Source organism: Crocodylus siamensis, chromosome 15 (genome assembly GCF_052110815.1).
Source record: "Crocodylus siamensis isolate JL-2025a chromosome 15, ASM5211081v1, whole genome shotgun sequence".
NCBI classification, from domain to species: Eukaryota; Metazoa; Chordata; order Crocodylia; family Crocodylidae; genus Crocodylus; species Crocodylus siamensis.
In genome coordinates, this window is record NC_143409.1 from 42,644,222 (window position 1) to 42,716,310 (window position 72,089).

A 72,089-nucleotide genomic window follows, 5' to 3' on the forward strand; every position below is an offset into this window, starting at 1 on the left:
GAAAGATAAATTAAGCCCCTATCAGGTTATTGTGCACTTGCAATGCACCCTGTGCTCCAGGTGGACAACAAAGAATGCCTCTGGAGTACGGTTATGTTGTGATGTCTATGAGTAACCCCCTCCCCCAGCCCCTCTGATACTTGGAGGTCCATTTGGTGATGCTCTGCCCCAGAGAGGGTTGCATCTCCATGAACCTGGGGCCACTTCAAATTAGCCTGTTCATAAATGCACACCCTGTCTTAGTTTGACTGGCAGAGGCTCCTGTTTTGGGTATGTGAGCTTCTGGGCTATAATTCTTTTGTCTTAGAGTATGTAGCTGAAGAGGCAGCTCTGCAGAGATGGGCTTCCCTCACTCAGACAGGTGGCTGGTTGACTGGGGAGCTTTATCAGACAGGTGGCTGGTTGACCGGGGAGCTTTGTGAATGTTAAGAGTTGGGGGAGGAGCTGAGACTCTTTGTGGGGAGGAATGGGCTGCAGGGAGGACTTGAGATTTCCCCATGTGTTTTGCCTGGCATTTTTATTTGGTGTCTCCCACCCGTAAGCACAGCCAAGTAAAAATGAAATATTGCTTTTAATAAAAAGAGGAAGTGCTTGTCTCAGATAGAGATGCGGGATATGGGAGCCCGTGAAGGGCCAATAACTTATCACAAGGCTTCCTTGCTGCACCATCTGCATTCCCCTGCACTGCTTTGATAAATAGCATTGGCCTGGAAACCCAAGGGCCCTTGCTGCACACAAGCGCTTACACCTCACATCTGCCTCGCTCTCTGAGGGTGAACAGCAGACTGGCACCAGAAAGGCAAGCACACAAGTCTGCCAGGCCCTGGTATGGCCTGGGACAGTCCAGCTCTGCGCTCCCATCCTATCCTGGTTGGTCTGGGCAATGACCTACAGGAATAAAAACTTCCTGCCCTGTCTTTCTCTCAATGATCTGAGTCCTAGTTCATGCAGAGCTGTGACCTGGGAGGTTCAAGGATGCACTGCAGTGTCCTTTCTGATATCTCCTGACTTTAGATCTAGACCCTCCTGGCATGAACTACTGGTAAAGGGAACAGTCCATTACACCTACCCTGTCCTCAGCAGAGCATGTGTCTCCAGAACCGGTGTCCAAATTCACCACTTCCTAGGTGTTTGGCTTTAGTTGTCACTGAAAACTTGCAACACAAAGGAGATCTCTGTTAGACTTACTCTGGCAGTCTCATGCAGCCAGCCATAAAACATCATTAGAGGCTCTACAAGTTATGGATGGTAATTTTCTAGCCCAAAAGGTATTGCATTCAATACAATGTTGCACTGCTTTGGACCTCATTATGATGGATAAAATGTATCGAACACTGGATGACAAATTGGTGCCTGCTAGGGACCAGTGATCATGACCTGCTTACATTTCATTTGGGCAAAGGACAATCCCAATCAATAATATACTGGTATTTCAAAAGGGCTAATTTCTTTAAGATGAGGACAATTATGAGTGAAATTGACAGGGAGGGAAAACTGAAACATGAAAGGTGCAAATGAAAATCAGGAGCTCTTTAAGAAGCGTTCCTTAGATTTCCAAAAAAAACCAACCCAAAAACGCATGATCAAGAAAGAACAAGTACTAAAATTCACCCTGTTTATTGGTAGTGTGAAGTCACCAATTAGAAATAAAATAGCAATATATTAACAACAATCTGGGTGGGGAAAAGGTCATATTCACTGTAAATTAGGCATTGTAAAATGTAGAAAGTTAAGAAGGAAAGCTAAAGACAAAAGGGAAAAATCCATGGCCCCGGTACAAGGAGGAGTTTAGTATATGAGGAACAAAAGAGATTCTAGACACAATATAGGCCAGTTAGTAGATAGAGTAAGTAAAATGTAAAAAAAATAATGCAGATAGAATTGTTCAATGACCATTCCATTGTGCATTTGAAAGGAAGAATGGTATATTTCTATAAGGAACAGGAAGTGCTTCACAGTACAGTTGTTATACATCTACTAAGGATAAATGTTTTAAAATTAGTAGATTCATATAACTTCCACCCAGGAGTTGTTAAAGAGCTGACTCAGGAGATCTCAGGCTTGTTGGGATTCATTTTGAAGACATTTTGGAATACTGATGCATTCTAGTAAGACTGTTTGCAATATACCACTATACAATATCAATAAAGCACATGAAATCAATTAAGAAAAGGCTAAATGGTAGATCCCCAAAAATTATTGATGAGGAGGAGGAACTCAGTGAATGAATGTATGTCTAGTGGAGTTCCACAGGGATTGGTACAACAATCAAAGCCAAACCATGTTGTCATTGATGATCTGGAAGTAAATGTACAAACATTGCTGGTAATATTTGCTAACGACATTGTGGAGGATTTCCATCCCAGCCTCCTCCCTGTCTCCCTTTCACCAGTTTTTTTTTCTTCTTTTGGCATTGCTTCCTCCCTATCTCCCTTTACCTGTCTATCAACCCTGCCTACATGCCTGAGGACAGGTACAAGGGTGGGGGCTTAAATTCACTACAGGAAACCCTCGCTATTCACAGATTTGCAATTCACGGTTTTGAAATTTCACGGTGCGCTCTGGTGATACTTTTACATTCAATAAGCTTGCGAGTGGACTTAGTGCAGCCTTAGAAAGTAGAATGTATGGCATTAATAAGTCTGCTGTGCGATACATTAAGAAAAAAGTCTGTCTCCACACCCCACCCCCACCACCGCCAACACTCGGCAGCTGCAGGAGCTCCCAGCTTACTGTCACCAGGCTCCTGCCACCAATCCCAGTATTCGTGGATTTCCCCATTCGCGGGAATCTCTAGAACATACCCCCTGCAAATGGCAAGGGTCTCCTGTATTGTTCCAAGCAGCGACCTCATGGCCTGGGGGGCAGGGCAGGTAGCCCCTCCCACTCCACCAGGTCGTGATGATGCATTCCAAATTGGTTGGCTAGCAACCAACAACTGCTGGTCTTCATTGGTCCCCCAAAGGTGATGTCAAAAGGTCTATATAAGCTAAGACTGCCCAGGAAGTTGGGCGGAGCAGTCATGATGAAGATATACACAGCAGCTGAAACAACTGCAGCTCTCTCTCTCGAGATGCTGAAGTGAGTAAACTAATGAAATCTATCTAGATATATAGCTTGCTGTAAAGTAGATGCATGATGGGGGTGTGCAAAATGGGCCATATTCAATTCAGATTCAGCCCGAATCAGGGACAGTGATTTGATTTGTTGATTCAGATCACTGTCCTCAATTCAGTTTGGCCAAATCTGAATCTGAAGATTCGATGCTGATTTGGAGAATCAGCAATTTGGACATAGACACAGCTTTAAACATTTTTTCTATATACCTCAAGGTACCAGGCAGCTGTGATGCTGGGTCCCCTGCATGCTCAGCAGCAGACCTGGAAGTGGACCACAACCACTTCTGGTCCACTTTCAGGTGCATTGGGATGCACAGGGCCTCCCCCATTCCCCCTCTGGTTTGGCGACTGGTGCCTCCTGGGTCTGGGGGTGAACCTAGGGTCCCGCCGTGGCTGATCACTGAGCCGGGGGGGACCCCCCATTGCGCTCAGCACCAGACTCAGAAGTGGATCAGAAGTGCTTCCGGTCTGCTTCTGGGTTTGCTGCTAAGCACATGCTGGTACCTTGAGGTATGTAGAAAAAACATTTAAAACTATGTCTATGTCCAAATTGCCAAATCTTTCCAAATCTCTCCGAATCAATTCAGAGAGCAGGGGTGTCCAACCTTTTTGAATGTGGGGCCAGATCATGAACTTTTTATCACCCAGTGGGCTGGCAGGAGCTGGCACTCATGCAGCCTGTCCAGTCCGGCCACGCCTGGGGGCGCAGGGGTCAAGGGGCACCGCCTGACCCCACCATGTCCCCCCGACACATAGGTGTCCTCAAGGATGCTCCCATACCTGCACGCCTGGGCTCAGCAGCCAGGGAGACATGCAGGGACTCTACAGGGGGGCCCAGGATGTGCAGGGACACCCCCCTGCTCCCTCTCCCCAGGGGAGCCAGAGCCCGATTGGCCGGGCTCCCCCCTCCCTGGGGCCCGTGACTCACCACCCCCAGCGTGATGTCTGTGGGCGTGGGGGGATGTGGGGAAGTGGGAGCGGTGCTGGCTTCCCACCCCAACAGCCACAGCCACAGCAGCAGCAACAGCAGCATCTCCCGTGGGCTCAGCCGCAGCATCTCTCTGAGCCAGCATCCGCGCCCGCCTGCCTGCTTCCCACGCGGCCAGCAGGGACCAGCACAGGGTGGGACTGGCATGCAAATGAGGAAGGGAGGGGCAGGGCTAGGAAGGGACAACATGAAATGAGGGGGGAGGGTAGGAGCCTCACAGTGTCGGCAATGTCAAGCTGACACAGTGAGTGTGGGAACCTTGTCCCTTCCCCAGCCCTTCAGCGGCCATTAGGAAGCTGCTGAGGGGCTGTGGGGGGAACAAGGGGTGGGAATGAAAGTAAACAGCGTTTCCCATCGCAACACCTCAGCCATAGAAAACGGCTTGGCGGACAGCATGGCGGGCTGCATGGCAGCCCACAGGCCTTATGTTGGACAAGCCTGGATTAAAGGGTCTCCTGATTCGATTCAGATTCAGAGATGCAGCCACCAAAGTGGGCCGAATCTCTGCCAAATCAAATCAGGGACCAAAGCTTCGCACAGCCTTAATGCGCAATCAAAGGCTACTAGCCACCCTGTTTGCTCTAGGGTTATTCTGTAATAGTTCTCTATCCTGCACCCTTCCCCAAGCCTTCCCTCTGTAACCAATGAAGTTCTTCACTGTACCAAGTGTGATGGACTTGTTGAGAGAGGCATGCCTTTGTGGCCCCTTTGTCTGGCTGACTAAGGGAGGCTACATTTTGTGCTTCAGGCTAGAGGAAGCACTCCAGGCTTTTGCAGGCTCAAGCACTCGCAAAGACAACACAACCTGTGAACCCCAAGGGGCACAAGGCTCAGAAACAGTCCAGACCCCTGGGTGGTGGTGACAGTACCCCCAGGCTTGCGGTGTGCTCTAGGAAGGGGGTTGGCCAGACATGTGGTGCCTCCAGGGAGACACTCTGAGCTTGGTAGGTAGTCAGATGCAGTGAGGCAGGTGGCTCAGCACAGGAGCACCCCTTACTGGCCTACCACACACCTAAAGAGTGGGTTAAGGGTAAAATGACATGGGAGTCTTGCAGAGCAATGTGGATCCAAGGGGAACTCCACCCCTTTCAGATAAATGCATTGTGCTATAACCCAGAAGATTTGTCTTTACCTAGTATCTAGAAACACAAGTCAAACCTCCACAATGGAAGCACTGTAGCTTGGAAAGTGGTAGCTCTAGAAAGCATTTAGTGGTCCTATTAAGCAAACCAACATCAGCTTCCTTTGGGATACTATTAGAGAAAGGACCAAGGCAATCCTTGGATGCATAAATAGGAGAGTAGTATGTTGAGCAACAGGTGATTTTACCCCTGTGCACAGCTTTGATAACTATGCTGCAGGAATATTGTTTAGAAAGGATATTGAATCATAGACGAGGGTGCAAAAAAGAGGCCCCCAAGTTATTCAAAGGCTGAAGAAAATGCCTTGCAGTGAGAGATTTAAAGAGCTCTTCTGTTTTACCTTTATCAAAAAGAAGATTGAGAGGTGACTTGATTACAGTGTGTAAGTGCCTCCGCAGGGAAAAAATATGGGCTACAAAAGGGTTCTTTAATCTAGCAGAGGAAGGCATGAAAAGAATCAATGGCTGCTTCTTTGAAGCCAGACACATTCAAATTGGAAATAATGCATACATTTTTTAACAGTGAGGGTGATTAACCACTGGAACAAACTACCAAGGAAAACAAAGTGTTCTCTATCTCTTGCTGTCTCCAGAAGGAGATTGGATGCTTCTCTGAGAGAAAGGGGCTAGTTGAACTAAAGTTGTTGGGCACAATCTAGGGGTAATGAGGTGAAATTTAAAGCCTGGTGATAGACAAGAGGTGAAGGCAAATGATCTAATGGTCCTTCCTGGATGTAAACTATGGATCTATGAAAAAAGAGATCACAAGTCAGAAATCTCCCTCATCCCCCATCCCCAAACTGTAAGCGTGCCTTAAAAATACCATATTTTCTCATATACAATGCACCCCAAATAAGATTCACACTTTTGTTTTTGAAAAGCAAAATGAAGAATAAAAGATCTTTTCTTAAGAGCCTCTGTTTAGGGTTGGGGGTGGGGAGAGAAAAGGAAGGGAAGAGAAATCCTCCACAGCCAAAAGTTTGAAGCCCAGTATGAAGCACAAGCAGCTTTACTTTTGCTTTCTCTGGAAGAGGTTTAAGCAGCAGAAATTGCTATTACCATATTTCCTTGATTGTAATGTGCCCTGCAATTTCCAGGACCTAAATTTTGGGAGGGAAAGGTGAGTGTTGTACATGAGAAAATGTGGTAATACATTTTGAATTCATTTTATAGATCAACTATGTTTTAAGCCTTTGCAATCTTAATTTCTGCCTCTGCTCCTCCTCCATAGGAGTTAGTAACTAACTTTCTTTTTGTTTGACTGCAAGCTGAAGTTCTCACTCACAGGACTCCAGCAGCTGGAGCTTTTAAGTAAAACAGCATGCATCCCAGTTAGAGCTGATTTCAATTCAATGGGAAATGAATATGGGATTTCCATTCTCATGGGAGAATCCATTAAAAAATGGAAACATTTTGTTCCAATTTTGCCTTCCTCAAAATTCCTGTTAAAGTAAACGTCATGATATAATAACAATGAATTTAGAACCAGTGAAAGACTCAAGGGTTGCATTACAATGCTCCACGTTTCATTTGACTGTCTTTAAAACAATCTTTGTTGTTGTTGAAAAGGGCACATTCCCATGGAAGTGTCAATCTGGACAAACAGGCAATTTCAAATAGTAAAACCTTTGTTAGAAACTTTTGGACCAGCTCTGATCACAGTAGTTGGTAACACTGCCTCTGGCTGAGGAAGTCAGCAAAGCTTTGTGTGAATGCTGACATGATTTCAATGCATGTTCCATGTTGCACTTGCTTTTAACTCTGGGTTTTTGTTTATGGCTAGCTAAAAAATTGTCTGTATTTTACATGGCAGTATTTTAAACAAAACCAAAAAGAAACCCCCTAGTTTTTTTCAGTTTGTGCCTTGGATTTTATAATTTCAATGAAATGATCCCCTTGTTTAGTTTCAAATCAAGGTTTTTGTTCCATTCCAGGTTTCATAAGTCTTTGAGATGATCATTGGCTTGTACTCATCTGTCCATATTAGGTGTTTATATGGCTTCCTGTTATCTTAGCCCTTTGCAGTCCTTATTGTTGTCCTCATTACAACAACCCTGGGAAGGAGGAAAGAGTTAATCAAGCTGTTTCAGACACAGGAAACTAAACTAAAGGTTTAGATCCTTAAAGGGATTCAGGCACTTAACTCCTTTTTGCTTTCAATGGGATAGCTTGGGATGGATATCAATGGGGCAGATGCCTTTACGGCTCCAGACCTAAAATATTTGTTTCAACGAAGGGGACAGACTTGAAATCAGACCCTAAAATTGAGTCCTAACCACTCAGCCACTTGATTCTCCATCCAAGATGTAAATCCTTTTGAAGATCCTTCCATGCTAGGATGGCATCCCAGGAGTTGTTTGTAGGTTTTTTTGTCTCTCCTGATGGTGGGCTTGCAGATGCCAAAAAGCCATGCTTCTGCGCTGTTTTCTTCATCTGGAGCACTTACAAAGGAGTGAAACTCCAATTAGAGATGAATAACAAACACTCTGACAAGTGGAAATGTTTCGACAGTTGCTCTGCTGAGTAGTTTGATGGAAGATGGGGGGAGCACTGTAGTGCCATTCATCTCTATAACAATTGGAGTGATTAATTAGGTTTCACTGTAATCTAATGATGATCCAATTTAGCTGCGCAACAGCTGGGTGAGTTCAGTGGGGAGCAGCTGCCTGGGGAGAGCTTACAGCATGTAGGCTCAATGCCTGCCCTTTGTGTTGTCAGACAGGAAGGAGGTGGTCTTTGCTACCTGAATATGCATCTCTAAAGACCACAAAAATGTGATGCTGCCATCATATTCCTGAGCAGGACTTGGGCACAGTCCAAGCAGACACTGCCTCTAGGGACTGCATTCCAGATGTGGTGCTGTGCCCAATGCATGCTTGGACAAGTTGTCAGGACCCGATTCATTTCTATCCAGGCTGAATTAGATCCATGCATGTCATTATGGGGGTCTCTGTACCCAGACGTAGGGATCTCTCCGAGAGTTACGGACATCACAAGACAGCTGGCCAATGGCTGGTTAAAGCTTGGTTGACAAGATCAGCCTGCCTGGGCACCATGATATGGAGGGCTCCCTGGTATTTATCACAGTCCTCTATGCCCATTAGGCTACTAACCTAATACAAAAGGGTTTTCTTTTCTCTTGAGCTCCTCCTGCAGCTGGCTTATCCTCTCTGCCCTTGTGAGCAGTGATGAAGCACAGGGAAGAGGAAAAACCTGGGCCATGGGAGTCTATCACATCTCCCTCTGCCACACTCCAGGAAGCTAAGAAGCAGCTGAGCAGGAGAGGAGGGCAGATTTCAAACAAGGAAGGGGAGGAATGTGCTGGGCTGATATGTTATTCATAGCAGGCACTGCTGGACCAACATGAGGGAGCAGGGTTAGCACAGTTGCCCAAGGGAGACAGGATCTGGTATGCGACATGGCCATCATCTACCCTCCTCCACACCTTTGCATGCCTGTGCCAGTGCAGGACCAGTGTCGTCTCACTGCAGGGAAGCAGCCTTGCATGGTGACAGGATTTGCATCATCAGAGTGATTGTATTCCTTTGTGAGTTTCAGAGCACGTGTATCAGCTGACAAGCACGTGACATCACAGCATAACCCTACTCCAGAGCCATTCTTTGTTGTCCACCTGGAGCACAGGGGTTAAAGTTTCATTACAAATGCAAAATAACCTGATAGGGGCTAAATTTATCACTCTCAGAAGGATGAACAACAGACTGAAGTCTGCCAGGATTTGAATGAGCAGTTCCATGGGTATCAGGCTTTTTAGGACTGACCCATCCCATGGGAAGAGGGTAGGGCCAGAGAACTCCATGCCGTTGAATACACACAGCTCCCAGCTAAACCTTAGCTCAGGTGAGGGTTGGTGTTTTGTGGGACAGTTTGGCAGCAATTTTGGGTTTCTTGAAATAGCACTGTATGGAAATATCAGTATGGAGGGGTCATCCCTCCACTCATCCCCTAGCCATGTGGCACCCTTAAAGAGGTAGGTGGTCTCCCTGCAGCTGTAGATCTACTGCATGGGAAGGGCACCTGGTTTCATCCTCTCCCACACTCATGCACAGAAAGGAAAATCTGGCAACAAAGGTGAGGCACAGAGGATGCCAGAGAAAAGGAGCAAGTTGGATTGGGGAAGCCTGCTTTCAGATCAGTGAGCCGCCTGCTCTGACTACTACCTGTGTACTTTTTTGTGAACCTCACCACTAGAAGGTGACACAATCAAACACAACTGAGTCATCTGGATTCCAGTCAGCAGACGGAGGGCTATAGATCACAGACACAGCTAGACTATAGTGATGATTGAACTTCTTTCAATGCCAACATTAATTTAAAAAATGAGGAAGGAAGAGAAAAATGGAGGGCATCAAGAGAGAAGAATGAGAAGAAAATGGTGGGGGGATCAGTAGCTGGAAAAAATGGTATTGAAACAGGAAAATACCATCAAACGGATTTTTTTACCTAATCTTTTAGCAAAATGAAAAATATTTGCCATTTCTTCACCTATTCTCAGAGAGACCATTAATTAATAAAGGTAACTGCCTCCCTCATTGGTCTGGTTTGCTAGGAGAAACACATCTGGCAGCCAAGCCCCATTGGGTCACATTCTTTGCAAGAAAATTCTTAAGCTATCCTTTTGTCACCTACTGCTTTACAGCCTGGCATAGATGCGAGTCATTTAGCAGAGTCATTTTAAGACTTGTAAATGATCTAACACATCTCCAGAGGGATAGAAATAAAAAGGAAACCATTCTTCTGTACTCACAAAGGGAGAGGAGAGGAAGTACAGTGGTGGAATTTCAGAGCAGGTTTATTAAGAGGATTATGGTAGTAAATAAGGGTGCCAAATGAGTCCTGAGCCACTTCTACTGGACACTGTGTGTCCTGCATCCAAGGCAGCTACTGAGCAGGAAGGATAAGAGAAGTGAATTGACTTGGTCAGGGTCTGTACGGCAGTCACATGCCTGCAGTGGTTCACGCCAGAAGCCGGGAGGCACTAGAGCATGGATCTCTGGCTATGTGTTCACTTCCTCTTCCTGCTGCCCCTGAGATCTCTGGAATCTGCAGTCCAGAGTTACAGCAGCAGGACTCCACAGGGTTGCTCATCACTTCCGCTTCCTGGTGCCTCCAAGATTTGTAGTCGACAGTTGCAGCCAGCAGTAAGTTTGAGCAGGAGAAGGGGTGTTTAACCCCCCCCGGCCCCAGACTCCAGTTGGGGTTTGCCTGGGGGCAGTCACCTCCCCACTCCTTCATGGACTGGGTTGCATCCCCAGCCAGGCTTGCCTGCCTATCCACCCCCTTGTCAGACAGCCCTCATTGCTCCAGCTAGGGAGTAGAGGGGCAGGACCAGCCCTGCTCTCTGGAGCAGACAGCACAACTCAGCCCAGAGGCTGGAAAGCATGCTGGGGGACTCTGATTTAACTTGAACCAGGAAGGGGTCTGGGACAGAAGTTTCATAAAGGGGCTGCTCACCCAGCCCCTTCTCTGGGTTTGCCCTCCCCAAATATCTTTCCCCTGTGGGACCCAAGGGCCCAATAACTCATGCTTTCTCAGGTGGCACTGGTCAGGGCACAACTCAACGGAGTCTCTTCTGTTGGAGTGCCTCTCCTGCACCACTGGGCTCCTCCCCACCCTGTGCCCCGCTCTGGGCACCGAGGGCTCAGCTCCTCTCGGCTGCTGTACTACTGATGCTGGCTTCTGGAAGCTGGGCCTCACACTGCAGCATTATTATTTTCCTGTGCCCTAGCTTGGCACTGAGGGCTCTCTTAGCACAGGCTGGGCCCTTCAGACTCTGACTAGCCATCCTCACACTGGGTGGCTAACCCAGGCGGCCTTTGCTGCTCTCTGGCTTCCAAGGCTCAGGCCCATGCACCATCCTGCGCACATTGGGACCCGGCCACTTGCTGGGAGATGGGGCCTCAGCCGCCTCCCTGAAGCCCCCAAGGCCCTGCTTGCAGCTCCCAAAGCCTGGGCTCTGTGGACCAAACTGTGCACCGTGATGGGCCCAAGCAGTCTCACACCGTTCCCAGGGCTGGGTCTCTGTGCACCATCAACAGCCCAAGCGGTATCACACTACTCCCAAGGCTGCTTCTCCAGTGGTAGCTTCAGGAGTCTTGGGCCTATGGCCCACTGGGAGAGAACTCCCCAACTTTTCTTGGCTCCACTCTTCTTGAGCCCCTCAGTATGCAGCTCCTTTTATACGCTCCAGGGCTCCACCCCCTGAAGTCTTCTGGACCTGACAGTTTACAGTCTTCAGTCAGGTCCAGGCCAGCTCTTCCCCCCTCCCCTCAGGAAAGAGGTGTGACTTTATTTCTCCTGCTGCCTCCTGATTGGTGGATGGGCTCCACCAGTCAAAACAGCAGGATCTCAAGCCTGGGATTCAACCCAGGCTCTGAAAGATGAGCCTGCTACATGTACATGGTCACCCCCTACAAAGGGAGTTTTCTTCTGCCTTTAAGAGATTAAAGTTAGTGGACTGGAGAATCTTCCCCCATTTTAGCTGCCCTTTCCCCGCTTGCAATCACCACAGCTGGTTCTCAATTCCCAAAGCCTCTCTTAAGAAGAAGCGTTTGCTGCCATTGACTACTTGCCACCAGTTCTGCTTGTCCTTTTGTCTAGGCCTGGTCAGTGCATCCACTGGAATTCAGAACATGTTTTTACAGCGGTTTGCAGAAAATCAGATACATTCCAGACAAATCACAAATTGTCCCAACCCCCAGGGCCATGTGCCTGGAAGGATGATAATGCATGTCCTTCAGGAATAAAAATAATGGAAAGAATGCAATAAGGGCTAACACCTGCACCCCGACCCTGCAGGGTTATATTAGGAAACTGTCTGGTGATGAGAGATGTAAGGGTCAGGAATCAAATGCAGCACTGAAGAGCTGACGTGCAGGATGACAGCACATCAGGGGGGAATGCAGAAGAAGGATGCGTCTTGGAGCCTTGCCACTCCTAGAGGCTGGTATGGGTCCATATACAGATGGGAAGTTACTGTAGAAAATTCAAGGTGACTCAATAAGGAGTGGTCTTCCCTCTCTGCCACCCTAGGCACTATGTAGTCATGAGCTACAGCTGGAACAGCACTCTTCTCAGTGAGGTGTAAAAGGAATTGTCTTTATCACCTTGGGACCCTTAAGAATACAGTTCCAGAGGTATAATCCTCAAGAGCATGTGTGTTATTCCTGCTCTTCCAAGCAAGCTCCAATGTCCAGCCCTGGCTGATTGATTACAGGTGTCTTTTCCACACACCGAGTTGTGATATTGCTAGACACTGATATGCAGCTGCCACATTCCACCCCAGAGGTGGCTGCATTTCAGTGGTGGGAACAGCAGGTTGCTGTGAGTGGATAACTGCATATATAATGGCAGCATGGTCACTAGTTTGGAACCTAAAAGGTTTGTAGCTGTGAAGGCAAATCACTTCAATTGCCCTTGCTGCTGTTTTTCTCTCACCTCTTTCCCATTTTGAGATAGGGAGAACTACTTACTATGCATTTGAACAGAATCTGGAGTGATGGGTCCCAGTCTTAGGTGAGGGCCATTGATGCTGCTCTCTAAAAAGAGTAATAACCTTGTTCAGAGTCCTGGCACACGTACTTTCAGTGTGTTATATTCATACACCAGGAATCTTAAACTGTTACTGGGTTGGTTAAAGCAAAGGCAGTGTTTTTTCTATTCTGGCCAGTATGGTATTCCTGAGTGAAGTCATATGGGAGTTTACCTCGGAGACTCCAGTTGCTCTTGAAGTAGTTCTGTTCAAGCATAGTTGATTCTAAGTGGGAAAATTTCATTCTCTCATAACTCATAAATGCCTGGAGGGAATTGACTCAAATTTGCCAGAAACATTCAAAGATGATCCACAAGAGTTTAAGCACCTGGATGACAAACACATCTCTGTAGCTGAGCCAAAGGAGTAACTGCATTTAGCAGGCTGCTGTAGTTGCTGAGCTGACCACTACAGAAGGAGACACAATCATACCTACCAAACCGCCACGTTGTAAAGGCATGTCTACTACACCAAAGGATTATGTGAGGGAGCACCATATTGAGGTGTCTGCTTCACGTGGATAAGAACCTAAAAGGATGTAATGTAGTTGTTTTAGTGCAACACAAGGCACATGCCAACAAGAGCCATGGAGCCAGAGAGGTCCCAGTGCTGCATTGCAGTGGCTACATTACCTCCATGCTGGGGTGAAGCTCAATCAGAGCCATGTTTCATTATGGTGCTCTCTGGCAAGGCCCTTCCAGGTGTAGACAAACCTTAAGCCTTCAGCCTCTACCACCATCAGTCACATCAAAGAATCCAAGCATAGGCCTGATTTACAGTCATGTGGATTACAGGAGTCCCTAGAGGCCTCCAAATTGAGATTACAGTCCTAGTACACTGGATGCAATAGAGGCAATAATGTAAGACAATCCTACCCTGTACCATGGTCTATCTTGTCTGTTGAGTTCATAGTCTCAACAGGCAGGACAGACCATGGGAAACAGGAAACAAAGGCACTGAGAGCTGCAGTGACGCAGACACAGCAGACCAGTGGCAGATATAGGGATACAGGCAAGATCTCCCGGGGCCAGTACCCCTTTGTTGGACCAGCAGTTGAGTCTTTAGACTCAGCATTGAGACATATTACATATACTGTAAGGAGGACACTTCCCAAGCTCCAGGCCCTGAATAATGCCTGTCTTCCCTGGGGAAGGAGATACACTATCACTCACCCCCAGTACCAACATTCAGCTCTGCTTGATGCGTGTTCAGCCAGCTGTAGCTATCACCCGGGGAGCCTGCTGGCATCCAGGTTTTGCTGCCACCACCTCTTGCTTGCAGTCGTCAAGCGTTTCCCGAGTTTCCCAGCCCCACTGTACCTCCATCTGCTTAGCAAGTGGGAACTCACACAGCCCGTCAGGAGGAAGTTATGAAGCTCCAAGTTTATTATGTAAACTAATTGCAGTGCAATCCATTTTATTGTAACAACAATTCATCCTCGTTAATTATGGCATGGAGGAGGGAGGGGAGGGAAGAAAAGGAGGTGCAGATGTAGTGTGTATTAAGAGGTGGAATCTGCAGTGGCGGTAGCTTTTGGTGTATTCAAAAGGTCTCATGATGGCAGGGGTGGCAATGGCATTTCTTGGGGGATTTCCCCCCACCCTTACTCCTATGTTTCCCAGGAGAACACCCATCTGTTCAGAAAATACATTTTTTCTTTTGCAGCTACTTACTAGAGGTCTAACTCAGTGTTTCAATCAACTTCGTTATTATCCTAAAGTGATATGTCACATCTTGGTGCTTTTCAAGTATTTTTAGTGCTACCCTGATACATATGTGAAGAGAGAGGTTCAGGGTTAAAGGGAAGCTGCTGTTTTCTTGCTGTATTTATGAAGCAAAATAAAGACTCATTGTCTTCTGTTTACCTAGAGTCTTGCAGACAAAAGAACTTCCAATAACCTACCTCTAACTAAGAGAAGTACAATTATTGGCATAGGGATCACATCATCTGTTGTTCAAATACAGCCACCTCATCAGCAGAACAGTTTAGCAGCACATGGCAACCCTAAATGGTATTTTAAGAGAGGGACTGACAAATAGTGTCTCCAACTGAAAACAAAGGGGGAAATTATCCTGGGCAGGTCAAAATGATGTGCCCAAATTAGAATTTTGCAAGGAAAACAGGGCTAATGTTGCTACAAAGAAATAGCCCAGTGGGATCACAACAACAGTTTTTCAAAGTTTCAGTTTTATTGCCATCCAAAAGCAGCAGGATAACATCCAGTGACACCAGTCTGTATATTGGCTCATTACTCACTCTTAGGCTGAGCCAGTAACACGATCTTCAGCAGCAAAGGTTTACCAGGTAAGCGCAGCTGATTATTATTGCTATTTATATTACAGTAGTGCTGAAAGGCCCTACAAAAAATTGCAGCTCTTCTGCTAAGGCAGAATGTAGGGCAGGGCAGCACCTTAGAGATTGATTCAGAGAAGCAGGAGCTTTCATAAGCAACAGCCTACTTCATCAGGTTGTAACCACCTCTTTGCTAAGACAGAAGAAAGAGACAGTATCGCTGTCGAGGAGCTTATAGTCTATGTTAGCAAAAGAGACATGGAGTGACTGGAGAAAGAGAGATACACAAAATAGCCCCTCACCACACATCTAACTCACAGGGCCAAAAGGTTGAGAGAACCACTGCCCTTGACAACTCTCAGGAGGCTTCACAGGGGTGAAGTCGTACCAGTACCCCTGGCCTCACTTTCTTCAAGACAGTTTCAAACCACTGCTGCCATGTCCACTCATACACCTTCCTGCTGGCTAGCCTTTTTGTTCCTCAACTGCACTACTGCCAGCGCTGGAGCTCGGCTCAGAAAGCCATCTGCAGTGCACCACCACAACGCTTTTATTGACAACCCCCATTTATGGATATTTCTGGTCATCCTTACTGGCCAGGAGGTGGCATCCATCCTATGACTTTCTAGGCTATGACTTCATATTCTACATCCTATGACTTTATACTCTACCTGTGCATGGACCTATATATTCTACCCCTGCAGCAAAGACTTACCATCTTTGATTTTATATTCCTATGACTTTATAGTCTGCCTGTGCATGGACCTATAAATGTGCCTTCCCAACAGAACCCCACTCAGCACATGCCTCCATTTCCTACTGCACCGGCTCCTATTCACTGTGCCGCCTGCAGGATCTGGACCCATTCATCTCTCTTCTTTTCACTTGCAACAGTCTCCTTTGCACTTGCAGTCTCCCTTTTCAGCTGCTGTTTTCAGCTTTCTGTTTAATGCCTTAACTGAAACAGCTGGTGAAGACATTGAAAGGACTTTGTAAAGCATTTGGGTGTCACCAGACCTACGTTTTCCCCTGGAAATCGAAGTGGGATGAAAACATTTATTCAGCTGCTTTTTCACCCTCCCTCTAGTGGTCCCTACTAAGTACTGCATACGTTCACTCAACTCGAGTCGCTGCAGTTTTCTTCCAACATGTACCTGGATTGCTACAGTATCTGAGCCATTCACCACCGCTATTATCCTGGCCACCTCCCTGAAAGGCACAGAAGTATTATTATTCCCATTTTGCAAGTGGGAAACTGAGGCAGACAAGAGGACTCCTCCAAGGTCATCCAAGGAGTCTGCAGGGGAAGGGGAGCTGAACCTGGGTTCCAGATGACTGTTTTACCTAGTAGGCAACCGTCAATCCTCTGGATCTCAGTGTATGTGTAAGAGGTCTAGTCAGGTGCCTGATGAATCCAGTTGAACGGAGTCCTGTGACCACCACACCAAGACCTTCAACACGTATGCCTAGGCAAGAGTCTGGAGGAGTGGGTACTGCCCAAGACCTACTGTCCCTCCTTTAGACCATTGAGACAAAATCCAAAGGCCAAACTGAGCCAGACATTCAGTGCCTTAATGGCTGTAGTTTCTGCCAGAGAACAATGGATAAGACCTGCTGATGACTGCCCAACACCTCAGCAGGGTGTGTTTCTGTCAAGGTCATGTCCCTTAGCCTTTCTCCAACCAAGGAGTCCCCACAAGGCAGTAGGAGCTAGGGTTTTGAGGTACCCTATACTCACTTGACTCTGGAGTTCGCAGCATTGTGGTATTATATAGGAGCTCCTCCTCCATGTGTAGCCCCACCGAGTTGCCACCGGTGCCTCCAGTCAGATGTAGTTTACAGCCGCCCCTAGGTCTAATTACTGCCTTTTTAAAACACAAGCAGTGGCCCATGGTGGGGTGGAAAGGGGGGGAGAAAACCCACTCGACCCATCAGTGCTACATGGCATCCTGTTTCCCAGCCCTGCAGACAACGTATTGGCAGAGCAGTCAAATCAAATCCAAACTCTGACCCCATGGAGGTGTCTGCTTATTTGCTTTCTTCCCCCCTCCATCAACACTGGCTCCTGTTTTGCTTTTTAAATTCACAGCCTAGCAGAGTGGCAGGGAAGGAGGGGTAGGGGGCTGAAAAGCAAGAATCCAGATGGTATTCCCCATCTGATTATAACAATTTGAAGCAGATAAAAAAATTTGGGCCTTGAGGCTGACTGCAACTCTGTAAATGTTGTTTCCCCTCCCCCCACGCTTAAATATTCGACTTTTAGGAAACAAGCACGTGTAATGAAACCAAAGCAACACAAATTGCTCATTGATGTTGATAGGTAGATTTCCTCCAACCGAGATGTTAATAGCTACAACAGGCCAAATCTCTCCCTGGTGCAGCTCAATCCAAGGCAATTTGGACTTGTGCCAGCCCTGGCATTGGCCTGATGGATCTTAGTCACGTTGCTTTGTTTGGTTCCTGGGAAGGAAGGAAGAATGAAGCGGGGGGGGGGTGCGTGCGGGTGTGCAGGTGTGTGTGCAACACACACACACGCACACACATGCGCGCGCGCACACACACATACACACTGTGACACAACACCCTCAAGAAAAACAGGTCTTCCTTTCACTGTGCCACAGCATTTAATCTGCAGGGCCAGATGCACATTCATACACAAGCAAGCGTGTGCATTCAGAGACAGCTCTGTCTGATGAATGGCACTTCACGGGGGGAACAATAGCACAGCTTGTACAATCATCAAGGGCAACAAAGGATATCACCGCATGCTTAATATGTTCTCTTGATCTTGGGAACCGACAAGAGAAGAGATGCACCAGACTTGCATCAGTTCCCCCCCGCCCAAGTTGGCAGGCTCTTATATTTCTGTGATTAAAGTTTTTGTTGCTGCTAAATCTGGAGCACAGGCCAGAATAGTTAAGATGCAGCACTACCACAAGGGACTTTTGTGTATTCCTCGTTCCCATCCCGTCACCCCCAGGAGTAAAATTCTCCTTACCAAGGGCCTGGGAACACTTTCCATAAGGAGTACCACTACCTCCACCCCTAAGACAGGAGTGCCTGGGTGATGCATGGGTTTCACTTCCTTACCCACAGTGCCCTCTGATGGCTGGCCCCAGGGCTTCGCCATTCGAAGAGTAGAGATGAAGGCACTAGAGTAGGGCTGGAAGGATCCATCTGCAATTCTCTGCTCCACCATGGATTTCTTGCTTGATTTAGGACAAGGCCATATAGGAAAATCAGTGGAAGAGCAGGGACTAGGACCCACTTAAGTGGCATAGGTGTTGGCTCATCTCTACAACTTATCACAACCATCATGGCTTCCACAGGCTTGGAGCAACCCTGACGAGGCTTTACCACTCTTGCAGCAGTGAACAATATAGAGACACCTGCACAGCAGCTCATCAGTAACACAAGGGTGGTGCTGGCTCGAACTCCCTGGAACCCCGCGCGACATCAAGAGAGCATCTGCATGTGTCATTCCTCTTGTTTGTCGGTGTGTTTTCTCTGGGAAATCTAATCATCATTTCCAAATTAATCCTCCTAACAAACCTTTGTAAATCCCTTTATCCCGCAGTTTATTAATATTAGCTCCTCTTGAGCAGATGTGAATTAAATGCTTCTACCTCTTGTTTGGCTTTTGTTCCTCTTTCTTCTCCTTGTTGCTGTTGCTAAATGTGTGCAATTCAATTAAGGAAGTAACGACTTCCCAGTTAAAAAACAAAAGTCCCCCTACCCACCTCCCTCCTCTTTCACTTGAGGACTAATAATGCTTAGATGTGGAAATAAACTACATGAGCACAGGGTGGCAGGAACAGAGGAGGCCACAGAACGAGGCCACAAAAACCCAGCTGACGCCATGAAGGATGGGGAGGGTGGCTGCCAATGGTCTGCAGCCGTTTTGGGAGAGGTGGGGCAGACTGTTTTTGAGAAAAATGTGGCAGAGGCAGCAGCCCAGAAATATGGCCCATGACCTGACTGGGAGCAACCATTGCATCATGCGTTCTTGAGACCATGGGCAGATGCAGGATTTTGGAAAAGCAGGGTGTGTGACCAGTGACTAGTGCTGCAGGGGTGAATGTACCCACCTCCTCACACCCACCTGGCATGGACAGACCATGCCGCAGGAGCAGCAGGCAGTGACTAAGTCCCTGAAGCTGGTAAGAATCGCACCTGCCATAGCACCCCACCCTTTCCCTCTGTGCACCCTCCTCCTATTCGACTCCCCTCCACTTACCACTACCGTGGTCCTTAACGGACCAGGGTGCGGGGGTAGAGGGAGCTCCAGAGCCACTCCTGCCCTGCTCCAGCCAAGCTATACAGGGAGCTGAGCTTATCTAGGAAGTGCCTTCTGCTTCTGAGGCTCATTTCCTCTCACTAAGCCTGCTCCTGGACTAGCAGGGAAGACCTGGGGGGACCAAGCAGGGAGAGGGAGCCCCCCCTACTACTGCTGCTGCTGCTCCTGGTAGAGCCAGGGCCTGGGCTCCTGCACAGCCCATCTACAGTGGGATGCAACTGCACCACTGCCCCTCTCTGGATCTCCCCTGCTCAAGATAAAGGAGGAAGGGATCTGCCCTACCCTTTGCTCTTTCCTCTTTAAAATAGCACCCTTCTGAGGAGCAAGCATCAAAGGAAGAGGTGGGTGGGGAGGGTTGGTGAAGAAGTCAAGTCATGGCTCTATCCCAATGCCTCCATCGGGCATGTGGGGAAAGAGCATCCACCTGACACAAGGGCTTCCACATACGCAGAGCCCCTGGAGAAGAAGTCCCTCCACGAAGCATAATGGTCTCTGATGCTTCTCCTGGGACATGCAGAGCAACACATCCTCTCCCCTTCTCAGGGCAGATGGCCTAAAAGCCACCATCTAGCTAGACATTTGGAAGTAGAGGGTCTCCCCAGGGGGAGCTCAGGTATACAAGTTGCTGGCAGAGGGTGGTATTCAGAGGAGAAGGAAAGCCACCCTAGGGGCAGAAGCAGCCACTTCTCTTCTTTGGGAAAATACACAGATGTGATGCTGTCAGGCAGAGGCATGACAAGGTATTTCAGCACCCAGGGCACAGGTTGTGGGGTGAAGGGAACGCAGGAGTCTCCGACCCCTGGAGAGCAGAAGCAGAGGCAGGAGGAAAGGAAATCTTACCAGAGGCTGCTGTCTGCACTTGGGCAGCAGCTGCTACAGCTCCTGCTGCAAAGAGAGCCAGCCTCGCTGCAAGCTGGTTCATAGATTTCATAGACATTAGGGGCTGGAAGGGACCTCATGAGATCATCGAGTCCAGCCCCCTGCCAGAGGCAGGAAGTCCACTGGGGTCAAATGATCCCAGCAAGGTAAGCAGCATCCAAACCCTTTTTGAATGACTCCAGAGCAGGTGCTTGCACCACCACTGGCGGGAGTCTGTTCCAGACCCTCGACACTCAGACTGTAAACAAGTTTTTCCGTATGTCCAATCTAAATCGGCCTTCCAGAAGTTTGTGGCCGTTAGACCTTGTTATCCCTTGCGGGGCCTGGTGAACAACTGTTCTCCCAGATCCTGGTGCACTCCCCTTATATACTTATAGGCAGCCACCAAGCCCCCCAGAGCCTTCTCTTCTCCAGGCTAAAGAGCCCCATGTCCCTCAGCCTCTCCTTGTAAGCTCTCCTTTGGACTCTCTCAAGCTTATGCACATCTCTCCTGAAATGTGGTGCCCAAAACTGGACACAGTACTCCCTCTGCGGCCTCACTAAGGCCGATTAAAGCAGGAGAATGATGGCCCTGTTTTGGCTTGAGATGCATTGGTGGATGCATGCCAGAGTTTGGTTTGCTTTGCTGACATCACATTGGTGCAGCAGCCCAGCTGGCATGGCTTCTCTGGGGCTACTCCTGGTACACCATTTGCTCCCCCCTACCCTTTTCCCCAGCTACACTTCTGGAAACAGGGCTGTGCCTCCCCCAGGGTGCATCCCACTTTCCCCTTCCACCCTCTCCTCCTCCACAGATACACCACAGGGCCCTGTGGCAGTCTTGGAGAGCCCCCTCTCAGCCAGAATCCAGAGCTGGTACACCCACCCTGCCCCTCACTAGTCCTGTTACAGCAGTGTCAAGCTCTGAACAGGGACAGATGCAGTAGCTCACCAACCTCCACCCTGACAAATCCCCCAAACAGAGTCTAGCACTGCAGGACAATAAACCAGGCCACTGCTTCCCTCTTCTCAGCAAGGAGTTGTGAAGGAAGGTCTTCCAGCCTGTAGGTGCTTTATGTCTGCAGGGGCTCACGGACCATGCCTCTCATGCTGGGAAAGGATGGATACTTAGACATGCCCACCCAGAGAGCACTGTAATACAACCAGTTGTAGAATAGGCTGTAGCAAGCAGAACCATCCAGCTGAACAAGGAAACTTGGGGTGGAATACAAAGACCTTCGCCAGGGTAGGATGGCAAATGAGAACATTGCCCTCCATTAGCCATGTCTCACTGGGGCTAAGAAGGGAATTCCTGGGCTTTCTGATCATGGACACTTGCACACAGCCTGAAAGCATGGCTTTCAGCTCAGCTTGGAGCCAAACAGGAGTAGGGTAGTATGCCAGCCATTGCACCGGGACAGGATAAATGCCACTGGTAGTCGAATAGCTCCTGGACATGCCTGAAGCACAGGCCACAAGCACCAGTCTGTTGCCTTGTGTGACGGTATAAACACAGACATAAAACCTGTCAGTGTCCTGTTGCCACTCAGGAGCAGCGTCCTCTGCAAGCTACAGGGTGAATCCTGGGACAACATGCAGAGAAATCAGGAAGCTAATATATGGAGACCGGTTCTGACTGCTGTTACACCATAAGCAAAGCTGTGGGGAGAAGGGAAAGCAGCCCTGTCTCTGCCCCTTCAGAGCCCTCATGCAAGAAGCAACCAAAATCCTGGTTCTAGCCTACAGGAGCACAAGATACAAAGATTTCCTGTGCCACAAAAGTGCTTAACACACCCATTGAAGTGAGACTGGTAGGAGGGTGGATCTGTAGCCTTGACAATCTGGGGGCCACTATAGAGGGGGCTACATTTTGCAGGCATTAAAAGGAGTCAAGTGCTGCATGCATTCCTCTAGCACTGTTTAGAGCACACAGCCCATCTCTGGGAACTGCCATGGGTGCCAGGCCACCTATGTTCACGCTATGACCATCCATATATGAACATCTAATATGTCAGTGACATCCAGCACCCCATCCAGCCCTTCCAGAGCAACACAAAAGCAGGGCTGTGACTGGTCAGAGGTTTATATCAGCATTTCAGGCCAAGTTCCAGATGAGGAGGGGAAGGCAGGAATTAGTCCGATTGCTTCAGAGTCCTCAAGGGACCAGGCTGCTCGTGGGGCTGGCTTGTCAGCTCAATTCCATCGAAGGAGCTGCTGGATATTCCAGGTGTCATAAGTGATTTGTTTGTCACGCTGCGCTGCCTCCTCCTCCCAGCCCTGGCTACAAGGTCCCCAACTACTTCCAGCACCTGAGATGTACTTCTTCATAGCCTGACTTCAATTGATTTCCCACCCTCACCTTCAGTGCTTTATGACTGGTGACCAGATGTGCTGCCAGAAACCCTGGTGTCTGCTGGCTGGTGTTGCATGGAGGCCAATCAATAATTAAAAGGCAAAAACCCCATCCTCAGCTGAAGAGCCTGGTTCCTCAGGAACCAGGCTGCGGTTTGGTGTGTAACCTCAATGGTTTCCTTGGAAACTGCCTAAGCAAACCTACCTTGATTGAAAAAGGAGATGAGAGGGAAAGAAGAGATACAACCACCCTAAAAGCAATAATTACCTGTGGAACTCACTGCCACAGGATGGGTCATGGGAGCACCTTCATTTTGAAAGAAAAAGGGCCATGAATTGATAAGAATAAGAGTAGCACCAGAAATCATATTCAACAGAGCTAAACTTTGTGTGGGTTAAACACAATTTTGATTAAAAGTGCTCCACTCCAGGGTTATGACCATCTCCTATACATAGCTGTATAGTATGTACCACAATGGGACCCTGAGCCTACCTGAAGCCTTTGACACTCTTCCACTACAAAGACATCATTACAATCTTAAGTGCTTTAGGGTATGTCAGTCATGGTGTGAGAGTAGGAAGATTTTTTCCCCCCAAAATTGCACAACTGAGTGGCTGATGTGTAATTTTGACCAATATACTCACATGGCAGCCATCACCTCACAGTAAGTAATGTTTTTTATCCAGTTCCCCAATGAGAGGGAAGGGCTCTTGTAACTGCTCAGCAAGTATGCACTCTGTGGAGCCAGTCTACTGCAGACATGAGTTTTAACTAAAAAGCCAAGTCCCTGCTGTTGGTCAGAATGGTCACCATCCTAAAACTATCCCCATTTTACCAGTGGGGAAACTAATGCACAAAAATGATGACAGACCTGCCCAGCAAGTAGATTGTACAGAGACAAATGGTCCTCTTAGGCCTGCCTTGCTTTACACACCTTCCAGCATCTTGGAAAAAAAATAGGGCTCACCATCTAGGTTGAGCATGGACATTATTTGCTGCCGATCTGCCTTCAGACACCAAGGCAGGTTCAACCAGAAACTCCCGCCACCCCACACATTTTGTGTGACCTTCACCCTGCACCAGCTGTGCTCCATCTCTCGAGTAGCTGGATCCTTCAGTGAAAAGCCATATTTATATATGCCTTGCCTACTAACAGCAAAGGCTCTTCTAAGCAATAGCTAGCTAGCTATCATGCAACACTAAGAGGTATCCTCCTTTTCCAGGCTGCATAGTACTGGACCAAGACTCACAACACACATCAAGCAGAGGGTTGCAATATTTCCTGGGTATCAGCAAGCTGCTACAAAGCAGCTTGGGTCCAAAACCATTTGGATGTTGGATCATCAGGCTCCCATAAGAAGCAACCACCAGACGTGGTCCCCATCAGACCTGATACTTCCAGGATAGAATTACAAGACAACGCAACCAGGCTTCAATCCCTAACCACCTCATAGAGGCCCAAATAGAGGCAAGGAAGTCTGTCTCTCTTTTTCCCCTCCCACTTTTTTTTTGTAAAAAGATTGAAATGCCTTGATTTCATCCCCATATAGAACAGGGAAAATGTTGAGACCATTAAAGTGCTCATGGAATGGCAATATCATTGCCCACTCAGTTCTGCACACAACCTCAACAACCTGATGGCAGCTGTAATGAAAGCTAAATAGGTATGTTACCCTAAGTGTCCTGATTAAACTCTAGCAATGGGGAATTACTGGAACTGGTCAAAATCCCAGTATACTTTTGTCAACATTTTCTTTGACATTTTCCATTAAAAAAAATATTCCACTGAACACACTCAGAGTAATTCTTGCACTTGTTTCTGGCTTTGCAAAGCTCACTGCTTGCAACTGGATATATCAAAGCCACGTCATTGGTCGGTGTAAATCAGCACATCTCCATTGACTATCGTGATTGACAACAGTTGAGGCTCAAACCTCGAATCCTCAGTTCCCTCTCCCCAGATTGCTACAGTGTCTTGCTGGTGGCTGCATTTCAGCAGTGGATGAAGTGATACAGTTTTCTAAGTCCTTGGGATCCCTTTAGGATGAAATGTGCTACAGAAACGTCAGATACTGTTATTGTAATTGGGGAGACGTGTTTGTCAGGCTGAGGATGGTTCAGATCAGGAGTGATGTGTGTGGGTGTTTGACAAGTGCTTTTCAAAGCAAACAAAAATTCTTCAAAGGAGTTTCAGAGCTGGTGGCCCTCTGGTTCGTGCCCTGCGTTAGACAGCTGGCTAATGAAAGGCTATGTTTCCAATAAGGAAATGGTTGTGCTGATAAAATAACAGGGTCTTACCATGTATCAGGATAGATGGACTGAAGTGTCTTTTCAAGTAGAAGAGAAAAAAAGGAAAAGAAAGAAACAAAGCAGCTACCAACTACAAACATCAGACAACCAGTCCTCCATGTGGCTCAAGCTCCAGCTCTGTCTGGCTTGTTTACCAAGGACTGCGGGACTGCTGCTGCTCCTATTATGACATCTAGGGGCTAAACAGTCTACTGAAAGCAATCACATAATTACAGCAAGCACATGATTATGCTCATTGGCAGAACCAGGATTCATAAAGAGTGGAAGACAGGGAGGGGTACAGGAGCAGCAACCTGCACTGCAGGGGTGGCTGTGCTCTAGCTGCCCCCTCTTCCTCACACCAGGGCAGGCCGACTGCACTACAAGAGAAGCAGCAGGGGACTTCCTTTAAGTCCTTCAAACAGGTAAAAATCTTGCCTCCCTGCTCCCTTCCCCACTGTGCTCAGCAGCACATTCCCTTCCCTCCCCCAACCTCTGCTGCTGCTCTCCCAAGCCGGCCCAGGGGTTGGGCAGGGAGCTCCAGAGCCATTTTTGCCTCACTGCAGCCAAGAGGTATATAGAGCCAGGTTTGGCTAGGGATGGCAGTAGCAGTGGACAGGTTCCCTTCCTTTGTGCCTGCTCCGAGGCTGGCAGGAAACACTGGGGGCAGGGAGGAGGAATCTGCCTGCTGACGCCACTATCCTGGGCCGAGCCCAGCTCCATGTGGCCCCCAGCTGAAGTGGGCAGGAGCAACTCCAGAGTGTCCCTTTCCCCAAGACAGCTGGAGATAAGAGCAGTGGTGGGTGAGGGGAAAAAGGAGAGGGGATGTGCCCCTGAACACTAAGGAGGAAGGGTTGGATTCTTCTTTGCCTGGCTGCTGCTTGTGTAGCGAGGTCAGGTAAAAGGGGAGGATGCATCTGCACCACTGTAACCCCCTGCATCTGCCTCCAATTATGCTAACGCCCAGTTTGATTTGAAGCTGAACAGATGCAGACTGTGCCAAGTGTTGGCCCTTTTCTTCACAATAGCCCAATGACTTGATCCACTAAAGCCTTTAACTCCTGCTTCAGAAACCTACACCCAAAAGAAAGACCCTTAAACACCCACTGCATGACTAACTAATGCCTTCCCAGCGCCCCTGAAGCTCTGTACCTGGACACCCTCAAAAATACCTCAGCCTTGACAGTGCTCATCAAGCAGCATCTTTGTCGCACCTAAGCCCCATCACAATCTACAACCTGGCTGTTTCTCAGATGTAGCACCAAATCTGACAGGCCCCTGATCCTTAACCATGGTGCTGCAGTACCCAGGGGTGGTGTGAGATCCTTTTAAAGGTGCTACACAATACTAGCACCCTTAGGTGTACAAACACATACACGATTCACAAGGCAAGAACAGGAATTTCAAACAGGAGTCAGTAATGTCAAAAACATCCTACTCTGTTGTGATCCAAGTGCTTTGCAACAGAAACACTGTCCTGCTGTTTTCCCATAGTCAAAATTGAGTGAAAGCCACAAGCTGGCATTTTGTGATGGGTGCCTTGAATAAAAAAAGGTTGAGAACCAAAGAACAGGTTCTTTGAACCTAATAGCGCTAGTATTTTTCAGCCAAAGAATAGGTTCTCCCAGGGTGGGCCCCACACAAGGCCTAATCAGAGGTACCATCCCCTTTTGTATTCCTGAGTTATTGGATATTCACCTAAAACACAAGATACAGGTTCAAATCATTCCTCTGACTGAGGGGATTGCAACCTGTGTTGTCCAGCTCACAGCTATCTACCCTCACCGCGAGAGCAGAGGGTATTCTGGACTGGGCATGTGCACCCTGTTTTTCAGGGAATAAATTCAATGAGGCAAGAATGAGTATAAGCATGACACTGTGCATAATGGTTAGGACATTCACTGGGAAGAGGGGGACCTAGTGTCAAGACCATGGCCCTGTGACTAATTAATATAAAGTATTTAAACATTCACATCCAAAGGGGAGCATCCTCCACAGCCCCGCATGGAAAACAGCATGGGAAGGGTGAAGAGATAAGGTTGGGTTCAGGGGGATTACTACCTTGAAGACAAAAATATCCCCACCAGGAAAGAACTCCCAGCTTTAGCATTTATTTTTCTTCCAAAAGGGAAACATCTGGCTTAGAGGAGAGACACAAGGCCAGCTTGGTTCTTTCCCACGGTCCCTCATAAATCAGGAGAGGGTGAACACCAACATGGCAGTGCCTCCTCCCAGCCAAGAGCTGTGCTTCAGCCTTCATCCATTTTGTTTCAGGGCGGTAATTACTCACTGAAACATGTGTTCTCCTCTTCCCACCAAGGGATAGCTTTTTCACTGCATCATGAGTGCCAAAAACACAGTAGCGCTATTCCAGTATCTGCTTCAACCCCCTCCTCGCGCCCCCTCCCACCTCTCCCTCAGCTCTGGGCAAGGACACCACCAAACGCCTGCCAAGCAGTCCCTAGAACACAATGAGACATTTTGTGTTGCACACAATATGCTTAAAGACTATTGTATCAGTCCAATGTGGCTGTTAAACTAGTGAAATCCCAGTGGGTCTGATCCTTGGACCCAATCACGCTGTGCTCAGCATATGATTTTAAGGACGGAACAAAGGCCACTTCATCCTCCGAGGATGAGGATGGGGCATTCCCCCTTGGCCACATTTGTCTGCCTAGAATGGCATGCTGTGGCTGGCTCTAGGGCCTGATCCATGGGTTACACGGGATGGTGTATTCCTTGGAGCAATGCCAATGTATTCCATCAGAGGATCTGGCTGGGAATGTTGAATGAGTTCAGGCTGATTAGGAGAGAAGACACAGCACTTTTAACTGCATAATCGCTCAGCACAGTCTAAATCTGTTCAGCTTTCTGGAAACCTTTAATTTAAGCTGAATGTGCACAGAGGTATTAGCATAATCATGCCCTTGCTGTAATTACGTGGTTATTTGCAATAAACTACTTTGCTACTAGATGTCACTATGCATCTAATATAGTCGAAGCAGGATGTAATCCTTGGTAAACAAGCCAGACAAAGATGGAACTCAAGGTGTGTAGAAGGGTGTTTGTCTATAGTCTGGTTGTAGGTTACATTTTCATCCTGGGTTTCCTCCTTTCTGTAAGCAGGAACAGCCTAAGCTGCAAAGCTAAGAAAGTTTTCAGCCCCCTTGCACTACCAAAGTCATAGGAAACATGGTTTGGGGACCAGGGATCTGTCCTGTGGACTTCTGCAGGATTGGTATAGAGTGAGCAAAATCAAAATGTGGATGTGAATAGGCATGCATGCATCTATCCATACCAAATCACCACACTGTACACTTGCAGTATGACCCAGATTTCAGAATGTATTTAAAATCAAGTCACTGGGAGCTAGGCACCTAAACACCTTGAAAATCTATCCCTATAGTCTTCAAGATCAAAGCATTTTCCTCTTTCTACACATATCCTAAGAAGAGACCAGAAGTACTCTGTGTTTGTCTGTATCTGCAAAGTAAGCCACTAGATAAAGGTTACAGTTGATAGAGCTCCAGATTAGTCTACCAAAGCCAGGAGCTATGCTACTTAATTAACTGTTTGCTTTGGGACATTGTTCATGGTGTCTTTTGTGTGAAACTCTCAACGGAAGTCACCTGACGCAAAAACCACCCTTCCGAAAAAGAGGAAGTCTGGACAACCCACAGCAGAGCTGCCCCCACCACCTGGTGCCCATCGCCCTTGTGCATCCCTGCCTTCTGAGCACACTTGTGGTTTTCCCATGCTCTGTCCTGGCACCTTGAATGGGGTCTCACTACACTTTGGCTGCATCAACATGACTTGTTATGCTGAGACATAACATCATCATTTGTACTAGAACCCAGAGCCTCAGCGATTATAAATCAGTGTAGGTCTGTCAAAAGACATGATTCCACATCTGTGGGCCATGGATGAACATGCAAGCATAGAGATGGGTCTGTCAGGGAATGCACATGCAAACAGATGGCTGGATTCTGTTCACAATTGCCTCAGTTGCAAGTGCAAATAGCATATTCACATCAGTTCTGTGCTTTCTAGGTCACTTGCACATCCAAGGATAAGAACCCCGCTCCCCTGCTAAGAATGCAGAGCCTAAAATAAAAGTGCACAAATCTCTAACACTGTGTTTCTCAACTCAGATGCCGTGATACCTCCTCAAGGGTACTACTGTGGCCAGGAAAATGTGCCTCAGGTGCCTCCTGCACTGTCAAATTGTGAAGGGCCATGACAAGTGCACACTCTCCTTCCTCATTAGCATTCTCCAATAATCTTATATCAGGCAGGGATACCTGCTCATGCCACAGCCCTTCCCAGGCCACATTTGGATAGGGTCTCCTAGAAACAAAGGTGCACAGAGCAGGTGGAACCGTCTTGCATGCCTGTTTCTGGGAGGAGCATGAAGGGGCTGAACAGGGAAGGGCTGTAACACAAGCCAGGTCTCCTGCCTGCTCTAGGTTTATCTGATAAATTGAATGAGACAGGAAAGTATGTGCACATGCTGCAGCCTTTCCCAGTCTAATTGTGCATTAGAAGTACAGGGCAATTTTCCTGGGTGTAGCAGCATTACCCGATTGAGGACCACTGAGGTAAGCAGAGGCAACAGTTGATCTCAACCAGGGGTGCTGCTAAATTCAGAAGAGCTGGGGGGAGGGGGATATCCTGAGTCTAGAAAGGCTGAGAACCACTGGTCTACCAGCAAGTTTTCACATTCAAAACTGTAGGGTGCATGAACGTGCCTAGGTTGGTTCACTGAAGCTCACCAGGTTGCTGCTTTTGAGGCTGCAATGCTCTCCAATATGAAGTTGACAGGGATGGATGGCATAAATCTGACAAGATTTGGGTACTGAAGTGAATCTGATTGGGGGGATTTGGGACTTTTGCTTATCCTTTTAATTTTCTAACCAATCCTGTAAATAATGAGTGAATGGTACTTCTGGGTTAGGAGAACAATATTCCTTCTGGCCTTAAGTAATAGGGCAACTTAGCATACAGGCTTCATTAGCAGAGCAACATACATTTATTATTCCATTAGGCTATAATGCAGTGCATTTTTTTGTATTAGCATGGCACACAGATGATTCAAATCTGCATAGATTACAAGGAGGGGCAGCTGGCTGCTGCCTTAATTATGGAGGCATAACCATCAGCCAGCTTGTAACACCATGCAGCATGCAAGTCTGATTCTCCACTCTGCTGGGCCTGTTTTAGGTCAGGTCACAAGCTGAATGGGTCCTTTAATGGGGTTGGGACTCAATCTGTATCACATTTATTCTCTTCACCTGGAAGTGGTAGGCTAAATCCTGGAGGGGTAGAACCATATGATGGAAACAGCCAGCAGAGAACAAGATTTGTCTGGGAATTTTAAAGGGTAATTCAAATTCAAGGAGGGGATATTCAAGGAATGGCTTTCCTTTTCTTGCAATACAATGCAAGCCCCAAGAAAGGATAGTGGTCTGATAGGATGCCTATTAAGAAGGGGGCAGATGAGAGCTCCTGGGTAGAAGGTTAAGGGAAGAAAAGAGACACAGGCCAACTGACTGATCTGCAGGGACCAGGTACCCACTGGCCAAGAGGCACAGCTATTAAGCAATGTTTTTTTCTGCTGAAAAATGTGAACTGGACAAAAAGCAAGGTGTTCTGGGGGTATGTGTAATTTTTGATGAATCTTCAGATGGAAGCCAGGCAGCTCTTCAGCAGAAATATACCTGGTTTCATGCCAATTTGCCTTCCTTCTGGCTCCAGGCTCCAAGCTCCTTAGGCTACCAAAGGGGACTGGCTCCCAGACTCATCAATAATATGCTTGGTTGGGTTTCTAGGGAAAACAGTTTTGTCTGGAAGTGCTGTAGGAACATATTAGTGTTTCCTAAACCAAAAAAAAAAAATCTGCAAAATTTCATTGTGTGACACAAACAAAAATATGTTGAGGGTTCCAGGGGGACAGTCAGACTATTTTAATTTGTAAGCAAAAAAGTTTTTCACTTCAAACATCTTTGCAAAAAAAAAAGTCACTAGTTTCCTGGATCTAGTTTCACAGTTTGTAGGGTCGGAAGGGACCTGAGCAGATCATCTAGTCCGACCCCCACTAGAACACAACTAGTCCAACCCCCACTAGAACCCCCTAGTGAGAAGGTCTGGCTAGGGAAAGTTTCAATAAAGGACTGTGAGCTAAGAAAGTGGCCTACTTTATTTATTTATTTAGCCCTGAGCACAGCCAAGCCCAGCCCCTGACAGCAAGAACCCTGTGCCACCCCAGCCCCAGCCTTCAGTGGCAACCCATCCTCTCCCTGACGCACAGATCTGGGGGCACCCTCATGCCCCCCCAGGGGTGTGCCCCCCAGATGAGCTGCTCCCTGGCTGGGCAGCACCTATCCCTGCCCCATCTCCACCCCTGCCCTCACCGCAGGGGCTTTGATTTGCTCCCCCCACACACCCCTTCCCTCTCCCTGCCCCTTCCCTTTCAAAAGACTTACCAGCCAGACAGTGCTTTCCATGCTGCCTGGCTACATATCAGCAATCAGATCAGTATCGGCCGATACGGCTCATTAAAAAAAAAAAAAATCAGCCATTAGTATTGGTCCAAAAAATCTCTATCAGTGCACTCCTAACTGTAAATATTGCCCCATATGTTTAGGTGATATCATCATACTTCTGGAGCCAAGTGTTCAACTGGCTCGGAAGGCAGCTCCAACTTCTCCAGTGGAGTTCTGCCTCTCTATACCTGCAGAGAATTTGGCCCTTTATCTGTATAAGGTGGGAGAACATTAATTCCAGATGGTCTCAGAGATCATGCTGGGGGGTGTGCAGACCCTGACATGGATGAAAGCAGTGGTGATGATGATGAGAACCATACCCAGCCTTCTTGGACTAAAACTAGTGCTGAAATTGCATTGGTGGCAAGTGAAGGAATGAGGGCTTCTGAAGGGTAGGCAAAACCCCCTGCTCCTTTCCACAGACAAAAGTCTTCAAGAAGGTGAAGATGGCTTTCATGTCTTAATTCCAGTTCCCTTTCCCAAACTTCCTTCCCATGGTCTTCACTTGCCACCAGATCCACCCCCACTGAGACCATGCAGAGGCAGAGTATCTTAGGCATCCCCAATCAGCCGTCATTACATGCTCAGACCTTTAGGATAAGTTAGACTAAGTTATCCACAGTATTGTGTTCTAGCAGTTATGCACAGTTAAGTTAGCTTAAGTTATGTTAAGAAAAGTAGCATGGGAAAAACGAAGGTCCTCTGGTATGAAGTACTTCTTGGAAGGCTAGCCTGTCTTAGAACATCTAATCTTGTGTGACCAACAGAATGACATAATGGCATTTTTGTTACCATAAATATGGTAAGGCTTTTATCAGGTGATTTTGTAAGCATTCATTATGAAGGAAAATAAACAGGGGGTCAGCATCCAAGATGTGTTCCTCTTGTACTGTGTGCAGAGGTTCCTGTCTGCAGGTGTTCTGAGGATCAGACATCTCTTAAAACTTAGTTTCCAATTTTGGGTAAGATCCTCATGGCAGGCTGCCCAGCTGTCCAGACTTTTAGGATTTGGGGCTTTAGATTATACTAAACTGTAAGACTGCATATTTTTTGGTTAAGTTAATAATTGGTTAGAGTAAATCATGCATACACACACACACACACTTTGAGTGAAAGTGCAAACAGGTTGGTTTAAAGTTTTTCCTTGGACCCTAGCTCTCTTTTGGGGTGGGGATGGGGGAGGGCAGGGTGGATCACATTGGAGAGAGGCTCAATGCAGGGTAGTTTCCTAAATCTTTTGCCCTTGAAAGCCACAAGCTAGAACCTGTACATAATCATGAAGGTGGACACTGCTGCACTAAGTAGTAATCACTCTGCTGAGATGGTTTTGTATGGTCTAATACATATACAATTTATTGTCTTTTGTCTCTGAAGGCTGGAATACCAACTAAGTAATAAGAGAACCAAGTTTGGTGGGTCACCCATTCTTTCTATAGAAGCAATCCATCTCAGTCAGAGCCATCAAGTTCTCAGACTTGGTGCAGAAGCATTTCAAGGTTTTAATTATATCTCGTCTCTTTATATGGGACCATAATGACTTATTTGGCATACAATTTTGGCTAAGAAGGAGAAAGATTCCTGGAAAAGTTGATTTTTTTCAACTTTTTTCATTTAAAAAAACAAAACAAAAGGTCAATTTCTATTTCAAGGGTTGCCTATTTTTAAAGGTTTAGAAATTTAACCCCCAACCCGCTTGAAGATTAAATACTATTTTAGACAGGATGAAACACTTTGAGCCTTGTTATACCTTAACGCTGAGAGCCACACAAATGGTGATCAGCTTCATCCTAGCTTGGAGTTTGGAGCAGTCATACCTTCAATTTGAGCAGCACGTCAGTGGGGAGTAGCCAGACCTTAATGAAACAAGAGCTGGGTTGCACGGATCAAGAGATAATCCTGTTCTGGAGTGGCATAACTTTGAGCTGTATAACGAGTGCTTTAAGCCAGTTTAAGGTGCTGATGTGTGGATAATCCAGGAGTTAAGAGCTTTGGGAGCTGCCCAAAATTGGTTCTCAACACCCCTATTCTCACAGCTCTAGTTACAATATTTAGGGCTGTCTCAAGCCAACATAAAATTGCATTAAGTAGCTTCCTGCATGTGGAAATAATCTGATGTGTTTTGGGTTAATTAAAAGGCATTGACAGAGTAGTGTGGGACCTGGGCCAAAGTAGGGAGTGCTAAGTCTCTTGATTGAAAACCCTGGTTAAGATCTAGGGTTAAGGGGACAATTGATTAGGACTGTGTTGAGTTAGCAGCACACTTCTGAGTGCTGCCACTTGGAACCAGAGTAGTCATGAGTTCTGTAGGTCTGTACTGAGGGAGACTGTTAGAGTTATGGATAGCTACAAGGCTAATAAAAACTGGAGGTGGAAAAGAGCCCTGTTCAGGCAGTAAGTTCATTCCTATGCAAAGAAGTGACATAATCCCTTCAGGAGTATCCTCTAACCATGAATGGTAAGAACTGGAATAGGGAGCACAACCAGCTAGGAAAGACAAACTTCAACAGAGTCCCATAACTAGAATAGTTGAGGATCCAGGCCTAGAAAAGACATTACCAGTGCTGTTGTTCAGTGCTCCAGAAACTGGATAGCAGTAGATACTCCAAGTAAAGACCACAGGTGCTTCCAGAATTGTTGAAAGATTTGGGCCCCAGACTTTAATAGCAGGTGACAATGCTAAGTATTGAGAAAGTTGTGCAGGGACCTAGACTTGGGTTAGCTGGGGATTTTGCAATTCAGGATAGAAGTGAACTGGTCTGCCCTGTACAACACTGCTGGGATAGCAGGTGGGCTGTGAATCATAACCAAGATACCTTTGCCTACACTTGCAGTAACACAAAAGGGAAAGGAAAAAAGAGTTGTTCACCAGGCGGGTTTTCCAAAGCTCTAGGTTTCACCTTTAATGTATTTCAGTGCATGATTCAAGCACATTATCTGCATGAAATGCTGCATTAGCATCAAAATGAGGGGAGTTCTGTTCAATATATTAAAGTGTCTCTGATGGGTTTGAAGGTAGCTTAGCGCAAGAGAGGCATTAAGGAAGTAAATGCCACATTTGTATTCAAAAGAGCTTTCTTTTATCATGTAAAGTCATTGATGTAAGAAGTGGTGCTTAAAACGACTTATAAAAGCAAAAGTGCATCTTTGCTATGAGACAAAATGCCATGTTTATGTTGAATGGTAAAGGAAAGCAAATAGCCCATTTAGAAAATACATTTCTTTTGTGCTTTGTCATTAGCTGGAGTAGCCAAGGGTTGGCAAGGGGTTGGGCATTTCTTGATAGATGGCAGCAACTGACAAGGCAAAGGCTTATGGGCGACAGCCATTTTCCTTTTGATAACTCCCAAGATGCTCTTGTCTGTTTTTAGTCTAGAATTGAAAGTAGCTTTTCCACTACAGTGTTCCTGGCAGCCCAACCCAGCCGCTCCTATCTGAGAACTGCCAACATTTGCTGCTCTTTTGTGATTATTTGGATTAGACTAGTCCCAGCCAAGACTAGATTGAACATACACAGTCCAAGGAGAACTGGGTGAAATTGTTCTTACAAGTTTCTTAACAAAGAAAAAAATTATGTGGATCTAGTAGCAATACCATTTTGTCAAAATATCCATTTCACAATTTTTCATTTTGTTAAAAAAAATTTAAAAATTAAAGAGCCAGTTTCACGTTCTTAAAAAAATCTAGAAATGTTATTATTTTAACAACTCTAAGTCCAAGTTTTTCCTAATTTTTATTTGAAACATTCCCAAAGTTCTAAAAGATCAAAATTTGACAATATTTTTATCCAAAATGAAATGTTTCCATTTGCTAAAGTGACTGATCTTGTTCTCATTCTAAAACATTTTTTTTCAAAATTGTGAAATGGCCAGTGAATGAAGAACAGTTTTCTCCAAGATCTAACCTCAAAGTAGTAGTTAGTGCTGGCCAGAATTATTTTCAAAGACAAATTTGTTACAGGCACTCTGTGCAAGATTTAAAAAAAGCACAAAAGACAACTCCCCCCTCTCCTCCCATTGAGTTTCCATCAGAAAACTCAGTAGAAAGCCAAAAAGTTTCGACTGCAGCCAAATTTATTAAAGTTTCACTCTCAAATTTCCATTGTGTCAAAAACCTTTCCATCAAGGAAGAATTTGGAAATGTTTCTACCAGCTCTAACCATTCCCCATTTGCAGATTGTGGTGAACAGAAAGTTAGGTATTCTAATGTGCTTAAGTCTCTTGACTTTTAATGGATTTGGGACCTTATTTTTCCTCTCAAGAAAATAAATCTGTCCGCAGATAAAGGAGTCTGGCAGAACTGGGAATGGTACTTGTATTACCTGGATCCCAACCATAAAGCCACCTTTCCCAATGAATCCAGCTGTGGTACTTCAGATCCCCTGATTCAGCCCAGCACCATTTGTGAGGAGTTGCTACTAGATTTTGTCGGGGTAACCGAACACTGAGTGAATCCGGCCCCAAGGTCACGGTGGACCAGGGTGGCAATTGGAATATGAACAGGTGGGATTAGCGGCGGTGGAGTGTGAGCTGTACGGGAAGTTTAAACAAAGATGATTTATTTACTCACGCTTGGGAAGCGGAGGCTCAGATATTTCTTCAGTTACAGTATAGCGACCAACAAAGGGGTCTGTTGGCCCACGGGGTTCACTAGCGAGCCCTTGCTTTCTACCCCCTGAGGGATAGGTGCGGCTGCCCACTAGCTAGTCCCAGGGCTGGTCAACAGCTCATGAACGGGATAACAAACAACAAAAACTGTAACGTAGTGAATCGAGGAACGGGGTCGTGATGCCAGTCCAAAAGACAGTCCGTAAACCGAGGTCGGAGATGAGAAGCTAGAACGAAGTAAGCCGAAGTCAAAATCAAAGCCAAACAGTCCCGTAACCAAGATCGAAAAGACGAGTCGCTCCACCCGCCGTCCGCAGCCTCTGCTTGCGCCTCACAGTCCCTGCTGTCCGCAGCCTCTGCTCACAGGATCGTTCTCTCCCTGTGAGACAGTCCCTGCAAAGGCAGCCTCTGCTCACAGGATCGAGCACAGTCTCTCCTCCAAAACACACACACACTACCTCACCACACCAGGGTGGCGGCTCACAAACCTTTTATAAGAATTTAGTGGCCAATCAGAACGCTCTTCACAGAGAAATTTCCAGTCAAATTACATCATGCAGTCAGTAACTGAGCATGTGCGTTAGATCAGATTACCTCATGCTCTGTCATTGACAAGCCTCCAGGCCACCCAGAGGGCACGTTCTGGGGGCCTGTCTGTAGTCTCAACTCCCTGTGATGGCAGCACCAAACTTAAGATTTTTCCTTGACAGATTTGGGATCAAATTCTAACACCGCACTAGTGCCTACGTCACCATGGAAGTTGTTTTTCATTGAAAGCTTATCTCCAGGGGTGGCATAAAATTAAACTGAATAGATCAAGAGAGCTTGATTCCTGCAATGCTTCAGACATGACTGCAGAATGTGAACCCCTCCCAAACGGGACCTGATTCAGCATCCTTTTGTTCCTGATGCTCTTTTAAAGTACACCTCTACCACGATGCTCACAGAGCTGATGGCATGCATCTCATGTTCTCACCATTACTTTGTGCTCTCTCCACTGTTTAGTGTTGTCTTATTGTATATACGTAGACTACAAGCTCCTTGGGGAAGGGACCGTATTTTCATTCTGTATTTCTACAGTGCCCAGCACAAGAGAGCCTTGGGCTTTGGATGGGTGCTCTTAGTTTACTGAAATGCGAAGAAGCGTGAACAGTCACAAGTGCGCTTTTCCCTCAGACCTCCATGCCATGAACTCTCAGAAGGGGAAAGGGGAAAGCTGGACACTGCACACAGCTTAGTAAGCAAGGGTTTGTCCTAAAACCCATCCCAAATGCTGAGTGTCCAGAGGCTGAGTTATTTATCAGGGTCTCTATTCTGGGCAGGGGTGGCAGGGGCTGGGCTGACAACCCTCTTGTGTCCCCTTTTAAGTGGGTGCCTGGGGTTGGTGCCTCAGGCACCTATCATCATGGGCAACTGGTGCCTCCCAAGACGGGGGGGTCACCAGTGGGGTATGACGAGAGGGAGGAGGGGGACCCAGTGGCCAGGCAGTGACTGGGGAAGGAAAAGGGGAGAGGGCAAGGAGGAGGCGGTCCACCACCGCAACTTCCGCTGCTGGTGGAGCCAATTTCAGAGAGGCACACTAGTGCTCTCCATACTCCCCTACCAGCCAGAGTGCTCACTGTCAGGGAGGGCACCAGAGCTCTCAGGGGAGGCATGTGCCCCTGGGTGCTCCCCCTATACATTGCCTATGCCCCTCATTATGCTACTCTGGGTATCAAGGTATTTAAGCCCTCCTAGATGCATTCATGCTCAGGACTTGTCATCCTTTTTTCTGTAAGATGTTTGCTATAAAAGCCAAAAGCATTTGATGGAATTTGCTAATTCTGCCAAGGCTAGAATGCCAAGTATCATCATGGCACATTGTTGCACCCACCACAACACTCCACGTACAAAGACTATGCGTCAAAATGAAGAAGAAAGGCAGAGGGGCTCGTGCATTATCAGTTCATGGACCATTGTTAGTCTTGTGGTGTAAGAAATAAGATAATATGACCTTGGGTCTACATTAGGTCCTTAAACTCCTTAAAGAGGTGCTCATAAGGGCTCTTGTTGGTTACTCCATAGCAGGAGACTCCTGAAACTTTTTTCAGGTGGGCTTGCAGGAATAGGAGGAGGAACCCACTCTTTCCTTTCCTCCACCCCCATAAAATGCACCACTCAGAAGCAGGATTCTCTTCCCCAGATCACATTTATAGCACAAAGTGGTTTTGCAAGGCAGATCATTCTGCTGCCCCCACCGTAAGGATAAACTCACCCATGCAGGAAACAGAACTTACTTGGGACAAGTTGGAAGGATGTGGAGTGGGTGCGCAGGTGGAGATACAGGCAATAGGAAATCTGCCCAAAACAGTGGAATAAACTCCATCCAGAAAGTGAAAATGGCATTCACAAGCCTCAGAATCTTCCACACCAGGTACAAGGCACTTCTCTGTCCTCCCCACCCTGATACAGAGGCACAGGAACATGCACACGAACAGAAGAGCTGCAGAGCCCCACCAGAACAATCCCAGGTGCTGCTGAAACAACTCCCCCCGTGGGGAAAGAAAGGGGAGAAAGAACAGGCTGTGGCAGACATGCAGCATTAGAAAAGGCTCATTTTTACCCTGATGGGGTGGATTAAGACTATGTAAAGCATTATTTGCATGGAATCACAGGCTCCCCTAAATATTCTGGCCCATAAAATGAGGGGTGAGTTATTTTAAGGACAACTGAGTGTGCTTCTCTTGGGTGGAGAAGAGAGAAGGCCCTCCTCTCTCCCCCTCCCCTCCAAAACAGATGCAAGTACCTCTAAGCCTCCCTGCCTCCAAATGTTTCCTCTCGTCTTGGCTGTGACACCAATCCTCCAACAGCAAGTTGTCGTGTTACAAAAAAAGGAAGGAAACAATACACAGGCAATTGATAAGCAGGTCTTGAAGCACAGAGTGCACGCCCTTCCCTCCAAGAAGCTATGATTAGAGAGAGAGCGTGTGCATGCACACACGCATTTATACACCCCTTTTGCTAAGAGTTCCTAAAAATAGACAGACAGGTCTATCCAGCCAAGATCTGGCTCTCATACACCAAAAGATACATTCAATGCTCTTCAACACTGTATGGCTTATGTTTGAGTCATGAAAGTTCTCCAAACAATGGCACAAAGGGTTAATTCATGGGAGGTGGGCATAGAGATCCCCCATAGTTATAGTTTCCTAAAGAGACTGATGTGCTTGGCATTTCCAGGAGGGGCTTGGCCTCATTGCTGCCAGCCAGTCCATAGAGCATCCAGGCCACATGTTTGTCAAGGTGTTGAGGGGTTTGCTGCCAAGTGCACACAGTATGGAGCTGCTGATGCATAGGAAAGAGATGGGAAGGTGGAAGGGGAAGGGAAAATTTTGCAGGTACACTCATATCTTCAGTGTAGGACACAGAGAGGTAGCAGCATCCAAAATCATGGTATTAGCTGCCAGATAAATGCATACAAATACAAGCCCACCCCCAGTCGGCACGTTTAGAGGCTGCTCTGCCCGCAGCACCAACCAACTGGTGGAATTTCCGCTTGGATGGCTCTATAGTGAGGCACCGATTGCTAAAGGGGCCTCAGGTTCAGCTGGCTATGCATGCACAGATACCTGTGCTTGCAAATGTTGCCCCAAATTAATCGCAGATGCTCATATTGACACCAAAATGTCACCTTGGCAACTGGCATTATCTGCTGTGAACCATGGAGCCAGATATATGCATGGCAGCATGCAGGTGTTTGCAAGCAAAAAGAAATGGTTGATGACAGGTCTGGAAGATTTTGCACCTCAACTAAATCAAAAGTGGTCTCCTTTAAAAGAAAACCAAAAAAACAACCCATAAGGCAAGCAATCCAATTTTTGTTTACTTAAATATTTATGATACCACCCTCCTCACAACCACCAAAAACATGAGGAGTTTGAGCAATTTTGAAAGTGCAGCCATGAGCATCACATTGCAGCTGCTGAAGGCCAAAATCATGGGCCTTATTTGGGTATATAAACAGCAGCTGATTCTACTAGGCAAAAAAAACAAATCTAGCCTTGACTGAGTGCTTGGAGATCTGGCCCCACAAGCATTATCCTGGGAGACAAGAGATGCGAATGGCTTTAAAGAGAAAAAAAATTAAAGACTCAAGCCAGCTATTGTAAATGCAACATTTAAATAAATAAATAAAGGCTGTTTATGGGTTTGGAAAGGGCAAATATTTCAATCAGTACCACTCACTCCATTTCCTTCTATCCACCAATTACACAGATTTACAAGAATGACACTGTGATGTGTATCGTGACTTGTGTTTTCCATTGTGTTGCTTTATTCAGAACTCTGGAACTGAATGGTGATAGAAGGATGAATCCACAGCTGCACTGCCCCCCACCCCAGGGTGGGGAGGCAGGATGGGGGAAGGTGCACTTACCTAAAGCCTACAGCATGACCTAGGTTGACCAGCAGATAAATGTCTCCTTTTACCCTCACCCGGGACTTGCCTGTTAAAGCAAGGAAAAACACATTATTTGATAGAAGACAAAGCACTTTACTAGTAGTCATGGTCTCTCTCATTTGCGTATTGAGGATCATTTAAGTAACAGTTTTTAGCTAATATGGATATACTCTCTGTAACAGTCAGTTGTAATTAGAGGAGCTCACAGTTTTGTTTTCCTAAAAGTAGGGTAGGAAAGAAAGAAGGTAGATCTTTTTCTAGAAGCAGTGGGTGCATCTACCCATGTGCTTTACTGAGGAGTTAATTAATTAGCATCACCATCTACACATGCACCTATGTTAGGGCACAGTAAATTAGTTAACTCCGCCATAGGATAGTACTATCTGGATCAAGTACTATCCTAGGGTGGCGTAATTTATGCTGCTGCAATGCACGTGTAGATGGTGATCAGGGTTGGCTGGAACTCAAGGGTGCTGCAGTGTGGGGCTACCTGCCGGCTACCTCCATACCTTAGCATCCTTGTGTCCCAGTCAGCCTCTTGGCTGCCCAATGCCACCACCTGGAGCCTGGGGCTGACCCTGGGGCCCTCTGTCATCCCAGGGCTGCTCCATCCCAACTCAGCATGCTGCAGTCCTGGGCATATGTGTAAATCCTGAGCCCAGGAGAAAAACTGTGGATCAAACTGCACTGGAGTTTATTTCTTTGCCTTAACTCCATGTGTAGATGCACCCAGAGAGTTTTTCAGCTTCTGAATTTTACCAAAAAACCCCAAAGCCCACCCTTTCCTACAGCCAGAGCAATACAAGCTGGAGACCAACACCCCCAAATGCCACACACCAATAAATACTTAAATGAAATATCAGTATTTTTATTTGCTCATGCATGAGTCATACTGGCCTAATGGCTGCCTTTGTGTTATCCCCTACTACAGTAGAAGCCAACCTTCTTGGCAGGAGTGCCACAAATTAGCTCCGCACCTTCCCCAAGTGCCACTCCAGTCCCTTTCCCAATCTTCTGCTCTGCTTTCTGCTCCCTAACCAAGCTGCTGCTCTGCTTTCAGCTTCCTGCCCCATGCTCCCGGCCTCATCTGATGCTCTGCTTTGTGTCCCACTTCTTCCCCAGTTTACAGCACCCCATGACCCAGGGTGGCCACCCCTGCTCTAGTACCTGAATCCAAGTCCTAGAGCAGCCTGCTAAATACAGAGGTCTCAATTCCATATGGTGCTGGGCATTTTGCCCTAACTCAGCAGGGTAGCAAGTGCTTGGTTGACTTCAAGCACACGATTAATCAATTTGCTCCCACTGAACTGTTCACAGGCTTAAAGTTAAGTGTGTACTTAAAGGTTTCACTGGACCAGGACTGGTAGGCTGAGCACTTCCTAGGATCAAGCCCAGAGTCATTCACCGACTCAAGCAGTGCGGGGTTGTGAAGCTGTGAGCCAAGAAGCATTGTCATTGATCTCCGTAAGCAGAGCGGGGACAGGGGGAAAAAATCAGGGAGTTGTTGTTCCTAAGGGGGTCACATCCAAGTCTGTGCACTGCAGGACATTCCTGGAGTGGAACTGGGAACCACCTTTTACTCAGGGCAAAGCTTACAGGAAGCATCCTGCTGGAAAGAGACCAGTTTTAAATAAGCAGGAGGATGAAATGCAGACACTCACCCTCTGCACTGAACACTTCCCGACAGCGACTGGCTCTGGGGCAATCGCCACCTACTTTTGGACTGTTCACAAACAGATAAGCAGCCGGCTGTCAGATAGTTAACAAAACAGCCTGGTGTGCTGCCATTTCCCAAGACAAGTGCCACCAGAGCTGCAAGAGCTCCATAAGAAATGGAAAGTCATTTTTAAAAACAGTAGGCCCCGTTCTGATCTCAGACTTGAATTCAAACCTGACTTACCTAAGCATAAAAGTGACTTCAGTGGAGCTGATCTAGATTTACCAGTGAAGAATCCTGGCCCATTGCTCCACTGTTTGCCTATCATCAGGGCAGGTGTCTCTGTAGGAAGTACTACCATACTAGTGCGTATGGACCAGAGCCAGCACTGGGAGGAAGTTATCACCCAGCATGCCATTTCCTAACTCATCTCCATGGCCCCATAGCAAAACAAAATTAATGATATGCTCTGTGCAGAGAGGCAGACACCTTTAGGGATTTGTCTTCATTTTTCAACTCAAATATCTTCTGTTTAATCAGCTTGTTGTAATATCACCTTGTGAAATGTCATTAGCAGAGGGGGCGAGCAGGGACAAGAGTGACTTGCATGCGAAAGATAAAAAAGCCTTTCCAGAGCCTCACAGAACAGAAGAGGCAAGTTTGTGGAGAGGATGTGGCTCCCATGTTGCTCCCCTTCCCTATTACCAAGGGTGTCGCCACAAGGAGCACGTGAACTGGTAGAGTGCCAAAGCAATGCCTGCAAACCTTTGAGTCTTAGGGATCCTGCCTTCCCCCCACAAAAAACACCCTCCAGAAGTTTATGTAGTTTGTAACAGTATGACCCCTAAGACAAAGCACAAGCTCCCACCCCAGAACTGAATAGCAAATCCCCACCACTAGCAGCATAAAGCCTGCCACATTTGACCAGCTGTGTCACTGTCCAGTGGGAAGGGGGCAGTGGTGGGCAAATAAAAGAACCACCCAATGGCAGTTTAAAGTCACAAATCACCTCCAAATTGCTACCAAGTATTTGGGAGTTTCAGAGAGAAAAAAGTGTCAGTGCAGGGGTATATCTGACGTATTTCCAGTTCAGTACAGCAAGTATCTGTTGCTTATGCACAGGCCCATCAGTTCTTGAATAGCATCCGCTTTGCTTCCCCTCCCCTCCAAGAAGGATCACAACAGATTCATTACCTGCATTTTTTCAGTTTCTGGGATCTGTACTAACTACACTCTGTTGTGTGTTGGCCCTGCAGAGATATTCTTCAATTAGGAACTAGCCCATAAAGATACGTAAGGAATATGTGAAGATTTCTAGAGATCTTAGAGATGCCTCCTATTTGTCACATCTCAACACACAAGTCATATTATGCATGCTATGCATTTGAACCTAGAGCTGGGCAAAACTACTTTTTGGCCAAGAGTACCTTCAGCAACACTGAGATTTATTAACCAGCCATTTCAATTTTGCTGTTAACTTCTTGGAATTTCAACACACACATTTCAGATTAATGAGTTTGCTTCTCATTTGGAAGCATTTGGTTTTATTTAAACAAAACCTTTTAAATTTTTATTTGTTTGGTTGGCTTTTAGACTGTTTGTATTTGACCTAGTTAAAAGACAGAGTAAGTTCTCTTTTGCAAGTCACCAACGTTTTGGAAAGTTACAGGGACAGGGACGATGAAATTGCCTGCCAACTAGAAGTCAGTTACTTGCACTGCTTTGCTGACAAAGTTATTCAAGAGTCATTAGAAGCATGATCTGAAGACTATATAGCATTTAGGGCATTTGTGTCACCTGCTACAGAAGCTATGATGATCAGATACAAAATTAGAGCCCTAGTTTTACTCCCAGATCCCAGAGTGCATTTGTGAGTCCATTTCATGAGGAATGAATAGACCCCGAGGTGATGCTCCCCTGTGAGACTGGCATTATACAGCTTGGTTGGGCTTCAGAGCCATAAAAAAAAACCTGAACTAATTTGAGATCCAAGGGTCTTTCCACAGAATGTGAGATGGTGATCATGGGAAGAGATCTCATATGTTGGCTTGAGAAGAGAAAACTCTTCACTGAAACTAAGGAGTGAAGGGGGAAAAGAAACCCCTGGAAACACCAAATCAGATACAGCAATAACCCCATCTTCTTGGGAACTCAAATACCACTGGGATGAAGCATTACATCAGCTCCTAGCTTGATGACAAGAGCCCATGAATGAGACCATCCAAAGATTAAAACACAGACAATGCAAGGATTAAATAATTACTTGAGACTTAATGCAAGGATTACATAATGCTGCCTACCGTTTGCTTCATGAACCCTGCCTACTTTGCCATACTGCAGCTGGAGGACCCCTCTAGCAATGCTCACCACAGGCTACATTACTATACAGCTAATGAGTAAGTGTGCCCCAGTTCCAGACAGCTCAGCAGAGGCCATGGACCTCATCCCATCCCTGTGTGCGACTCTGTATAGTAATTACTGTACTCACACTCTCATCCATCACGCCCCTGCTCCCTGTATCTCCCTTCCAGGAAGGACTCCTTAATTCTACCTTACCCTCTGAATGGTATACTGGTTATAACCTCAAGAGGAGTTGGTTCATCCTACTGTACATCTCAGTTTCCCCTTTTGCACAGGGAGGCCCAATGTGGCAGTGTTAGAAGTCATTTGGGCTCAAAGTGCTTTCAGCGCCTTAGGAAAGGAGTGTTCTAGGATTTGACATTTCTGGCACCTGATAATACAAATAAAAAAAAAACCCAGCAGCAATTTATTTTCTAAGGAATTTGAATGTGGTGGAGCACCTGTTTGTGCAAGGATTATTTAGGGTTGAGCTATCCACGCCATCAGTGGGCTGCAAGCCATTGTTTCCAATAGCAAGCTGTAAGACCGTAGATCATGCTAATAAATACTAAGGAAACAGTTTTGATTTACCTGTGTGAAATGCTGCACTGGAGCCTTTTAAAATGGCATTATATATAGGCAAATGACTTGTAAATTAGGGCTTTGAGGCCCTATCATTAAGGCCAAGTTTATAAATCCAAATCACTTCCCCTCCTTCCTACTCCCCCAGTTCTCAGCTTGAAGAGCCAAACAGGGTCTTGAGGCCTAAGCCTGTCTTAAAATCTGGGGACAGACTCTATTCATAGAAGTTGAATCCCAGTGAGACAGCTGTGCAGGTTTAAAGGCCTTCAACCACAGGCCAGGTATTGTGGAGCTGCTGCCCTGCTTCCATCCCATCCCTTTCCCTGGATTTGTGTAGAGACAGAATTACTCTTCATGGCATTTGTGGGAAAGGAGTGTTTAGCTTCCAGAAGACAGACTAAGATAAGTCGGCATTTGACACCCAAAATCTTCAGAAGTAAAAGGATTCTGGGTGGCTCCAGCTATGGGTGCTCAACTGAAGACCACCTAAATGGGCCAGATGTTCAGACAGTGATCAGCTCCTGTTCTCTAACTGGGGGTCTTGATTTAAGCTTGCAAACATTGAGGTCCCCTCAGCCACCAGCCACATCTGAAAACTGACCAAAAGTGCCCTGGTATAGTAGTAAGGACATGGAGAAATAGTGCTATAGAAGAACTATTCTCATTTCATAGATGGGGAAACCAATGTTCAGAAATAAGAAGTGATTTGGCCCAAGATCAAACTTCAGGTCAGTGCAAGAGTTAGAAATAGAAGCCAGGACTCCTGGCTGCTCATCTGCTATATTATGCAGATACTGTTTGAACATCTTAAAAATGCTTTTAGGAAGTTAATTGATGGGATCTCACATCACCTCCCTCTCAAGGGGAGAAGAAAGATGGGGGAAAACACTCCACCCCATGGCAGTAAGGAATTACAAGGCTACCCAGAAATCCTATGGGCTCATCACCCAAGATAAGAGTTTGGATCTGGGCTCTGACACAGAGTCAAAGGCTCAGCACTAGACCAGCAACCCTCTAGCACAGACAGGCTGGTTTAGAAAGGTCCCTGAACAGCCATGAGACAGCCCTGGCTTCTAGCCTGAAATCCAGCCTTTGGAAGCAAGTGCTGTGCAAAGCAATGCAGTTTGTCCGCAGCGGCATTCATTCCAGGACACTGGTGCCAAGTGCCATTCTGCCACACAGCTCCCTGGTGATGCTATCTGTGCTTGGCTCCTTAGATCCCAGTAGCTGAAGGTCTGTTTTAAAAATGTTCTGCTTCAATATATTTTTAATGAGCACTGGACTCCTCTGAGGGGGGAAAGAACAGATGAAGAGTCATTGTGGAAAGCTGCACGAAAGATGCCTGCCCAGTGCAGAAAAGCATTTATACAAGCAAAATGTGCTGCTTGGGTGCATTAAAGAGCAGAGAGAAAAATAAGATAGGAAATATTACACCATTATTAGCTGTAATGTCAAAGCTTCTGCTGTAGGTTTCTGGGTCCAGCTTTGACGACATCAGTGCAAGGCAGATGGCTATGGATAAAAGGCACCCAGGATGGTTAGCAATCCCAGGTACAAATGAGCATTTTCAGTAGTTAGGGTTACAGGACTAAGAGGAGAATGGGTCTCATGCATCAGGGTGGAAAAAGAAAACTACAGGGCAACACTCAGAAGAAAACTACTTGCCTATCACAACATTGCATTATGGAGCTAGGCAAAGGGAATCTTTGCTTTAAAATAAAAGCCATTAGGTACTGAAGAGTGATGGGACAGGGACAGGAAAGGGGCTTTAGATCTGTAGGATGCACCATTCTGGAAGTCAGCTGTGCTAACAGGGGGTACTTAGGGGAAATGCACTTTTGATCCTTGGAGGGAAAAACAGGCCTTTTGCTGAAGGTTAGAAGGGTCCCAAATCTGGAGGAACCCAAGCTCTGAGTGAAGGTGACTCACATATAAGCCATGGGTGGGAAGGGGTGACACCCACCAAGGAAGCCCATTCTGTCCCATTCAGAACTTAACAGATTAACTTTCCCCATGCCCCAAAATGAGATTCTAGAGGATTTTCCATCAAAATCTATGAAGTTTAATGGAACAACAGTGAACAAGAACCTAGCCATTAGTGTGTTGCTCTGGGCACTCGCCTATTATGGTACAGGCTCTGGGGTCGAGAGCTTGGTCTTCACCAGGCATAGCAGGGGCATGGATCCAAGTCTACCCACCAGCAGCCCTGACTGACACACCACTTGGCTTTCAGGCACTTCAGGCAGGAATCCCACCCTGGAGCTGAGCAGCATTTCCCAGAGATCTTGTTAACTCTCTCACAAGACTGAGGAGTGGTCACATTCATGGATTCGGCATTTTCCAAATAAAGCAATTTTTTTAAACAAGATTTCCCCAGCCAATTCAACTGATCACCTCTCTGCAATGAAGAGGCCAACCCTTTAGGAGGGTGAGCAGGAGCACCCTCACCAACAGGTAGCTAACAAGCACACCAGATGGCAGATCACCTCCAGGAGCTGCGCACCCTGCCTCCCCACCTAATTCTCTTAGTTCCTGCATGACCTGCACTCCCATTTCCTCCAGGCACTTGCTATAAAGTCACACAAGACAATTCATTCCCAGTACAGATAGGAACTGCTCCTCAATTTTTCCATGACAATGACTGGGATGGAGGTCCAGGCCATACAATGGCATTTGGGACTATCCCTAGCTCAGAGAGATTGTAGCATCCAGCTACTGCCTGTGTTGCCAGGATGTCCTGAGCACCATATCTGGCCAGGACTGTTAGACTTAAAATAGCTGTAGCAGTATTTAGTTTTCCTTCAACACCAAAAGCCATCAATCCTATTGCTCCAGAAGCTCTCTTACCTTTCCAGAAAGTCCAGAGTGTCTTATCGAAACAGGAGCCAGCCTCTGACCAACACCTTCACCCAAGATGTTTGCCTCATCTCCTGAAGACAGCTTGCCGCTTAGCACCCACCTCCTCCAAAATTGTACTCCCTAGATTGAGCTAAGGTTGAGTCTCCAAACCCCACCCAGATCCCAGCTCTCTGAGGATTAATGGTTCATTAGAATAAGCTGCTTAAATTCCCCCTTCCCACTGTTCATTTTGTCACATTTTTTCTCCCTACCTTTAGGGGTAAACAGAGAAAAAGAGTTTGCCAAGAACTTGTCATGGCTTGATTTATGTCAAATGGTGAAGTCCTGGTTACTCTGTAACCACTGGACACCTTTAGGGTCTGCATGGAGAAAAGGTCCCTTACACAGATACAAACTGAGGCTCTCTCCTGCCCAGGTTAAGGCTGGACTATCTGCTCTCTCCTAGTGTATTTAAGCCTGTGGTTGTCCCAAACTTGGTGATGTACCTCAGAAATTTTCCAGGTCCCCTTTCACTTAACAGTGCTTTATGCTTTTCCCTTTGGTTGTACTCCCCTCTCCTCTGTATCCTCTTGTCCTGGTTCTTTCCAGGCTCACTTGAAAGATCCTGGTTTAGTTCAGAGAAGAGAATCCCTCCACAGTACTGAATCCATGATCTCCTCATCACACAGCGGTGCTGGGTTTTCAATTAGGCAGACTGCCAAAACAAGGAAATCTTTGTCTACAAGCAATGGCTACAGGAGATTTGCCTACTACTATCTCCTGCATAACATACTGCTGACTTCCTCTGCCAAGGAGTTCTTCCACACTCATAATCCAGTTTCCATGTACACAGCCTCCTTTCCTTGTTTTCTTGAGCCAAGTCTTTCACTGGGAAGATCCCAGATGCTAGTGCGCCATGGATTGTGCACTAGTATTTGGGAGCTTCCTGTATCCACTGAAAGCAAGTGCTGTGCAAAGCAATGCAGTTTGTTCATAGCGGTGTCCATACCAGGACACTGGTGCTAAGTGCCATTCTGCCATGCAGCTCCCCGCTTTTACTACCTTGCCCCTCTGGCCAGGACTTAGAGATAGGCTAATGGCTGCTGCCAAACAGTTTTAAACCCAGCAAAGCCACACAAGACAGTGTGGCACCCTGCTGCCCTTGCTCCAGTTGCTCCCCTCTCACTGGTTGTTGCTGGGACTGCATGACCCCTGCCTGACTGAAGGGCAAGTTGGGATTTATTTTCCCCCAAAGATAAAACAGACTCTGTCCAATCCTGGAATCCATCTCCATAATCAATTCTAGAATCAATCTCCATAAATGGCCTTTCTTCCTCTGTTCAGTGCTGAGCCTCTAACTTCTGAAAGCTGCTTGGAACCAGTGCCATGAGCAAGAGAGCAGGAAGGAGTCAAAAGAGCCATCAGCAGGGAGAGGTTGTGGTGCCAGGTTGGCACCAAATTAAAGATCCATCACTGCACTTGCCAAGGGCAGGCCTAATTAGGCATTAAATGGAAACAACAGGGAATAGGAGTTGTGGGGCCAGAGAGAGGCATAAGCAAGCCTCCTTGACCTTGTAGGATTCTGGGCTGTTCCAAGAACTGAAACAGTCCTCAACATAAACTAGAGCAGCTTCAAGGGTGCTCTACTATTCAGTAGCTGTCAGGAGCTACACTAAGGTGTAGAGCCACCCATCATCTCCAACAGTAACGTCTGTTCCCCATCACATCCCATCATATCTCCTTCAGCCCTGCTCTCTCTCGCTTCCAGTCACGCGTTCTACATGTTCCTGCCAACTCTTATGATCTAATGTCAATTCTTGTAATACTTGGAGTTTGTTAGGTATCCCAAGCTCCTGGAGTCATGTGATCATGCAAGGCTCTCAATATTCATTAAAACATAAAGGTGCATTTCTAGCACCTATTTTTACAGGGAAAACCTGATACTGTGACCTAAGCATCATCTAAAGACTCATAACATAGAGGGCAAAGAAAAAGGACCCAACAGTGACTTGCTTCTTAAGTCAATCCCGTGATTTTATGTAGCTAATTCCCCCACTTTTGAATTCTTAATTTGGCAAGACTGAAAATATTAAAGGGCCAAATCCTATATCTCTTGGTGTACCTAAATAGCAGGTAGGCAGCTGCATAACTACACTCATGGCACAGTCTCATACAGAGGAGAGTTGAGCCTATATCTTAGTCTAGTGCTCAAACCACCAGGGCATAGGTCAGGCATTATCAGTCTTCACACTGAAGCTGACTCCCTAGGAAGCCGAGAGAGAGAGAGAGAGAGAGAGATGAAACTAGGAGGAAAAGAGCAAGACTGGAAAAAAGAGGGTGGCTCACATAATAAGCTAAATGCTTCCCTGGCTGGGAGGCCCATGGGCCTCAACCTTTGCTTCCCAGTAGAACAGAAACTTCCCCAATGAATATTAAATGCAAGGTGCAGTGGGTCAACGTCAAGATGGATATTGCAGAAGAGTATTTGTCAGGGATAAATTGTGGCCTGGCTAGTAGTGCACCATGCTAAGAAGCAGGGGACAGGTGCAAAATCTCTCTGGCTGAAAGCAGGCTTAAAACCTAGATTTTCCATTCCCTAAGCAACTGCCTTGTCCAAGAAGCTATTGGGAGAAAACACAGGAGAGTCCTCTAATGTCTAAAGCCTGGTAATCATGGGCTTTATTCATCTACAGTTTTGGGATCTACCTGGCCTTACATGCACACCTGGGTGAGTATGTCACCAGATACCACTCTGGTCAGAGCTGAGCCCTACTGAGCACGATCAGTAGTCCTGTGCACACCTACACCCCCAGGGCTGAATCAGAAACTGGGAGTAAGTGCCACAAACTGCAGGTGCATGGTTGCCTAGGTACCATTTAGGCACAGAAAAAGAAATAGGATTTCAATCTCCTTGGGGACTGGAACGCTCGGGGGATGAATGAAGGCCAATAGATCATTTCACCTCCCAGTTGCTGGTTCAAACACAGCCTGGCTCACACTGTCCAAACTCTGTTATCAGTTGGTAGCACTGCAAAATTATTGGAGCGTCTCAGTTCGGTTGCCAACAGGCAGGTAACCATGTCACAGAAATATAATTGACCTCCTTGCTAGCAGCCTCAGGAAAGCAGCCAAAGGATGGATGAAGCAGGAAAGCTAACCTCTGCTCCAGGTTCATGTTGAAACACATTAGCCGAAGCATTACAGAATCGTATATTCCTGCTGCCTCTGCTCTTTGGATGCACCCAGAACTTTGGTTTCCCATGTTGTTAAGCACACTTCTTTCACCACCCTAGCCACTTCAGAACAAATAACAGCAAGCACACAAGTGGGCTTTAAAGTTAATATAAAAATTATATCTCACAAGTGCTTCTCCCTTGAGCCAGGTATAGAATACAATGAAATTGCTGTAATAAAAAGCTACCCTCTTCAGATCTGAAATGAATCACAAATAGAAAGGACTTGCTACAAGATTAAAGGCATGGGAAAGAAGTATGGTAATAACTATGGGGCCCATGGTGCTGCTCAACATTATTATGCAACACCTACTGCCATAGCCTCCAGGCACTATCAAAGTAATTAAAACCAATGTATCCTCAAGCAATCTTAGGCTGAGAGAGCCGGCATATAAATGGTACAGAGCCTAGCTTAGAAGTATGTCTATGGCGGGGCACGGTAAAAGCCAAGGAGATGGATCAAGGTTGATAATTATCACTTCGCAAACCTCAGCATCCATCTCTCAAAGAAGGCCAACATTGATGCAGCGATCCAGTATAGGATCTGATGTGCCAGCTCTGCCTTTGGAAGACTGAATCATCATGTGTTCAACAATCACGACATCAGGACTCAAAGCCCCTATTATATAAGGCTGTGGTAATCCCAAGTCTTCTCTACAGCTGTGAAGTTTGGGTGACCTACAGGGACTACCTGAAAAGCTTGAAATGCCATCATCAGTACTACCTCTGGAAGATCCTTGGCGTAACATGGGAGGATCATCACACAAATGCCAGTATCCTCACCGATATTAACACCACCAGTGTGGGAGCTTTGATTATTAAACATCAGCTGCAGTGAACAGGGCACTGTGTGCTTATAACTGATGTACGTTTACCAAAACTACTGCTATTGTCCCAACTCAGCCAAGGACAAAGGACATGCAGGGGTCAGAGTAAATGCTTCTAGGACACACTCTGGTGAACATTAAGAAGTGTGGCATTGACAACATAAATTGGGAAAAATTAGCCCAGGACAGGGCTTTATGCCAATGCCTTGTGAAAAAAGGTGCATTTTTTTCATAGATTTCATAGATGTTACGGCTGGAAGGGACCTCAAAGATCATCAAGTTCAGCCTCCCTGCCCCAGGGGCAGGAAGTCAGCTAGGGTCAAAGGACCCCATCAAGATAGGCATCCAAGTGTTTCTTGAATGAGTCCAGAGTGGGTGCCTGCACCACTTTTGGAGAAAAGTCTATTCCAGGTCTTGGGGGCTCAGACAGTAAAAATTTTTTTTCCTTATATCTAGCCTAAAATGGTCTTGGAGGAGTTTATGACCATTGGTCTTTGTATTACCTTGGGGCGCTCTGGTGAACAGTCGTTCTGCCAGGTCCTGATGTACACCTCTTATGTACTTATAGTTAGCCACCAGGTCCCCCCTGAGCTTGTGCTTTTCCAGGCTGAAGAGTCCCAAGGTTCTCAGCCTCTCTTCATAAGGCCTGTTCTCCTGCCCTCTGATCATGCATGTGGCTCTCCTCTGGACTCTCTCAAGGTTCTCGACATCCTTCTTGAACTGTGGAGCCCAGAACTGGATGCAGTACTCCAGCTGCAGCCTTACCAAGGCTAAGTACATCCTGAGATTTACTTGAGAAGCATCTATGGATGCAAGCCAGTTTTGTTTGCTTTACCAGCTGCAACATCATATTGGTGGCTCACGTTCATCTTGTGGTTGATCATGACCCCCAAGTCTCTTTTAGCAGTGGTGCTAGCAAGTGTAGCACTGCTGAGCCTATAAGTATGCTGCAGGGTTTTTTTTCCCTGAGATGGAGTACCTTACATTTATCACTATTGAATGTCATCAGTTTGTATATGCCCACTTACTAAGTTTATCCCAACCAGCCTGGATCTCTAGCCTGTCCTCAGATGGGGATGCTACGCCCCAGAGTTTAGTGTCATTGGTGAACTTAGCCAGTGCTCTTCTGACACCAATGTCCACAACATTGACAAAGATGTTAAAGAGAACCCAGTCCAAGGACAGAGCCTTGAGGGACACCACTGGTCATGGAGCACCATAATGATTTGCTACCATCGACCACTACTCTTTGGGTCCGACCTCAGAGCCAATTTCCCAGCCATCAGACTGTGGTGTAGCTGAGGCCACAGGTGGCCAATTTTTCCATGAGGAGGTCATGGGACACCAGATCAAAGGCTTTTTTAAAGTTCAGATATATGATGTCAATCTCTTCTCCCTTGTCCAGGTGATACGTCACCTGGTCATAGAAGGAAACGAGATTGATGAGATTGGTCAGGCAAGACCTACCCATGCTGGCTGTCCCTCAGGATGTTGCCCTCAGCCAGCTTATGCACAAAGGGTCTCCTTAATAATTTTCTCCAGAATCTTATCAGGAATTGAGGTCAAGCTGATTGGCCTGTAATTCCTGGGATCTACTTTCTGCCCCTTCTTGAAGATGGGTACCACACTGGCTTTCTTCCAGTCTTCAGGTACATCACCTGAATGCCACGAGTTTTCGAATATTTTTTGCCAATGGTTGGGCTATGATACCTGCCAGCTCCTTGAGTACTCTAGGATGTAATCTGTCAGGACCAGCTGACTTGAAGGTGTCCAGCTTCTCAAGGTGATCCTTTACTAGATCAACACTGATGTTGGGTATAAATACGCCCTCACCTTGGTGTCCCGTGTCTTGCTAGGCAGGGTGGTCCCATTGGACTGATGAAAGATCACTCGTATGATCAGGGGTCAGCAGGGCAGGCCTTATGAGGAGAGGCTACGGGACCTGAACCTGTTTAGCCTCCACAAGAGAAGGTTAAGGGGGGACCTTGTGGCCTGCTACAAACTGGTCAGGGGGGATCAGCAGGTATTGGGGGAGTCCCTGTTCCCCCGTGCGCTGCCAGGAGTGACCAGGAATAACGGTCACAAGCTGGCGGAGGGTAAGTTTAGATTAGATATTAGGAGGCGCTACTTCACAGTCAGGGCGGCTAGGGCCTGGAACCGGCTTCCAGGGGAAGTGGTGCAGGCTCCTAGCCTGGGGATTTTTAAAAGGAAGTTAGATGAGCACCTTGCCGGGGTCATCTGACCCCGGTGCTCTTTCCTGCCAAGGCAGGGGGTCGGACTAGATGATCTACCTAGGTCCCTTCCGACTCTAGCTACTATGAAACTATGAAACTATGAAAGACCAATGCAAAGTACCCATTGAGTAGATTGGCTTTTTCTTGGGTGTTGGTTATCAGCTCTCCTGTTCAGTTCAGCAGGGGTCTAATGTTACCCTTGCTTCTTCTCCGACTCCCTACATATCTTAAAAAGGACTTTTTGTTATCCTTGATATGTGAAGCCAGATGAAGCTCAGTTGCAACCCTGGCTTTCCTAATCCACTCCCTGCAGTTACGTACCAGTGCTGAGTACTCCTCCTTGGTGGTACTTCCAGCCTTCCATCCCTTATAAGTCTCTTTTGAGGCGTAGGAGGTCCTCAAGTTCCCTGCTGAGCCAAGGGGGTTCCTGCGTCCTTTTGCTACCCTTCCTCCGAGATGGGATGGCCATTCCTTGTGCTGTTAGGATAGCTCTCTTAAGGAGCAACCACTCCTCTTGGACTTCTCTTCCCGTTGAGTCATGGTCCCTTTGGGGGCTTGTTGTCAAGGCCTTGAGCTTGTCAAAGTCAGCCTTCCTGAAGTTGAGGAGTTCTCTATTGCTGACTGACTTGCCAGCTTTATGATGGATAGTAAATGTGATCAGCTTATGGTCACTGTCACCCAGCTTTCTATTGATTCTTTGGTCACTGACTAGGTCATCCTCTTTGGCCAGTACCAGATCCAGCAATGCCTTACCTCTTGTTGACCCATAGCCTTCTTGAGTTGGTTGGAGCTCATCCATGCACGTGAGGAAGCTTTGTGACCAATCGGATTTGGCCAAATGCTCTTCCCATGAGCTGTCCGGGTAGTTAAAGTCTCCCGTGACAACCATGCACCACGAGCGTGCAGCCTCAGCCAGTTCCCTGGTGAATTCCTGGTCCAGCTCTTGTTTCTGGTTAGGAGGTCTGTAATAGATTCCTACCATGATGCCCCCTGTGCCACGTTCCCCATGTATTTTAACCCAGAGAGACTCCAGTCATCTTTTCTGGGTGCCAATGTCAATTTGTATGGACGTGCAGCTGTCCTTGACCTAGAGAGCTACACCTCCACCCCTTTTATCTGTACAATCTCACCTGTACAGGGTATGTGGCCTAGTCATATACCTGTGGCCCAGTCATGGGTAGAGTCCCACCATGTCTCCATTATCCCTATGAGGGCCTAGTCATTCTTGTTTAGCAGGAGGACCAGTTCCTCCTGTTTATTCCCCAAGCTCCTGGCACTGGTGTACAGGCAGGTAAGTATCCCATTGGGGGCCCCAGCTGGGCCAAGCAGGTAGCCCTCCAGGGCAAGCCCACACCATGACAGCAGCCAGCCCTGGCTGAGCTGTTCCCTAGCATACTCTGTACACACACTCTTATACATGTGCTTCAACCCAGAAAGACACCAAGGGAGACACTCTGGCCTGTGGCTGCTCATGAGGCAATGGTGTACAACACACCTGAGGACAACTTCTGGGGAGTACCCAAGAGCATCCTCACTGGCCTAATTCCCAGTTAGAAGCAGCCATGTGGGAGCAGTTGGGTGAGGTGAGCTCAGGGCTGTTATGGCTGGGACATCCTGCCACCACAATGCAGACACACCACTAGGGTCTCAGAGTCTCCAAGGCATCTATGACAACACTACTACTTCAGCCTTGCTGTCCTTCTTGTAATTTTATTCTTGAGAACAAATTTTGGAGATACGGGCAATAGTAACAGCAGTAGTAGCGGCAGTAGCACCTAGCAGATTCTAGCACTAGACAACCACAGAATAAACAGATGGTCCCTCATCTCCTAGTCTGGAAAACAGTTTCAAAAGTTGATTTCACATTTGTAGTCAATATTCAAACCCTGACTCTGAGCATTACGCTCAGTGACTCAGGGAACAGAAACCACCCCGGGGGACAAAAACAGGTCGAGAATGGATTTGGGATTCTTGGCTCACCCGCTTCTGAACCATTCGGTAATGAGCAATAGGCTAAGAATTATTCACTGAAGTCATTAGGCAAATCATTTCAAACAACAAATCCATTTGAGCAACGTTATGATCTGCTCATTAGCTACAATTGTTCGCTCAGTGTGGAAACGTGTCAGGAGGACTCAGCACCCCAGCGGAAGAGGGTAAGGTCTCATAGCGAACAGCTTGCAATTCACTCTCTGTGAACATCCTCCAAAACATGCTCAAAGCTGGCAGTGCCAGACAACAGGCATGCCAGTGAAACCACTCACAAAAAAATGGGTGTGCCAAATGCCCCGTCAACGGCTTCTGCCCTTGTAGATAATATCTTACTACTGCTGCTACCTGCCACTGCAGTTAGTCCTGATTGCTTTTGTCTAGATTGGTGCTACAGCAGCCCCGGGGGCTCTGTTCTAGAGCACATCCATTTCCAGCAGTAGAGAGTCTGGTGCATTCTTGCCACTGAACCGGCTCTAAGCCTCAACATTGCAGTGGTGGTTTCAAACATTTGGGAAAAAAAGAAAAAGGATGAAGTCAAATGAGGAAGCTCTGATTTCTCTCCATTTGTCAGGCCTGCTCTTTCTGATGCCATTTGTGTATCAATAGAGCCCTACTTTCCCTTTTTACCCCACTTCAGTTTACCGCACGTAAATCTCTTAGACTGCTGCCTGATCACTCACCCAAACATGGGCCATCTGTAGTCAGTGGCCTGAGGGTTGAAAGCTTAATTTAAGCCAGGGCAGGATGCAGATCTGCCTCTGAAGTGTTTGGCATGTGCAAAACACACTTCAGCACCTGCAGAAAGAAGCGAGTGAACAACAGTCAGAGGCCCCCATAAGTGGGGGGAAGCCCATGGTAGCTCCATGGGGAAGCCTCTCCCTAGACATTCCTGATGAAGTATCTAGGAGACGGCAAGGGAATCTAGAAGGAAAATTCCCTTATGAAAGTAGCCCATCTTTTATACGACATCTAAGCCTCTCCATGCATTCTTGTAGGGGCAAAACATTTGCTTGTTCGTGACAGGGAGTCGTGGAGGTGCAAAATGTTTCCTTGCACTCATGCTTATAGCAGCAATGCCACTAGCCCAAGCAAAAGAGTTGATCACGCATTCTGGGGGCTGCCACTGGGCACCATGCACTTTGGGGCAGTGAGTGGACAGACAGGGGTGGGAATGGGTCAAAACTTGGCCTGCCTTCATCAATATTTACACTAGTATAGTCAAACCAATACAGAGCAACCAGTGAGCTGTTACCAGTAAAGGCAGTAGCCAATTGTCGCCTCTGCTGCAATAGCAAGCGAGCTGAAGCAGGGAACTGGGATTTTCAAGCAGAATGAGGAGACATTTTTAGACTAATCATTCATAATCATCAGCAACAGTGCAATGTAGGGTGAGTCAAAACTATTGGTGAACGTCAAATTTGCCAACCATTTTTGGTGGGGGGAAAAAGAGGTGGGGAGGAATGGAAGTTTCATCCTAGCATTTTCAACATAAACCACCGTGGACTGGTCATTTGGAAAGGAAGCATCCGTTTTGATAGTTGTCTAATGACAAATGATCAGAAAAGGAACCATAACAAAATACCAGTATTTTGGACAGCTTGAAACATTTTCTTTTTAATTTTGCTACAAAAAGTCAAAACTTTTGGTTTCAAGCCAACCAGAAACATTTTTTCCCCCAATTTTTCGGTTGGACCAGAAAACCAATAAGTCAATTTTTCACACAGCTCTGCATTCTGGATAACCGCTCCTTCCTTGTCGTGCTCCTGGGGCAGCTCAGTAACACGCTCTCTGTTGCTCTGAGCTAGCTGTAAGGTCATGACCTTAGATATTCATAAAGTGTCTGTTTCTGTGAAATCTAAAGCAACAACTGTAGTTAAGGTGCATAAAAACCTGTCCGGGAATTGTTCATCTACTGTTATTTATTTATGGGCACAGGGAGCTGGATCCCATCCTTAAAAGGGATTGTGATTTGTATCGTAGCAGCAGTTAAAGTGCTCATTTGAGATCAGTGCACCACGATACAGACATAGGGTGAGAAGGAGCCCTTCCTATGAGGACGTACAAGACAGAGGAACGGCAGCCCAGAGAGACTAAGTTGCACGTAGGCTCAGAAGAGTTAAACACAGATCTCCTAACAACCGGTTCCATCTACACTGGTCTTCCCTACTATCCTCCAAGACTTCACTGTATTTTGAGAGCAAGGTGGTTAGTCTCACTCCTTTTCCACTCTGCTGAGGTCTCTTTGGGCAATGCAGCACCTGGCCGAAGTCCCTAACTTTGCACTGGGGAAGCATCAACTCCAGGATGCCAGCTGCCTCCTGGAAGGAGCAAAAGGTCTGCTTTGCCTTCCAGAATCTGGCCTCTTTGGACTGAGAGGTGCTGTTGGCTTTCCCAAGATGCTCTCACAAACATTGCTAAGGCAGCATAAACCGGTTAAGACAGACTTGCTGGATAAAACTAGATTAACTCATTTAATGAGGCTCTGCTGTGATCAGTCAGAATACAGAAGATAGGGACATAAGGATTTCCAGACTGGGTCAGAACAAAGGTCCATCAAGCCTAAGATCCTGTCTCCACTGGTGGATGGGCACTCTCTGGTATACTCTGCTCAGTGTCCTCCCTGAAAGCCTAGTGATTAAGCTATGCCCTGTATTCTTATTCCTGTTGTTTCACTTATTGTCCCAAGAATTTAACTGCCATGTAATTAGCAGCCTTCCTCTAACCATTGAGGGGGTTTGTAGTTTCATGGTGGGTTTAGGCCCACCACACCTGCATAACAAATGGGTCCACTCCAACAGTGGCAAGTATCCAACACTTTAGAGCAGCATTTCCCAAACTATGAGGAGTGCCTCCCTACAGGGGCATGTAAAAAGGCTCCAGGCAGGGGGGAGAAGCATGCAAATCACAGCAGCAATCAATGATGCCCTCCTACTTTAGCCTCTCTCATGCATCTCCCTACTTTCACTGCCCCCATAGCTTGCCCCCACTTGCTGCCAATTGCCCTTGGTGAGGGGAATCAGCAGCACTCGATAGTGACAGAAACAGCAGCAATGGATGCAGTAGAGGGGTGCAAGAGTGCCCAACTGTACTAAAACAGAGCAAAAACCCACCAGATATGGGAAATGCTGCTTTAGAGGCACAGTATTAGAAGAAGGGGCTGTGTTTTCCATTACTGGTTCTCTATAATGCCTTCCCAGCTACCAGCAGTAGGTACCATCCCTGAGCACTGTAGACTGCCACTGATGGACTTACTTAAGGTAACTCTATCTAATCCTTTTTTAGTCCTGATTATACTAGTGGCCTCTACAAGATCCTGAAGCAATGAGGTCCACAAGTTAATATGGCATTTCCCATGGTCTTTGCTTTAGAAGCAGGTCTCCTCCTCCACCTCAGAAGCATTTCATCCTGGATGAAGACAGCTCAGTAAAACCCCCTTCCCCACATTCCTGCATACCTAGTCCTTCCCTGTAAAGTTCCTTGATATGGGTGTCCAACCCACAGCATGAGTGTCACAGGCTGCATAGTCCCAGGTGCTCTGTGAAGGTAGGTAGCAGAATGGAGGCAGGGGGGACCAAGCTTCCAGCCCCGTGGATTTACAGGGTGTGGGGAAGGATGCCACTGGAGATGTGTCAGGCATCACCACCAAGAGCCAGGTAGTGCAGTCACCACTTAATTGAGATCTTTGGATCTTTACTTGCCAGATACATTTTCTGTAAAGTGTCACCTGTAAGAACCAAATGAATCCTTTCCTGGCCCCACAACCACCACATTCTCAGCAGTACAGCATCAACGTGCATGAGACTAAAAACTACCAGGGACAGCCTTCAGGAAGTCATCATCAGTCAGAAAGGTGATTGGATGGCTTAGGGATTGGAAAAGCTCTATAGAGCATTGACTTCTAGGTAGACCAGTAAGTATGCCTAGATGAAGGCTGGTTTAATAGTTCAGGTGTCAAGGTGGAATACCCTGGTCATCTACAGCATGCATGCCATTTAAGGCTTTAGGCACCTAATCTTCAGCTAGGTGCCTAAATCCCTTGGAGTCATTTTTTGCCTCAGTCTCCTACCTGAAAAAATGAGGAAAAAGACCACCCCACCTAAAAAGATGGTGGAAACAAACACACTGAAAATTCTGAGACATTCATGTATTGCACTGGGGCACCCACGCAGCAGATCGGATAGCTAAGATTTCTCTCTGTAGCTCCCTTAAAATAAGTCACCATCCAATGGTAGATTGAATCAAGTTGACACAAAGGAAACTGTTGATCTGAGCCAGTTGGCTTGGGTGTTCCCATTGCAAAACACCCTGTACTTGGTTCCTTTTGCTGGGAATCCAAGTCAAATGCAGCAAAGGAAAAGTCTGCAAAAATAAGATTTGCTTAACACCCCCCCCCCCCACATACACACACACATACCAGAAACAGAATGTGAGCAGCTACTAAACTCTGGAGGAAGTCCACAGTGTGTTTACAGCAAAGGGAATAAGGCGGAGAGAGAGTTTGACCGAGCAGCTCAGTAAAATCAAGACAATTCATAAATCAAATGCAATGCACTGGAAACTCAGAGAGCAATTTGCCTGGAACCACTTTCTAGTGCATCTTCCCATGCAGAGCAGCTGCTGCTATTATGCTGTATTATATAAGGGTGCTATGCATGCATATGGAGACCTAATGTCACCCTGTTTTGGGAGGTGGGTTTCTTGTTTGCAGGAAGCTGCAAGAAGCAGACAGACTTGGGATCCAGCTGCTGTTACGTTAAAAAAGAGGATTCAACCCTCCCCCCCACCCTCTGCCATTTCCCCATGCAAAGAGCCTGGATTTGCGTACTACTTTATGATGAAAAAAGAGACCCTCAAACAGTTGCTTTAAGAAAGTAAAAACCAGTAATGGTAGCTCATTCAATATGACAAGTCTCACGATCAGAACTCTCACAATATTTGGACTTTGTTCTTCAAGCGCCATCTCCTGCAATCAAGTAGGGAGATGAACATCTCAACTTTCTTTTTTTATTATTTTCTTTTCTTTTACATGAAATGTTTCTGGCTCTCCTCATTATAGAGGAGGGTTTGGAAATGTGACCACTGTGACCTGTAAAAGCTCAGAAACCTGCAAAACAAGGTGCAAGGTCCACCCAAACCTACCAGCACGTTGGTTTAGTGCATTTAAAGCATGCGTGTTTCTGTAGCTCATGTGCCCTTGTAGCCATGACCTGCCTGATCTCACAATCCTTGTCCTTAAAGAAAATCTACACAAAACCCCTTCAAAAGATGGGCCAGGGAACAGAAATTCATAATCTTACAGTATACTAAGATATTCTGGCATTCACACTCCCTCAAATCCCCATTGGACAAAAATCTTTGCTATTTTAAGATGTTCATGCTAATCTTCTGAAATATTGTATTAGAATGGTAGATTTTGCTCAAGAAACATTTGGATGCTTATCTTGCTGGGATCCTTTGACCCCAGCTGACTTCCTGCCCCTTGGGCAGGGGGCTGAACTCAATCTTCCGAGGTCTCTTCCAGCCCAAATGTCTATGAAATCTATGGACTTAACATGGGCAATGGTTTTATGGCTCATTACAATTGACTTGCTTTCTCCACTAACCTCACTGCTCTTCACAAAGAATAATGACCATCTTGCCTTCTGAAGGGACTTATTCTTTTATATAATTGGGCTTTTTATTTCATCTGTTTTCACTTGGTCTGTAGCTGCTTCCAATAACTTCTTGGTGCTCCATGAGTTTACTATCCTCTTCTTTAAATGGCTGTTTTCATTCAAATAATGGAGCTAAACAAAAGCCATTGTTCTACCTGGGGTTAAGCTCAAACTGCACCTGCTTTTTTTCCCCGTAGATTTAATGAAGGACATTTTGTGCTCAAAAGCTTGTCTAGCATCTCTCCAGACTACAGAATTGGACCAATAAAAGATATTACCAAATAAACCTTGCTTGTCTGTAGCCAGCAGCACACGAGGGAGGAACATGGCTAGCATCACATCCAAATGCCTGCAGCTCCATTGTCTTATAGATTGTGTGGCATTTGCAGGCAGGGAAGCTTTCAGCATAAGTCCAGGGCAAAGCTCAAAAACTCATGCCTTTGCAGCTGGAGCAGGGCCTTTGAACTGCCCCAAGTTATATTTATAAAACACAGCCCCAAGTTATATTTGTAAAAACAGCATGTTTTTTTAAGTCATAGAATTATAGAAGTAGGGTTGGAAGGGACCTTGTAGATCTTCAAGTCCGACCCCCCGCCTGAGCAGGAGAAAAACTGGGCTCAGATGACTCCAGCCAGGTAGGCATCAAGCCTCTTCTTAAAGACTCCCAGGGTAGAAGCCAACAACACTTCCCTTGGAAGCTGGTTCCAAGTCAATCTCAAGAGATTCTGGATGCCCAAGTCATGGTTTTTGAGCACTGGAGGTCTTGAGTACTGGAAGATATGCTTGCGGTAACTCCAGCATGCTGAAATCATGTCTAGTTTGCCTCCAATAGAAAGGAGGAATTTGGATGCAGGTCCCCCTAATGGATTCAGCACTGTGGTATCCAAGTCCCACAGTTCAGGTGATGTTCCACATAACACTTAGTCCATATTAAATCTGTGGGATGTTAAGTGGTGTTAAGGTTAGAACGTGCTGTGAGCAGCCATACATTAAGGGTTAATACCATATCTTGCCTTCACAGCTCTGACTTGCCATTAAAGGGCTGGTGAGCAGGGCTGTGGCTAGGAGCCAAGACACCTGGGCTCGCTCCCTGCTCTGGAGGGCCTGGGCTGGCAGCAGTGCATCCTGGGATACTGGAGGACTGCTGATTCCTTGTTTTATCTTTGTGGAGTGGAGTGGACTGATATTAGTCTAACTAAGGTAGGTGGCATGGCCCAAAGTTAACCCTCACCCAAAGTGGCTTAAGTTTGAGACACTCAGAGGGCACTTAGCACGGTCACTTAATAGACAAGTGAAATTACAGTTGCACCATACTAAGGACACTTAAAACGTAAACTTCTGCACATTAAACTCACTAGTTTGTACTGAGTCACATGGGCTAAAGCTTGGCCTGTCAAAAGAGACAAACAAATGCCATGAGACTTCAAGCACAGGATGTCAACCAAATGCATGACAAATAGAAACGCTAAATGATTTCAATCATGTAAGAACCAAAATGTACCAAAAAGTGAAACCCACTGAAATAGACTTGGACTTCCGTGTAATGGCGAAATATTATTCTGTCTAGTTTGGATATGAGCTTTGCACACACACATGCATAAAAAAAAAATCACTGTATTTTCACAAGGGGGAGTAAACTCTGGACATCTTTAATTTCACAAAAGCTCTTTTGCCAGCTCTTGCTTACAAACCCATTAACCCAATGTCAGATTTATCCCTGACAGCAAGAGTGCTAATTTTGCACGTCCTAAAATAATATTTGCCAAGCAGCACTTATAGCTATTATTAAAACAATATTGGGCATTAAAAATATACAGCTCCTGGGGGAATCCTTCCTGCCTGAGACAACAAACAATTTAACATGTGCCACAGAGGAGAGAGGCCGGCACCTTCCCAACCAAAAGGGAAGCCAAGAGAAGCATATGCCAGCTTGGAGAAGTGCAGTTGAAACCAATGAAAGACAGAAAGAGAGAGATGGAGGGCGGGTGGGCAGGGAAATACTGTTAAGTTTACCACCATGGGCACCCTACTGGCATTGCTGTCTGAGGCTGGACCTCTGCTTTTGGAAGGCTTGGGGAGAGGCATACTTAAAGGGAAAACTGCTACTTCACAAAACTGTCTGGGAAAGAAGTAGGTCCCACTGAGACCCCTCCTGGTTGCTGCTGGAGGAGGAGATCAAGGATAGTCTTAAAAGGATGGACTCCCTGAAGCTATGCGGAGAAAGCAGCCTTGCAGAGCTGAGCAGGTACAGCTCCCAGCTATGGAACGGAATGGCCAGAAAACAGGTGCACTTAAACAATGGTCTAAGTGGCCTATGCCTATTGTCTAATACCCAAGGGAAAAGGGAGAAAGAGAGAGGAGTGAAGGGAAACGTGCAGGACAGTGTAGTTGACAGAGACATTCATCAATTCATAGACACTAGGGCTGGAAGGGAGCTTGGAAGATCATTAAGTCCAGCCCCGCACCCCGGGAGCAGGAAATCAGCAAGGATCATAGGATCCCAGCAAGATAAACATCCAGATGTCTTTTGAAAGTGTTCAGAGTAGGTGCTTGAACCACCTCTGGTGGCAGGCTGTTCCAGACCTTGGGGGCTCAGACAGTAAAGTTCTTCCTTATGTCCAGCCTGAAACGGTCATGGAGGAGTTTGTGACCATTCGATCTTGTCATCCCTTGGGGCACTCTGGTGAACAAACATTCCCCCAGATCCTGGTGAGCACCCTGATAAACTTATAGGTGGCCGGCCATCTGATCGCCCCTGAGCCTGCGCTTTTCCAGCCTAAATAGCCCCATAGCTCTCAGCCTGTCATCGTAAGATCTGCTTTCCTGACCTTTGATCATGCGTGTGGCTCTTCTCTGCACTCTCTCAGGCTTCTCCACATCCTTTTTGAATTATGGAGCCCAAAGTTGGACGCAGTACTCCAGCTGCGGCCTCACCAAGGCCAAGTACAAGGGGAGAATGACATCCTTGGATTTGCTTGAGAAGCATCTATGGATGCAAGCCAGTGTTTTGGTCGCTTTACTAGCTGCAGCATCGCATTGCAGGCTCATGTTCATCTTGTGGTCAATGGTGACCCCCAAGTCCCCCTCGTCTGTAGTGCTACCCAATGTAGCACTGCTGAGCCTATGAGGATGCTGCAGGTTTTTCCTCCAAAGGTGGAGAACCTTGCATTTTTCAGTGTTAAACACCATCAGGTTCTTGTCCGCCCATTTCCTGAGCCTGTCACGGTCTGCCTGGATTGCCCTCCTGTCCTCAAAGAGCAAAAGAAAGTAAATGGAAGAAAATTAAAGCAGAGAATTATCTGTGTGTATGTACATGCAAGTATGTGTACATTTGTACACACCTGTTTAGGTCCATGCAGGTGTGCACATTTGTGTTTTCATGTTAATATGCAGGGTCTGTGATACAAGTCAGCATGCTGCCCATGTGAGCACAACTACAGGTGCATGCATATTCGTGCCTCCATATCAGTATGCAAAATTGTACATGTCTATCTGTGGACGTGCAAATGACATACAGGCATAGAGACACAGGGATTGAAGGGATCTAAAGTATACCTATGAATCTGAATGCATGTGGCTGCATGCATGTATGAAAGTGTGTGCATGTTTGTGTAACACTGCATCCACATGTGTGCAAATGGGTATGAGCATATTCATGTGTAAAAGTGTAGCATAAAAGTATGTGAATGCACACATCTATGCAGAAACATGCATGTACATGTGTGTATATATAGAGGGGCAAAAGAGAGAGACAGAGAGAAGCAGAAGGGACCAGAAGCTGTGAGGGTCTCTACTACAAAGCTGCTCCAGGAAGGATGTAAATCTTCCCTCTTCCAGATTTTGGGTATTTCGCTAATCTCCACATATTTGTGAAGATCTCTCAGCTTTAGCTCTGAACCTCCTAAGCTGCCATGCGTGACAAAGCAAGGAATGTAAACATACAACTCAATCCTCAGCTGTAGTGCCCACCAACCCCTCATCTAACCTTCTCAATAGGACCTAATCCCCAGCCATACAGAGCAGGTGAACAGCTTTCAATGGCAAAATGCATGAGCAATAGAAGGCAAAAATCAGTTCACCTGAAGAATCAAGCTTTTCATATCTCACTCCCAAGGTCTGAAAATAATTCCCAGCCCTGCTGGGTGGCTTTGAGCAAGTCATTTTCCTTCTCTGCTCCTCTGCCTATTCCTTCCCTATTTAGGTTATAAGATCTCTGAAGGAGAAATTATCTTGCTGTATACAACACCTAGTACAACAAGGCCCAAATCTCCTTGCAGGTTTGCAGAGGCATAAACAGTAGGATTGCCAACCCTTCTGGATTGCCTGGGAGTCTACCAGAATCGGCATCAACCTCCTGGTGAGTACTGAAAACAAATACGGGAGACTGATATTGTGAACAGGTTGCACAGTACATCATGTCATGTTGGGGAAAAAAATCTCCCAGAATAGCTTCAGTCAGAGTTGGCAACCCTAATAAACAGGTTATGCATGCTAGGTGGCAGCAGTGGTGAAAGCAGCAGCACATCTATCCTTTTAAGTTGGTAGCCAGGCTTGTGCCCCAGTTTCTCAGCCACAATTACGCTACTGGGAGCCTGCAATATAAATAAAGTAAGGACAAACTGGTACATCTCCTGTGAAATCAGTGAGATACACCGATTTACAATTGCTGATGAACCAGCCCAATGCGTTTGACTCTGCCCAGTCGTCTCCAGTGCGCAGTACTGTACATAACCCTGAGAGGGTAACTGGCACTTTGTCATTCTCTTGACAGTGCCAAGGAATTTCTTGCATGGAGAAACAAGATCGCGGGATGCGTGGTAGTTAACAGCTTTATCAACACTCGTTTGTTTTCAGAATGCCTCCCTGAGAGCATTTCACGGGCAATTGTAAAATAAATAATTAGCCCTAGTCGCCAAGTTAATTAATTCAATGGTATTGTCTCGTCTTAACAGAGCCATTAATTTCCCTTTCCACACGAGTTCCTACAATTTCTCCCCCATCTGATCTTTCCAGTAAACATGTTTTTCTGGCCTTAAATAAAGTGATTGGAGCGTATCTGCAATGCTGTGAAACAGCGCCAGTGAGGGCAACACAATGGGGCAGGTTTGGAGACCCATTCATACCCATCTTGGCTGTCACAGCCCCAGCAGTGCACCTCCATTGGCATACTTCCTCTTGGTCCCTGTGTGTCCTGACATTTGATCAATGCAAGTGTCTGTTTGTGTGTACATGCAAAAAAATGGGTGTGTGGCTTTAGACGTGGAGGCTTCAAAGAGGAACCAGATGCCTTGATTTTGGGTGTTCTGGAGTAACATTTTCCATTGCAGGCATTCTCTCAGTAAATAACATCCCCATGTCCAACGAGGATAAATCTGCCTTACCTAGACAAGGTCCATCACACCATTTGTATCATACTATTCACTGTCGTGTCTGTATCCTATATAGGTAGATCCCTGGTCCCGGGCTCACAAAACAGCTGAAGCTTGGATTCAGTGAGCTCCGTTTCTCCTGTCCTTCCAGGCAACGCTTGGCAAAAAAGGTGGCCCGTGAGGGAGCCAACAGCAGCTGCCTGATTCAGCATTAGCTGGGACAATATGTCATTGGGAATAGCACAGGGGCTGCTCCAACTTGCAGCTGGTGAAGCCCTATGCCAGTGGATGATCTGTACAATTTGGGCCACAGGCAGATTGGCATAAGCATCTACTATGCCTTGTGGTACCCTTTTGCTGAGGCAGGGGCAGGACAGGAGACAAGAACTGGCTCCCCCATTTATAAGCTAAAGGGGAGTTTCACTCCTGAAGAGGAATTCTCCGCTGGGAGCTCATAGGCAGGATATCTCCAAAGGACTGGATTGCATGGAGGACACCACTTTCTTCACTGAAAAACTCACATAACTTTTCCCCGAACAGTTGTGGGATTAATTCTTCCCATCAGCTAATGAAGAAATTATTCTTGAATAAAGATTTTGCTATTCAACCAGCCCAAGGGATGGTTGGATAAAATTACTCAAGTCAAATATTTGCATTTTTTCTCCATCAACTAGCAAATGAATTATCAGCGAATAACCGTTTCCCTTACTCAGTTCGCTCAGAGAGCAGCTGTGGCAATGCATCTCAATGCTCTGACAAAGCTCCATCGCAAGGACTTAGTGTGTTTACCAACAGCTCCTTCATCTGTTTACTTTGGGGAAGGGGAAAATACATTAGTGATTTATGGAGCATAAACACCTGGCCAGACAGACAAATGGATGGATGGACAGGGAGTCCACACATAAGTCTGGATTAACAGCATTGAGTTCATAGAATCATACCCTTGGAAGGGACACTTTGATCAACTCCCAGCAAGGACGCAGAGCTTGCTTTTCCAAGACAGACAGTCAGATAGATACAGAGGTGCATGCATGGTGACAGCCACATAGATAGATGGGTAGGCAGGCAGCACAAGCCCTCTGTACATTAACACATCACACAGACAGACAGTGCCATGGCTTTGCAATATAATACTTTTCTCCCATATGACACGTTCATCTATCTGAAGCCCCCAGCCTTTCAGGCTCAGCACCACCCCCTGCCCCATCTCCCAGCCTTGACCCCTCATCCTTTCATTCTCCTTGCCCCTAACCCAGGCAGGGAGAATGCAGCCTAATTATCATGCCAGGGTGCGGGGTTCCAGATGCCTGAGTGAGGAGGGAGCAAATAATGAACTGCAGGAATCAATCAGGGAAGAACTTGCAGATGAAACAGGGAGTGCCAGGGGAGTGGTTATTCAGTCTGGCAATGGGTCATCATTCAAGGATGCTAAGCTGTCTCAACCCAGCCCAGTAATGTAGACAAGGGAAGGAAAAGGCTTCCAAAAGGATGGAGAAGGTGAAGGAGATGATAGATGAAAAACAGTAGATAGATCCAGGATTGGCAGAGGGGTATTTCCAGGAGCAGGGACAGGGGATGGTTTATGGCATAGTTCATAACAGGTTATAACCCAGGACAGAACACCAGCAGAGTGTTGGTAATCAAAAACGGGCAGATCCTCAGGTGCACTTCCCCTCTGCAAAGGTGATACGGGCCTGCTCCTTTAGCTTGCTCCTCTGGCCTTCTGGCTAGGAGCAAGCAAGATCAGGAGGATTCTGAACTCCAAGGCTTCCATGCTTGGGGTTTGCAAATAAGATGCCTGCCATGGATTTGGAAGTATCTGAAGCCCTGGACTGGTAAGCCTTGTAGAGAGATAGGATACTTGCCAGTGGTAGTGCCACGTGAACTTGAACAATTGTGCTCTGCCAAGTAGAAATTTGGAACTGATTTAGCCTCGGAAACAAAATTTTATTAAACAAAAATTTTAAGAGTGCCTCTCTGATGCATGCCTACTGGACACAGGCTGTTCACATGCCTCTCCATCCCCTTCCAATTTCCCCGAATCCCTGGGCTGCATCTGAGGGCTAGTACAGCCACAGCCTCCTGCCAAAACACCCTCTGTTCCCAACAGAAGTGGGGGCAGGAGTGGACAAGGGGCAGAGCCAGCTATGCCAGCCCTGCGCCCTCCTGAGATTCTACACACAGCTGCCGAAGGGCGTGGGACAAGGATTACACTCCAGGTGCCAAGGGGATGGTACGCAACTGTTTGGAGCATACTAGAGTCCATAAGAGATGGTGCAGGGGGCATAATGCAAAGATGGGAGGGAAAAGCTTACTCAGCAAGAGTCTGCACTGTAATGGACTCTGCATACTTTGTGGCTCCCACACTCCTGGAGCCCTTCTTGAACAACTGCAAGGCAAGTTCCCCTGGCCTGGGTTACACAGGTTAGGCTAGATGTTCACTGTGGCCCACTCTGGTATTAACCAGGGTGTGAGTTATGGGGGAGCTCAGGGAGGCTGAGCCTCCCCATAAGAGACAAGAGCCTCCCTGTAAGATTTGAAAATCATAATGGGTGGGGGGCTGTCTCCAGTCAGATTTCTCTTTCCAATGAACTGATTTATTTTTGGCATGCCCCTCCTCCCCCCACCAAGAGTCAAACTATAATTTAAACCCTGGGTGTTAATATCTTTAAATCTAGGGGCACTTGTACATGTGATGATGTTACCATGTACACGTGATGAATATTTCCCTTTGTGTGGCTTAATGGCATCACACTTTACATGTACATGAGTTTTGGGGGGTGTAACAGGGTGGGCCTGCCCTGGGCCGATCACACTGTGGCCTGCCCACCTGTTTCTGGGCTAACCGTCCCCCTTCTCACCCACCACACCTTGTTGGTAATTAATTAATTGATGTTAATTAAGCAGGAGGCTGCCCATTTCTTGCCCTGATGCCAGGGGGCACTATCTGCAGCTCCATTCCTCCCCTACACCACAGCCCAAGCCTCACAGACAGCATCTCGATGTTAACAAGCACTAGCCCCCACACTGGGCCCCAGAATCCTACTAGTTGAGCCCCACCTGGATTCCTCTCCTCAGGCCGTCCCATCCACCTCCACCCTGGGCAGCATAGCTCCCTGAACTGCTTCCCCTTCCAGCTGTGGTCCCCCCGGGACCTTTGGCTACCAACCCTGGCCTACACTCAGGCCAGTCAGGACCCCAGGCCCTCAGCACTGGAGCGTTCCTCATGGCAGGCCCCCGGCCATTTGACCCTTCCCATCCTGGCCCCAGCATTGACCAGTCAGGGGACATCCAGACAGGCACAAGTCTATGGCCTCACTCCCGCTCTGGGGGTCCACCCACCAAACCCTATGAAGGGGTAACCCACCCAGTTGTGGGGGCTAGGGGTTAAGACCTCCTGACCCATCTTTCACCAGGGTGATAACTGGCCTGGCATTTCCTGGAGGCTCCCGTGCCACTGGGAGCCCCACCAGGCCACCCACTCTGGGCAGGGTGCAGTTTTAGGTCATGCCCAGGACCAGGAGCCTCCTAACCATCCCCTACAGCTCCTCTCTTACCTCCAGATGACCCCAGCAGACCTCCAGCCAAGCAATGTCATTGCCTAGCCTCCAGCAGCAAAATGCCATTTATATGGGCAGCCCTGAATCCAAAATGGCTGCCCTCATCAGGCAGCTGCTGGCTGCTGGCTTCCAGCCCTTAAAGTGGCTGGCAGAAACCTTGCCCTGCCACAGGGGGTTTAAATGAGTTTCCATTGTCGCAAAAAAACAAGGATCACCCCCCGCCTGGCAGGAGCTGGTGAGTTGGGGGGGGGTTTAAAGGTCCAGAGCTGGGGTGGGGCAGCCATGGAGCGGGGGTAGGACAGTGTGTGGGGGCTGTGGGGCTCGTGGCAGAGCCCCCCCCATGTGGCATGGGGGAGTGGGGGGCACTCAGCTGGCAGCACCCGGTGAGTGCGGGGTTTTTTTTTTCAAAGAGCCAGGAGCTGGGGCAGGCGGGGCAGCCACTGATGGGGCTGAGAGAGCAGGCAAGGGGTGGGGCCTGTGTGATCTGGCTGATTCGGCAGCAGCCGAGTCTCCGAGTCAGATTCAGTTGAATTGGTTTGGGACAGTGATTTGAATCACCAGATCGAATCACTGTCCCCTGAATCAGCCGAATGCAAATCCGAAGTGAATACTAGCTGCTTCACACAGGCCTACTGACTAGCAGCCTGTCCTGGGGAGCCCCATGCACTGTCACCACGACCTTCTCTAGTCACCAGCACACCCTGCTGCCTCCCTGTGCTACCCCAGGGGCAAGCCAGCCCATTCCCAGGCAGCCTCAGGCATCCTGCCAGCTGTAGAAGCTTGCTGATGGCAGAAGCAGTGAATAGCCCGATCCTTTTTTTGGCACAGCATCTCCTGTGGGTAGGGCGAGCTGACAGATTAATGGCACAGATTAATGGCCCCATGGCTGCAGGAGAGATGGGCAGGCTCCACTGAAAAAAAGAAAAAAGGATTGGGCCCCTTGCCACTTCTGCCTTCAGCAGGTGCCTGCACCCGCTGGGACAATGATATACAGTGACAGAAAAATAAACGCCACTGTTTCAATTAAAAACTCACCATTTCAATTTAGGGGGCATAGAATGCAACCTTGTCACAGACTAAACCCCGTCACATATCCAAGTGCCCTAGGAAGTCACATGATATTCCCCAAACTAGAAACTAAGAGCCAAAACCAGGTCAGAACCTCTCTGCAGTGGCATCCACTACCCACGTGTTTGCCATCAAAAACCAAAGAGCAATGAAGGGAATTGTGTATTTTGTTTTCTGCGCTTTCCTGTATCCTCAGCAAATTGTAAAAGAATGGAAGAATGCCCTGAATGTTCTCCAATCAGTAGCCATTACTGCCAGTCATAA